The following is a 72,089-nucleotide window of genomic DNA, read 5'->3' as shown; positions in this document are numbered from 1 at the left end:
TAAAACAATCACCACCGAGTGGGTTTGCTTTACAAGTGAGAATCCGTCAGTTTACTCTTCAAATCCCCTATTCCAGTTGGTTGTCTGTCCACGCTTCCCTTTATTTTAACCTGTATGTCTTAAGCAGGGACATGACAGTGAGTGAATGGATGAAATGGAGAAACGGACACAGAGAAGTGCAGAGCAGAACATGTGGGCCCGGGGAAATTTTTTTTTTTCGCATGAGGAACACATTTGCAGAAGATTTCATCTTAGACCACCAGCACAATAAACTTTTCATATTTCTTTAATAGAACACTTTTGGGAGGTTAAGCCTCATTTCCCATTCTCTAGCCATGATATCTGTTTTTGCTTTCATTTTTTCCCTCCTCCTTTTCCTCAGCAAAACAAATCTTGTGTGGTACTGCTTCGCGACCTCAATTTCTGTTTGTAAACACAAAAAGGAAAACGTGGCGGAGCTATCGAGAGAAAAATCCATCGTGGCCGAAGTTGAAAGCCAGGATTCCTGCACAGCGATTGGTCCCCGAAGCGCAGTTTGCACTGTATATAGTGTGTGCCTTATCTTTGTGTGACGGCCAGCCCCAGCGCTGGAGAGGCGTCGGACCCTGGCACAGCCGGCCAGCCCGGCCGTCACACCACATCCCCTCCGGTTTCCCTCTCATTGTGTCGGGTCGGGTTCTCGGCTCTTTGCCCCGAAACATCGCGCTGTTTGTTTTCCTTTGTTTATCGCCCTCCCTTTGTTTCGAACCCCGGCCGCGTTCTTGTCGGGAGCCGTCCTGCCGTTTCGTCGGGTGCCGTTAGTCAGGAGGGAGCTGGCGGGGGCTCCCTGCAGAACACGTGTGGCACATTAGAGCCGTGCCTGCGTTGCTCTGCACTAAAGACACAAATAAAAATCAAACAGGAAAACACGGCTGCCTGCATCAAAATACTAATAACATACATCTGCCATTTTATGTAATGCTACATCTGTTCTACAACATGATGTAATCTGCCTACATACACGAGGATCTGTCAGTTTGCCTGTACTGTAAATATGAAGTGTGGCATTTTTAGTTACAAAAAATACGTTCTTGAAGTTCTGCTCCGAAACAAAACCATTCCAAAAATCAGCACGCCCTCTGCTTTCAGTCTGGTCTGGAGCCAGGCTTTGATCGGTAGGACTGCGTCTAATGAAAGAATAAGGGTGATCGCATTAATTCTCAGCTCTCGTAATTGAGAGAATCAACAGCTGCAGGAGAGATGGCACGAAAAACGCTCAACGGTGCTGATCGCACCGCCTGTTCCTGACGTTCTGGCAGACCCCTTTTCTGGTGCTCTGTGGGTCCCAGATATTCATGAACACTAAATAAGAAAAGCTCCAATAACTTGAATTTCAGGTCCCCTTAAATGTCTTGATTGATTGTGTCAGTTCAGAAAGACAGCATTCATTTTAATTCCAGCTCTTTCAAAATGGTTGAAACACGTGTGAAACACTTTCATTGAGCAACTTCAGTATGACTTCAGCCCACTCTTTTTGTGCTCCCTGCCCCATTTTATTCCGACGGTAGGATGGGAGGCAGGAAACTACTAATATAGATGGGATGGAAGTGTAAAGTGCACCATGGTAGAGTCAAACCCCCTGGTGGGGGGGATTCGCGGCAGGGCTCAGTCAGGGAAAGGGACTGAAGCCAATCTGGGACCGTGCCAGCTGAATGAGTGGGCACACACCCCTGTCACAGGCAGAATAGCTGGATGCAGGGAGATGCCAAAAATCCAGTTTTCACCAGCATATTCTTTAGCAGTGAAAGTCAGACAGTGCATGAGGAGGCAGTTTCAAACATAAAAAAGTAACTTTGTCATTCACCCTCACAGGACACTGGTTACAATTATAAACTTAAACAACAAAGCAAATATTAATTTCTGAAAAAAATTTTAAAACCCGGACTGAATGTCTTTCTTCAGCTGGGCATTAAATTTATATATCTTCGCTCTCACACAGCCTCTCAACTGCTCAGCATGTACAATTCCCAGTCTCAGCCACCAACTGTGGAAAGAAGCACACTTTTAAACCTTGAGCTTGATTAGGTAACACAACCCCAGGTGTGTGCCCCCAATTAACCAGTAGGTGTGGCCCAAGATTTCCCTGATTGCCTCTCCCAGACCAAGCCCCACCTCTTATGAGTTAAGAATCAGTCCCATGGGCTGCGCCAGACGGTCTTCCATAGATACAGGCTTCACTTGGGACAGAGCATTGTTCCTGCTAGAGTAGAGGTGTCCAATTTTATCCATAAAGGTTCGGTGTGGGTACAGGTTTTTGTTTTAGCCCAGCACTAAGACACCTGATTCTACTTATCAAGGTCTTGATTAAAGACCGTGCTTAATTAGTTAGTTAGTTCAATCAGGCTTCGTAGCGCTGGGCTAAAACAAAAACATGCACCCACATTGACCCTTTTCTGGGTAATATTGGACACCCCTGTGCTGGAGACACTTTTTAATTGATGAAATCCACTACATTTACTCAGCTCTAGGCCATGAATCCCAGCATGAGCCTTTTTATTTTGTTTTGTTGATTGCTTTTGTTGCTGTTGTTGATTAAATAGACTTTAATATCACAGACAAACATATGTGGGAGGTCCCCCGTGAGCCAGGGTGTGACACATACACACTCTTCCCAGGCCTACCCCTTTGGTGGATCTGAGACAAGGATGGGCGGAGCGGGGGGTTTATGTTCTCGATGTGCTCGTGTTAGGGAGGTCCGACACATGGACGTGGATGACAAGCAGACGGTCTGGGGAAACATGACCAGCCTGCCTCGTTAACTCTGCTCGGCTTGGTTTCTGGGCACTGTGGGATTCCTTCCAGTGTTTTGGGAGCTCCTATTCAGACGAGACCCTTACGACCTCGTGCTCTTCCGACAGCTGTTGAGTCAAGTGTTCAGGAGAAGCCGAACAAAGGGAATCTGCCCATCGATATAACGTTACAATCTTCATACGTAATTTACATGATGTATGAGGTGATGGTGTCAGAGAACTGTAAATTTAAGATTCCCTGATGGGGGTCCATTGTAGCATGCAGGAATATGACATACAGTATGTACTTAATCTGTATTGTTTCAATATAATATTTTTATAATGGTATGTAATTATTATTAGCATTATCATTATTATTAACTGGCAGAAGTGCAGCATGGTCAAAGGGAGTGAAGATTGCTCTCGGTTCGAAAGCTTGGTTGCGATGACGATGGAATGTTCTCCACAGATGTCTGCAGGAATGCGTCAGAAATCGTGGTCTGCGCCTATTAAAACTCAGAAGGAGAAAACAGGAAGTTCACTTCAAGCATTTTTTGTTTCCTGGCATCTCGAGATCAGTGTGAGTTATGCTAGGCTTGCATTTGTTTGCCAACCTTCACACACTCCATCAAGATTACTGGATTTTTAAAACACTTTACATTGCTCACAACGGAGGAGAGGTGTCATATGCCTACTTTCCCCCCTGTGAGGTGATCAGGGGTCAATGCATCATCATGAATCTGTGATTAGTAAGAAAATTCAGTGTGAAACTGTCTCTTCATTAAAGGAAGCTAAGATCAGGAATCTTTGATGTACAGGACATTGATTAGGGACTGATTGACAGAGGCAAAGCTCAGCTCGAAGATTCACTGGTTAAAGCACCATTAACAGTTAATTATGTTTTTATCAAGGGCTCCCCCTTCCTCTGACACCCCCACTGTGTGAGCGGGGCAAAGGGAGTGTTCATTAAGTGGCCATTAGCTGGGTTTGGCCAAACAGTGCTCAGTGACGACCTTGAGGGAGAGATTTGTAGAGGGGGAGGGGTGTGGTATTCTGGTCGGGTAGCCCCTGAGAATCTACCGACCCCGGTAACCCCCCGACAGTGCCCCAGTACCCACCCCCACCCCCCCTTCTTCACCCCAGTCAGTTTCTCATGAAACTAGTTATGAGTATCTTAATTAAACTTTTCACTTTCCTATGGACAGGAATATTGAACATGCACACACACACACACACACACACACGCATACTCACATATAACATGGGTTTCTATGTGTTTTCACATTTTTGGAGAGTGAGGCAACTATCGGTGGGAAAGCTGTCCCTTGCTCTGCTAGTGTTCTAGTTATGACATCATTGCAGTGTGTGGAACAGGAGGACATGTTCAGATCATGTACTGTAAGACTCATGCTGGTTGTCAGAAAGATGAATTAAGTCATGCACGGGAAAAATTTGACATAACAACCCGTAACCTGCTTTCTCATAGAGGGAAGACACATCTGGTGGGGTACACTGCATAGCAGGATGCTGTCAATGGTCATTTCTTTGGTAATTCACCTAAAATGTGCTTTTACGCGGTTTCAGTGAAACTCGTTTTTATCACAATGATGACCACACAGTGGTGATGTGGTTGTGACACTGATACGGATTTTATCGAGTTCTACTCTGTACACACAAAGGCCAGGTTACTCGTGCTGGTGAGATGTAATGGACAGAACTGATCTTGGGTCTTTAAGTGTAGGCTCTGCAATCCTGACTTCATCAAATCTAAATTACCCACAGTAATAGGGAGGCTAAATGTTCTACGGGAGAAAATCAGCTCAGTGTGGGATCAGAGGAGAACCCTTGAGAAAGCAGCCCTTGAATCCAGGCGCAGCCTAGATACGGGAGGCCAGAGTTTAGGGTTAGGGTTCGACTTACTGCTCCTCAAGTGGGCACCAGCCGTTTCATTTTATCGTGGAAAGATGTCTTGGAACACAAAGCATGACATTTTTTCAAGATTTTCAAGAGGGATGATGAGGAATTCAAGATTGAATGAGGACAGCGAATAGCACGTTGTTCAGGTTCCAACAGTGTTCCTCCAAAGGACTACAGACTTTCTGTCAGTTTAATTTGAAGCACATCGAGTCAAATGATCATATTAGAACAAAGCAGGACTGCACCAGAACATGGTCAAGAAACACGATTAAAACCAGGAGCTGACTAACATTATTAACAGCCTCTTTTCCAGTGGAAGTTGGGTTTTTTTCATCTGGATTAAAAAATTAACAGTTACCAGTAATCAAGAAAAAGTTCAAATGGAATTCATGTCTGTGGTTAGAAAAGTTTAAAATTTATGCGAAAATAAGGATCAGATGAAACGTAGCTCAAAGCCCCTTGTGTCCCACGAGCTGTCAGAGTCCGCCGACCAATCATATTTATTACGTCCACTGTGCCCCGGCCTTGGAACACGAATGAGGAAAGGGAAAGCTTCCCGGGGTTGTCAGGATTGTAACATACGCGCCGATCGGTACTGTGCCGAGCATGAACGCCTTGGAATAATTTTGTGATGGTTCAGCGGAGCTGAGCCTCGGCTAGGTCCCCCGACGGCGACGTTAGAGCTGGATCTGAGCGGCGATATGCAACGTGTCCTGTCAGCTCCGTCTGGCTTTCCTCCCTGTGAAACACGTTTGACTCTCTAACGAGGGACGTTCAAAACAAAACAATATTTCCAGAAGCAATTATTATTCAAATCTGTTCAAGCCAGAGCGTTGATTCACTAATGGCCAGTCTGGGGAAGTGCTTGGGACTGTTCTAACCCTCTGGTGTATGCCGTTGGTTCCCAGTTGACAGAGCCGGTTGCTGGTATAAACGCTCTTTGAAGTTATTTAGGGCCACACAATTCCAGGATTAAAAAAAAATTGTACAATTTTGGGAACACTTCGGGGCCACAGCAACATTCTTGCTCAGGGCCGGTAAAACCCGAGGGCTGAGGGTTTTGGGTCAGCCAGGCGAAACACTGCTGGTGTTCCCTAGAGCATTGTCTGTCTGATTTCTGTGTGCGCGTGTGTGTGTGCGAGTGTGTTTGTTTCTGTGCCAGTACGTGTGTATATGTCTCTGTGCGAGTATGTGCGTGTATGTTTCTGTGCAAGTGTGTGTGCGTATGTGAGCTAGAGAGAGAGAGAGAGGAGGGGAAGTCCAAGGTGTTACTATGACGCATCAGAACGCCTGGTGAGGAATGCGAGCCACTGGACTTTCGTTGGCCCTTGATCTACACGCACAGGTCCCCCTGAGTGACAGCTCTCCACCAGGAATGCTGGGGGGTTGGCAGACATCATTAACACCTGGCTGACCAGTGCTCGCGAGTCTCCAGACTGTCTCTGCCATATACACATTATACGGGGAACTTGCTGCTTGTCTTAGCTGGGTTACTCTGGCTCAGTGAGGATACCTTCCTCTAGCTGTGCGGCTGAAGCCAATTTGTTACAAAGAAACCCGTAACAAAACATCAGATATCCAGGTTGCAACTGAGACAAGGCTTAAACAAAGAATTGCATCACCTTTTTTTGTAACTCATCGCACACAGTCAGATTTATGTTTAGTTTTCCCACTTTGGATTAAAAACCTCCTTTCGCTAGGCTATAGCTGCCTTTTTACATAAATGCTGTATATAATGCTTGACTAAGTATGAGCAGCAATGAACTGAACAGACCTTTATGTGAGAACTGTGAGACCTGTGGCAGGATATAGTGGGATGAGGAAGATGGATTCTCCCCTGAACTTGGCAGTACGTAGTGCAAAGTGCTCCCAGAAATGAAGAACGTGTTTAGAAACAGATTCAATAGCCCATCTAAGATTAATCATAAATGTTTGTTAATTCAAACCAAAGTCTTCACTGTGGTTTTATTGTCATGGGAATTAAACAAAAAAATAAAAAATTAAAAAACTTGGATTTTACATCTATCTGCAAATTAGCTTTTATCGATTTTGGACTTACATTCTCCCCTGTGGACGGAGGGATCTAATTTTGATTTATCTTTACAGAGAATACTTCATATTACTGCAATGGAAAAATAAATCTTGACATTGGCAGACTCTTCTGAGTCATAGAGTGATGTAATGTGTATTAGACATATTTTACTAAATACTCTAGATTGACCAGAGAAGATAAAGGGAAATCCTGGAAAGGTCTGGACGTGGAAGTCCATTCAGTCCGTTCAATCCAGGATTTTCGAAAATAACCCTATTTCCTGGGGAAACCACTGTTTTGTGGCTATTTATGGAAGTTGGGTGTTGTGATCCCAGCGAGTGCACGGTCCAGGTCTGCTTGCTCCGAGCCGCTGGTCCGTGAGTCACTCAGCACAACTGACACATGGAAGGGTTCACCATGACAACAGCAGATATCTGTCAGGTGAAATAGCCCTGTGGTTGCTACCATATCCACACCTGCTTTAAACAGCTGCTAGGAGAGTGCTGTCCACCATGCCATTGATTGGATTAAATCTCTGATTGAAGCCAGGAGCTTGTTTAATATTTTTTTTGCCTGAAGACTGAAGCGCTCTGATGTACTGGACTGTGTCACTCAGTGAGCTCTTTGTGAACAGAGAACCCTTCATCAGCATGAGTCGTGCGCGAGTCCAGAGAGGAAAACTCGGCCTCGTCCTTCTGTCGCGTGAGGCCTCGTTCGATGCCATGAAGCAGCGCATTAGCACAGATGTTCTATTCTGTGACACTGCCATTTACCTGCCATTTTGAATCACCTCACAGGTATTTCCATCAAAACCGTTGCAGTTTTATTTTGTTTTGTTCTACCCGACCAACGCTGCAATAACTCATTTTTTAAAACACTTTATGACATCACGTTCAAACAAGTCCTCTAGGTAAGACTCACTTAAAGGAGAGCCTGAGGTTCATGGCTGGGTTTGGGTGAGGAACATTTGAAATTCTTTGGTTTTTCACTGACTGTGTCGGTGAGAAAACACATTCTGCTACCAGAGAGATATCTGATGACCAGCTTTCATAATTTTCTGTACCATGGCACCGTGCTACAATATACTCACAACTGTATGAGCATGTAAAACTTCTGACGCCATATATGATTCGTGCGTTTTCATGTTGTAATGGTAGAATTCAGTTAAATGGACCTCAGGTCCGTGACTGTGCGTGCTAACAGATTCAGCAGCGTGCTTAACCCTCAAGTGCAGTATCAGGCCAGCCATGTTGGAAAATGACTGCTTTTAGGATGCGCGGGATAGCGGTCCCGTGACCCGGTGACCTCTGTGTATGTGTGAAATCTTGGATAAGATCCTTTACGCATTTCTTTGAGCTCATTCTTGCGGGAACCATTTGCGGGCCGGGTGGAGCTGCAGAAGCGATCGTCCGTGATCGCAGACCAGGGAACTGGTGCAAGAATAATAGCATCGAAAAAGTTATTTGTGCCCTCTGAATACTGCACAAATGGAACGTCTTAACATAAAAACATTTTTTTTTTTTAAACATGTAAAACCATCCATGGTTGTAATCCTTTACACCAGCAACCGGTTCAGCATTGAATTAGGTCCTTTTCCTGTCCGAAGGTGGCCAGCCTGCCATCAAACAGCGTTTTTTTTTTTAATCTAGTGGTGGGTTTGAAGCAGAGGCCTAAAATAAGCGCACACGCCGCGCAGGCCTGTGATTATCTGCTCTTTCTCCCGCAGCTGTTCGCGCCCCTGCCCTCTCCGTCCGCGTTCTCGGCGAAACGCGCTCTCAGCTGTCTTCCTGTCAAGCCTCCCCGGGGCTGAAACTTCGTAAAACCAATTTGTTCGCCCCCGACGTTGGAAGCGCTTTAAAGGGAGGGCAGGAATAACCGTTATCCCGGCCGGGCCGCGGCTGTCGCCACACAGGCGTCCCGGCGCGGACAGAATTAGCCCCAGGAAGCGCGGAGGTCACCGCCTTGCCGCCGCAGGTTCGCGCGTCCTTTGAAGTTCCTCATCGTTCCGCCCCGCTGCCCGCCTTTCCCATCCGGAAGTCCGGGGGATTGTCTGGCGGAGCGCCGTCGGAGACAGACACCTTTCGCGGGAACGCGAGAGGATCCCGGGGCGGTGGGGAATCGGTCGGAATATCTGAAGCGCTTTCTGCGATAATCGCGCGTGTCGGGCGTCGGCTTGCTGCGCGCGGCGGGTTAACGTGCCGCTCCGGCCCTGGACAGCGAGTACGCGCGACGGAAAGGGGTACGAGAGACTGAGCTGTGTTTGTTACTGCAGAGGAACGTGTGGAAGTGATGCAGGGAGAGTTTCGGGAAGTTCTCAAGAGAAGCCTTTGATTTGGGGCTTGAGGTCAGAGTCACTCTCCTAGGTGAGAGGATGACTCCTGATTAGTCAAGTCCCCCGGGAAAGTTTGTACTTTTGAGTTCTTCATTTGTAAGTATGACGTTTTGTGTGTTCAAGTGTTTTTGGTCGGGAACAATAAAATGGACACTGCAAGGTTAGTTATGCACAAAAAGTGTTTAGATTGGCGTATAAACATACAACCACACCTGTTTATTACTTACTAAGAACGCGAAACCCAAAAGAACAACTCTTACCGTCTACTGCCACTATGACTTCCACGGCCAATGAAATCCCTGCTGTTCAGCAGTTCTGCTTGATTGAACAAAGATCCATAAAAGTCTGCCAGTAATAGTGAAACACCAAGATTATATCTATATAGTGCATCCAATATATTTTTTTAAAAGTAATCCTTATTTCAAACTCATTCATGAGAATAATAGATAAAACATACAAATAACATTAATGTGGAAGGGGACAAAAATAACTACATACATCACCATTATTTTTTTCTAGAGATTTTTATAGTTATAAATCTTACTCTGGGTCCTACTGTTGAGCTAACACCAAAATTTCAGCCTACAGCTCCCACGTGGCCAAGAACAGGTACTGGGGCCCCATTGCGCCCGCCTCTACCTCCCCTAACAGGCCCTAAGTGCAGTTCCAGGTTACTGACATTTAAATCTACAATAAAAAGAAATGTAATATGTTACAGCATGACGCAGTCATAGTCACGGTAGTGTAGACAGTAGTGTTTGAACAGAGTAGACAGCCTAGCGCTTAATGCTCTCCCTGAATGCCAGACAACAGTCTGGCTGAATCCCGCTGTGTTTGGTGCTTGTATTTAATTAGGTCCCCATTAACGAGAGTCGTGGATTGTGAGGTTTGCCGCCACCGCTGTAGCACCGAGCCGGCCGTCCTTACGGCTGACACAAGACTCTCCAACTTGGAGAGCCCAGTTTAACATTTAAACCTCTAACAGGGCCATCTGTAGGAGCAATTATGCATTCTGGGTTGTATTTTTTAAAATGTGTTTAATCTGTGAAGTCATACTCACAGTGTGAATCAAGTGGCCTCAGTTAGCCTTTCAAAGTTTCAAGGAAAAATATCCCCTGTGGTGTATAGCACAATGTCGGCATCTTTGATGGAGAAGGGTTTTGAGTTCCAGTAAAATAATATTTTCTGTTTCTCTCCGTGTCTCCGCTGAGCCTCCACCCACCTCTTATGTGCAGACACATGCACACACACACACACACACTCTCTCTCTCTCTCACACACATACACACACACTCTCTCTCACACACACTCTCTCTCTCTCTCTCTCTTTGTCTCTCACACTCACACTCACACACAGATCATCCTAAAACCACAGCAAGCTGGCATTCCAGTGATATCCCCTCAAACACCCTGTAGATCAGTAACACACAATGTTTTTCTGTTTCATTACAATCACTCTTGTATGAGAGGCTTTGAGGAGAAGACTGCACATAAGTCTTCAGATTGTGTGCTTCCTGGAACACTTCATATTCTCAGTCTCTGATTTAGAGAGCAGCAGCCAGCCACAAAGTAAAGCAATCAGTCCTGATTGCAGTGCTTGTAACCTTTCATTATCTGCTTACCCAACAGACACTCATATCCAGGGAAATGTTCATAACTTCAATTCATCCATTTAAGGAGCGACATGTTTGAGTTCAGGATGGGTACCTTAACAGAGGGCACAGAATCAGTGTGCCACACTTTTTGTTAAAACCTTGCTCCTTATACACTCACACAAACACACACACACACACACACACACAAGCACACATGCACGCACGCACAAATCCACACACACATAAATACATACATACACACACACATAAGTGCGTGCACATGCATGAGTGCAAACACACACACACACACACACACACACAGTATATTGTCCACAGCTGTGCCAGAAGGCTGTGTCAGGTTGTTTGGTACTGATTACATGTGCAGGTGATTTAGTGTGTGCTGGAGGAGCAATGAACCCCAGACTTTATGGAGAGTCAACAATAATAAAATGTTTCCGGACTGGTAACCCCCCCAGTCCCCATTACGAATCCTGTGGAAAAAAAAGGGATGCCAGCAGTGACAGAACCTCATTGGTCCTCCCGGGAGAGCTCCGGACACCTGCAGCAGTGGCTGTAGGGAGTGCTTACAACCATCACGTTTCGCCGAAAGATTTGACATGGTTGGACAGGAAACCTCAATCGTATGTCATGTGTGGGGTGGGGACAGAGAGGAGGCCCTTCCATCTTTCAGCAGTGTTACCATTTGGTTCCTTCAGCGGTTTTTGAGGGGAAAATGGCTCTTCGGCCGTTCATGTCCCTCGGGGGGTGAGGCGTGGGGGGGTGCAGGCGGGGGGCAGGGCGGTGTACCTGTTTCTCGTTTGGGGGCTGAAGGAGAGGGGGGCTCTCTGGGCTGTCATTACGCTCCTTGGCTGCAGCTGCGTTTCCCTTCACGTTCAGCACAACCAAGCTCTTTTCCCAGCGGCTGGACTTCACCTCTGCATGACCAGGGGAAACGCAGAACAGAGCACGAGCCTGATTACAACACGCACACAGCCAGTTAAGCTCAGCGCTGGCTTTTCAGCAAGCCTTTGTCTGCTCTTCTTTTGTCCCAATTGAAATTCACATTAATTGAATCGGCATTTGCAGTGAAATTGCTTAAACGGTCCATTCGACCGCAACTAGACGTTGAACGATTAAAGATGTTGCAGGTAAGGGCTTAATGAGGAAATTGAGAGCCCAGATGGAACTTATTGCGGTAGGAACAGAGCCAGTGTCAAACTAGAATTGAAAACCTGGGCTGTAGCCGGAGGAAACGGTTTGGTGTCAAAACAACGACCGCTGACATTCTGGTATCTTCTCATCCCAGAACAAAAGTACCATCTGCTCAATCCATACCTCAGAGACACCATTTTGGACTTGACCTGGTGCTCTACAGTTAATACATATCACAACAGAACCAGCTTACTTCCCTACCTAAATTAGGGAAGTAAGCTAAACAATTTCAAACAGTTTTATTTTTTTTTTTAACCACAACGGGTCTGTGGTTCTTTTATATTACTACACAAACACGAGGGATGACATTCAGAATCCCCTCCCTCTGCGGCCTGCATCATCTCACCCTCCCATGAACGCCGAGGAGCGCTGTTCTTCAAGGGATCGGTTTTTACTGGCGTCCGCAAAACTGAGCTCAGTTTGACACACAAATGCGATGGGAAACATGCAGGTTTCTTTCGTTTTTTTTGTTGTTGTTGCAGCTGTTATATATGTATCCACATGGAAAAGAAAACCATCTCAGCGACCATAAAACCAGCAGCTATTCTAATCAATTGAAAAAAATAAAATAAAATAAATGTTTTGTCTCTGAATGCATGTTGAAGTTCATCTACATATCCTGTATAACTTATGTAGGAGTGAAAAATGCTTGTCTTTACTTAACATATACTGTAACACCCCACCAGGTACAGTATATCTTAAAGTATCGGGCTAAGCTTATGCTTCTTGTGCAAATTTATCTCTGTGCCACTATTTTACCGTTTAAAAGGCTTAGAGAGGAGAGAGAATGCATCATTTACTGCTTTCCCTCTCATCTGATTTTAAGGCCTTGGCATGGCTTCTGGATTCCTAGAGCTGATGAATTCTTTCACCCTCGCCTGGAGCAGAACAGGCATGTCCAGTTATTGGAGATATTTCCTCAGCCAGTGTCTCGTTACCAGCCCCTCGGGGCAGCCTTTGGAAGCGTTTAATAGGAAAGCTCAGAAAACAAGAGCTGGGAGCCAAGAGCAGCGAACAGAGAAGGCAGAGCAGCTACACGGGATGAGCGGGATTAGCATGCACGGCGTGGGTGGGTCAAGGCCTGGCGCTCGTACCCGTACGTGGCCCGGATGTGGCAGGCCCTGGTTTTCGTGCCCATACACGGCCCAGATGTGCCAGGGCCAGGTGTTCATGCCCATACACGGTCCGGATTGGTCGCGAGCGATGACTCACAGGTACATGTGCCTACAATCGCTTTTGGGTTGAGAGGTAAACAATTTTGGGTTGAGTGGTAAATAATTTTTGGTCGGAAGGTAAACACTTTTGGGTTGAGTGGTAAATAATTTTGGGTGGGAAGGTAAACACTTTTGGGTTGAGAGGTAAACATGTGGCTTGTGAGAGCTCCCCTCTGAACCCAGTGTTGTGATTATAGTGCCCTCGGAACCACAGTGCAGTGTAAAACAAAGGGTCTATAAAAACAACAGTAATAGACAGCAATAACAAACAGTAAAAGTAAACAGAAAAAGAATGGCAGTTTTCTAACCCTAACCCTTTTTCTAACCTTAACCCACCTCCCCTCCTCCCTGGGCTCAAGGCATCCAGAAGGTACAGTATATATTTGGGAAAACATTTTAAAGAGAGGTTTTATATTTTAAAATATTTTCCCACGTCTATATATAGTCATTACATATGAAGTCTGGCCAGAGCCCCCCTACTGCACATTCAAGGACCCCCTGTTGAAAACCCAGAACTTAGAGTATTAAGCAGTGTTGTCATTGTTGTTTTGTTCTGATTGCAACTGTGAATTATTCTGCTTCAGCCAACCACCCTTGTGAGCAGCTGTTCCCTTTTGTTTTTATTTCGAATCAAAACCTAGCAACCTTGTAATTCAGTTATGTTTGGAACGACATTAAACTGGCCTTAAGAAGGGACCTTTTTTACGATTGGTGGAAATGCTTTTTTTCATCCAACACGATGAAAAAGAAGTCTTGCCATAATTCATTTCGCAATCCAAGCTTTTAAAATAATGCATTGCAATTACAAACAAAATGTGTGCAAAATGAAAAAGACAATATGCACGCTTGCAAAATGCACAATGAAATACGTTACATTACAGGCATTTAGCAGATGCTCTTATCCAGAGCAACTTACACAACTTTTACACAGTATTTTACATTGTATCCATTTATACAGCTGGATATATACTGAAGTAGTGCAGGTTAAGTACCTTGCTCAAGGGTACAACAGTAGTGTCCTTACTCAGGAATCGAACCTACGACCTTTCGGTTACAGGCCCAGTTCCTTACCCACTGTGCTACACTCCATCCTAGCAGCATCAAATACAGTTGATTGGTTATTTGTCTTTATTCTTACATTACATTTTGTGTTCATGGGCAAGCGGGTTGTTGTTGACAAGTAGTACTAGTTGATGGAGGTAGAGGAGGGACCAGCATTATTTATGGAGCGTCCCTGGCAACTTAATAAGGCTCTAAAGTACATTTGAGACTAACCTGGACTGTCCTCAGGAAGACTGCCTCCTAAAGAAACATAAATCACCTGATCCCTCACTCTCCCAGCGGACGCGGTGTGCTTCATAGCGAGTTTCCCTGAAACAGGTGACATCCTGCTTAAAAAATAGAAGAAATAAATTAAATTAAATCTTTTAATGAACTTCACAGAGCATTTTAACTTTTAAGTTAGTGTAATGTTTCTTACGGCCCACTCCCTCAAAGCAATGGCCTTAGGGCCTTAATGCTACCGCCAGAGCCGGCTGCTGGCACGAACTCTCTATCTGGCTACGGCAGGGGTCCACAATCCTATCCAGAAAGGACCAGTGTGGGCACAGGCTTTTGTTCCAACCAAACAGTAACACACTGTGATTCTACCAATTAAGATCCTTAGCAAAGGCTGGTGTGGTTGATTAGTAGAATCAGTGTAACTGCTCAGTTGGAGCGAAAGCCTGCACCTTTTCATATAAGACTGAGAACCCCTTGTTTACGGCTTATAAATGGTAAGGTCTCTCCAACGTTTCGGCATGATGCATTTAGCTGAGCGAAAACGTAATGCGGCAGCCCTGCAACCAATAAGAGCAGCAGTAAGGAGGGCTCACTTCTCATTTTTTGGCCGGCTCTTCAGGCCATTGCCAAGGACAGCAGTTCCTTGGATTGGACTGAGGAGCTTGCCCCATTGATTTGATTACGTTTAAGACGAGACAGAACCCTGAAAAAGCACAGTGGAGTGCAGTCCACGAGGCCGTTTGAAAGGGCTCTTCCACCTCCCCGGGGTGGAAGGGAACATTAACGGGGGAGGAGGCCGGAAAAACCAATCCAGCGACAGAGAACCCGAGGCCCGAGGCCTCAAAAGCCTCAGGATGAGGTGGCTTCCACTTCCAGCCTCCCACCAGCAGTGCTGCACTGGGCGCGTTTGCAAACCGATGCTGGCCGCGCAAGCCGGCGTTCCTCCAGTGGCAAAGCAGCCTGGACCACATTCAACACAAACTTCATCCCACATAGTGGAGCTCTTCACAAAACACCAAAAAAGGTTTTTGTGAAAACGAAAACACTTTTTTTTTAGTGTGTGTAAATGTTTAAAGTGTGCACAGTCTGAGAGAGAAAACGATCAAACAGGAACTCAAAATTCACTGATATTACACATCATTCTATTTTCGCCTTCTCTTTCCTGTGAAAGAGCATTCATTTATCATTCTGTTTCTTATCTTTCTGTTTCTTGCAGTATAATGATGTCCCGGGGTGCTCACCAAAGGCACATGCAACATCATTCATCTTCTGCAGAGAGTAAAGCATTGTGGGTAATGACTGAGTTGAAAAGTCTCCTGGCCAGCGTGCGGGTTTAACAGAAGACAAGTCCAAATAAACATCAGCATGACGGTTCTGCTTAAAGCGGCTACTGAGCCGCATGTTTAAAAATGCAAGTGGGCCACATTTGTTCTGGATCTCAAGCCCTGTGTAAGAGCAGTCTGTCTAGCTTTTAGACACCTGCCTAAACAAAAACATTGAACCCTGTCAATGTACCCAAAGCTCATCTCAGCAACTTCTGTGTTTGTCCGGCAATAACATCAGCTGAAACAACAGAGCAACAGGGAGCTTCCAATATGCTAGAATTGATAAGAGCCTAGAAATACCCCTTAAATTGAACCTTTTTTTTTTGCTGAAATGTTAAACTGAGGTTCTGATTAAAATAGCAATAAGGGATCTAGATTTAGTAAACCTTTTTTACACCTTCTGTAAATTCAACAGCTTTGGAGATTGGAGAACTTCTTGAAATCCTGGCGATTTAAGAGTGAATTTTCTTTCATTTATAGTCAGAAATAATAATAAGACAGAAATGCATAACAACAAACCACGAGCAGCCCTCCAAACTCCTTTGCCCAAGGGCGAACGGACTGCACTTTGTGTATCTTGTAACCCAGGATCCCCACAAACAGGGTAAGCATGTTTGTTACCAATTCCTTGTTGTGTTTCCAATTACAACCATTATTACCATGTGGGAAAAGATCACTGTGCCAGTTGACTAACAATTCTCCAAAACTCCCCATTTTATTTTACATATGAAAGCCACCTTCATCCCTAGGTGCTGAGTTTATTGTCCAGATGCAGGGTTTTAACACATGGCGGGGGTTGTTGTGCAGTGTCCACAAAATGTAAGCTTGACACCTGTGCTCAGGCTTATAACCGCACGACTTCATTAAGAGAGACAAATACCAGGGGCATGAGAAGATGGCCGCGCCCCACCGAGCTTGGCTTTTTCTCCTGGCCCCTTGATATTTAATATTTAATATTCATCTGCGTTCACTCAGTTTCTACCATTGCCAAGGTTTTCAAAGTACACCAAGGTATTAAAGCATTCAGGATCACGTAACTATCCGGATTTAAAGTCAAAGAGGACAAACAGTCTTTTGGGCTTTCAATTTTTTCTACTTTTCCCCATTTTCCACATCACAATCTTGAAAGCCCATATACAAGTGTAGGACCATCTCATCACTGTTACAACCTCCACTGATTTATAATGGCTGCAGGATAGCATGCACTGCAAGCTTCAGGCTTGTGTTTAAGGACATTAAACACTTGTCATTTTAGTTGCCTCAACTAAAAATAAGACTAGATCTGACAAAGAAATAAATATATACGTATAAAAAATGTCAATACTTTAAATGCATTCACCCTAAAGTGGTTCAGTCACATGGATTTCACACTGTTTTTTTTTTACAGTTAATTTGCTTTGGGAGTTTTTTCAGAACGTGCATCAAAGCTTGATAACATCTGAGCCAAAGTTTTTCCAGCATTGCTAATGTTTTATGGTTATTCCATAAATATCAGTGTTTCTCAGTGTGCGCACAAAAAAACCTGTTAAAGATCTGCCACTTCATAAAATTGCCTAATTGGGGCTAGCAAATGGTGATTTCAATACTTACCATTACATGTTCTGTGCATTCTAATTATTTGTATGATGTGCCCTTCATGATGGGGTTTGTAGTTTTTATCTGGATTAATATGTGTGCGAGCTCATTACATGACAGGAAGTTGAGCACGGGCATGGCTAATTCATAATTCATACAGGGTAGATAAGCTACGCGTGCATAATAACTTAAATAAAAACAAACTTTGGTTTGAAGTGTATCCATATCAAGGATGTCCTTTGAAATCCATTTCACTCAATTTAAGGCTGTAATACAAGGTACAAATTCATAGTTCTTTTGAAGTAAATCTTTTTTGAAAGTTTTGGATTTGTCTGAAACCAAAGTTTTTGGTATGGTTTCAAACAAGCTGTTTTGTATGTATTGCATATTAGCAGTCATTGTGGATGTTTCTTTGAACTTTTATATGGTTCATCTGCGGTGCTCATGAATGTGGTCTGCCTGATTTAAGGATTTAAAATGTATTAAGAAATCAGAATCATGGGCAAGACGGTTATGGGTCAGTGAAGCAGGGATATTGTACCGTAATTGTGCGTTATGCTCTCCCCTACCATAACTAGAGATCTTTGTAGACTGTCGTCAAAATTAGGACAACCTCAAGAAATATTTCAAGTTCACCCTCATGCTGGACTGATCAGAGCCATGTGTGCTACTGGAGTGGAGATAAAAAAGGAAAACTGTGGACACCGTCACCTGTAATCTGCAAATACGGCCTTTCAAAAAAAAAAAAAAAAAAAAGACAAAGCTTTTCCATCTGTTCAGCAGGTGGTTTATCACATTTAGCCCTGGGTTCAGTCAAAACCACCATGTCTTCTTAAGGGAAAGACTTTTCATTCCCTCTGGCACTGGTTGATTTCTGAGCAACATCACGCCTCACCAAGACTAAGCGTCCGAGGGTGAAATTTGGAATGGGCCTCTGCAAACATCCCAGCACACCCCTTAAGTAAAAATGAATCTAAACATGAAGAGAACACTCCCAGATTAGTCCGACGCCATATTTACACTAGATTGACCTCTGGATTCAATCAAAATCACCGTCGTAAGTGGGGGGAAAAAAATCTAACATTTGTCAACGTGCCGGAAAATCAATCTAACTTTCTCAGGGCGCTTGATTCAGCTTTGATTCAGTCCAGAGGTTTATTGAATCCATGCTCCTGCGAGTCCCAGAAGGTTTACTTGATGGGTGGGAGGATAAGAGTTGACAAATGGTTATTTATAAAATTTCTGAACTAATAATAATGGATTCTATCCATGTGCTACTCCAAGCTTACTGCTAGGACTGGACATGGTGGTCTGTCCTCACGATTCATAATTTAATACCCACTGATGGATACTCTTCAGAATGCAACTTTAACAATTACGATGAAAGGGAGAAAGCAGTATTTATGCGTGTTGGAAACATATCCACTTTCCATCTGAAGAGTGTTTTCCTGGCTCACTGCATTGCCAAAAAAGGTCAAAGCAACCGTGAAGTCAGTAGCGTTTGAACTGAGAGACTCACGTGTCTCACATAAGCAACGTGAATGCGGATTAAAGCAACAACAAAAAAATGTATTGATCTTATTGGCATGGTTACAGAGCTCATCTGAAAGCGATTCAAAGGGACACATAGTCATTTACAATGTTTAATATCCAACCAGAGACAGACATACAGTATATCCTGCTACAACAGGTTATACTTTGTTATGTACTTTGTGAACACGATTAAGCAATATTATATCATTCACTCAGCCATACAGTAAAATTGGCATGAAGGAATTTCAGAGCAGTAAAAGGTCATAGAAAACAGCTGGTCAATAATTCATGGTCACCTTTCACCACTGGCACTTGACAGTACTGCTCTACTGAGCCCCAGAGGTTCCCTGACCACAGGCTTGCCCTCTCTCCTTTCTGCATGTTCCAAAGCACACGAGTGGACTGCATTCTCGACGTACCCCTTACACCCCCTTACGCACCCCAGTCCAAAATCTTGCCCTTTCCCAGTCTTTACCAGGGATAAGCATGACATAAGCATAACGATGGTGAATTAAATGGATGTTTCAAGTAAATGAACTCACAGGCAATGGCATCATGCCTCCACTTGAGCACCACACACCACCATGACATCATACCTGCTGGGTTTTACTTTCAGTCTGCACTTGTGCAGTCCACCATCTGAGCCATAGTTCATAGATGCAACTTCCATAGCTGGGATAGGTAGATCCCAATCAACAGAGGATCTTCTAATACATGGGGAATACCCTGCTGACGGAACACTTTGCCCTCTCAGAAACTCTATGGTAAACTATGAGGTTGCTCATGGTGTGTGAGTGTGTGTGTGTTTGTGTGTCTGTGTGTGTGAGTGTGTGTGTGTGCACAGTACATGTTTGTGACTGTGCATGTGTGTGTATGTGTGTGTGACTGTGCATACATGTCTGTATATAAGTGTGTGTGTGTGTGTGTGGTGTCTTCAGGAGATGGGTATCAGGAGTAACGGCACAATGGAGAAGACTTATTCCACCAGGCTGGCGGAATAAGCATTTGGGAGTCGGGAATGCCCACACGCACAAGCTGTTCTATTAACAATTATGCAGAGAGCTGTCATAACATCGATAATCCCCTTAAAGCCACCAAATCCATTTTCCACCTTCCAACAGTCAGACTGGGGTTTACAGGATATCAGGCAGAAGAGAGAGACGCAGGGAACCCGTTTTCCCACCGTTGGGCATCACCATCCCACTGGCACTGGTGCCAGCTGAGAGTCCAGACACCCTCCAGAACTGGAGTTTGACGCCCCTGAGCTAAAGAAAGAAAGGCCTGATAGTTTATTACACGGATACTCAAATCTGGCCTTCGAATCCAAACCTGGCCCTGGTTTCCTTTTCTCCCCGGTATTTAACTGAGCAATTATAGTGCAACTGATTGGTCTTCACACCTGACTCCCAGATAAAGGAAGGGTTCTCGGCCCTTGAGGACCATGATTAGAGTAACAAACTGGTCATGGTGTCTCCCCTGCATCCCTGCAGTAAACGAAGAGGGAGGCGGTGGTGAAAATGTGCGGTATGGCTTCTGCACAGACCAATATTCCTGGATCCAAACGAACGCGCACGCCATCGCAGCAGGGAACCTGACAGCGTTTCGCCGCAACCGTCGGCAACCCTGATCCATCGCAGCTGTTGCTTCGCCACAAAGTTTGACTGCAATTTATTCCGACAGATGAGAAGAATCTTGATCTGCAGACTACGACTCAGTCGTAGATGAACCGACTTCACCATGTTAGCGGGTTAGCGCTTTTAGATGTGCCCTTTCGCTCTCCTCCTACAACTCCTATATGGCCTTAATTTCTGCCACATTCCAGCTGATTGAACAGTGATGTGACAATGACGGGAAAGAGAAGAATGCTTTGAGTGTCTGATTAATCAGCATAGCCCAGATATACAAATCAAAACCATGTCCATGTCCATCCGGTACACAATTGAAATGCCCGGCCAAAGGTTGAAATTGCAGGAAAAAAAATTTGGTTTGGACACCATGAAAAGGGGCAGAAGAGGCTATGAACGTGTCTCACTGTCGCAAGATGAAAAGAATGTCAGTCGTTTCTGCGGCGTCACTGGAACCAGGATTTGTGTTGTGAAATATTATATCGTGTTGTGAAATATTGCCGCGATGAAAACAGCTGAAATTGATTTATGGCTTGTCTCCCCTCTCCCAGCATGGTGGAGCCCTGAGTCCACGATGTTCTGGCAGCTTCTCGTCTCTGACATCATCCTGCCTCGCTGCCTGTTTGTGCCGGTGAAGCGGGCCGGGCCTGAAACGAACCGGCCGCCAGCGGTGCAGGCGTGCCGGCTCCCATGCAGTTCCGGCAAGGTACTGCCAGAAAGGCTCATCGTTTAACGGTTTCTGTTGTCATGTGATCGCAGGCTCCCCCCCCGCCTCAGATCGAAATCAGCTGCCATTTCCCCTAAAGGCAAGCGCTGCGGATAACATACGAGGCGTCGGGGAGGACCAGGGGGGCTGGCGTTGGATTCCGCCAGGATTCCACCGCACGCTTGGTGCAACGCCACACCTCGGTTAAACTTGCCGAGTAAATCCTTCACAAAAACTAAAGCACTGCTGCCATCACGGAGCTGTTGACTCACCACTCCGATTAAGAAAAATTTGATGCAAATCATTTTATTGACGATCCAATATTTGCAGATCGGTTTCTGGTGGGTTTGGTGTCCTGGCCGAGCCTTCCTTTTGGCGAAGCGGAGAAGCATCGTGCCTGCTCTCAGAACTGTCCTCATGTTTTCAATCTGTCCAAATCATCCTGCTGTGTTTCATTTGTTCTGTAGGATTTAAATGAGGCACACATTGAATAGGATTTCCAACATGACCTGGAAACTCATACAGTTATCCTCAATTTTACGTTTTTTTTTAATACGTTGTCTGTTTTAAGTTGGTTTTTGAGAACATCTGCTTCCAGAAGTGGTTATTTGAGGACAATCAGGTCAATAGTTTATTTGCTTCAGGGAAGCACACCTCATTAATACACAGATTGAAGACTTATTTGATGTATTATGTGGGTGTGGTGTTGAAAGTGTTGTTATTATGGACTGCTTGAAATGCACTTGCATTTTACAGTACTTTCCACTAGTACAATTAGATCACAGTTTAAAATACTTAAAGTATACTAAGTTAGCATGCAAAGTTTATAAGTAGCTAAATAATAAATAAAAGTGTATGACGCAATTTAGTTTTGTAAAGTACTTAATAATATAATTAAAATAAACTTGATATATTTAAGTGCTGTATGCTTAAAAAATTAACTTTAATATATTATTTTTGTAAGGGTATAAGTCAGTTACCATTGTCCTGGTGTTCATGGAGGATGCCATGGTTAAGGAGGCCTGTGTGTTTACAACCATGTACTTCCATCCTGTTTTACCTATGGCACACACTGTGACATAGAAGACCCCTGATTGAGTTATTAAAATAGGGTTAAGATGGGCCCCTCGTGGTTATTGTTAGAGGGTTCTGATAGACTGTCATACCTTCTTATTGGAGCCAAACCTCTTTGCCAAAGATGATTTCTCACACATACGTGCCCCCACATTCACACAACATTAGTGCCAGAAGGAAACATGGACTAAAGAACCGTACTGACGTGCGTGGCCTCTGTAGTTTCTATGCCCCTGATTTTAGCTGGGAAGCTGCCCAGATCCTCCACAAAAGTAATATGCTTGAAATCACCTGAATGGTTCCTCCTGTCCACCATGCCCATCGCATCAACCAGCACAGAGAACATTGAGATCTTCGGATCGGCACCATTTGATAGCATAAAATGCGATCCATCTTTGCCTGGGTAACGTTATGTGCTGGTTACCCTGCCAGGTGATTAAATGGGCTCTGTATGGGATGGAAGTGTGTGCCCTGGCACAACCTGGTCTTACTTAGATGAGTAGCAAGACAGAACAAAACCCATGGACTTGTCTTCTCACAGTAAGTCTCTCCGGATAAGAGCGTCTGCCAAATGCCAGTATTGTAACGCAATGTCCTTGGCGTGTGTTCTGGGCAGACAAGTACTCAAGGTGCCTGTTTAGATTTGATGCCACGTAATTTTCAGACCAGATAAACTCCTAAACTCCTCCGCACCCAATAGCCCGGCTTGTTCGTGACTCTTCCTTCCCACACTTTCCAGAGACTACAGCAGCCCACATGTTCTTAATTTGTATGCCACTGGGGTGGATTCGTATTTTGCTTTGCTGGTTGCTTTAGTCATTACAAATTGGGACGGTGAAATTGAGAAATGTGCCCTCCGGTTGCCAGATTGGCGTGTTCATTGCTGTTGTTCTCATTTTCTTTTCAAAATGTTTCTTTGTTTTCTGCTCCCTCAGCTGTTACTTCTTGTTTCTCCTTCTTTGCCTGTTCAGATACTAGATTCCAAACTCTCTGTTGTACATCTGTGCTGGTGACTGCTGTCACTGTGAACTGTCCTCCTGTCCACTGTCCACTCACCTCAGTGATCTCTGTGATTAACCTACTCCCCACCCCACCACCCCAGACCCAAACTTCATCTCGTAACCAAAAACATCCCATCAAATTGTAACGTGTAGACAGAGGCACCTGCACTGCTGAATTTTGGACCTGGCCCACCACTGCTTACTTCATCTTTCCAGACCAAACTGCTTGAATTCTCAGAGAAACGACTCGTTTCCAGCTTAACTGATCCAGTTAAGAGCCTTAGCAGAAGCACATGTACCTTCTGTGCTCTCAGCCAGCACATCCTGTGCTGGGCTGAGTTTCGTTTAAACGCTTATTTCAGTGTGGCCAGAAAAGGCAGGACAGGTGAAGCTCTCACACGAGCCCTTCTGATACCACTGTTACAGCCCATGTGTGTGCCTTCTGAATATAGTCCTCCTCCCTTCACATACACAAAGAAACATGTGCAGGAAAAGTGCATTAGTTACCCAAACAAACTGCGCTGGCTAAACCCAGTAGATAAAAATCTCTAATTCCTTGTGTAATTCTGGCAATATTGTGTAATGTGTTACATTTTATCAGATTAAAAAATGCAGTTGAGCAATGCTCCGGGAAACCTGATATTACAGAGGGTTTGCCGAGAATCGGCCGCGTCGTTTCCTACCAGACATTACCGCCAACGAGAGAGGGGCGTCCCAAACCACACGGCCTCGTCTGCCTGCCTCGTCAGCTCCAGTTCTGCTCGCGAGCTAGCGAGATGCAGCAGAGGCCAAAGGCTCTGGGCTTTGTTTTCCGAGATGCAAAGCTAACCAGTTGACACATAAAGCATTTGGGCATCTGAAAGGGAGATATGCGATCTGTTTAATTCAATTCCCGGCGTTTGGATTTGGCACGACATCAGAGCGCTGGCCCGCCGACAGGGTCTCGGCGCATAGGCAGCGACCTTTATTGATGAGCCCACTGGCGCGAGCGTGACAATGTACGTGCGCGACGGCTGTAATGAGATATGACCATTTCCATTACCGGAGATCAAAGGACAACACAGTCCTTACATGTGCACTTTAGAGCGGAGTCTGGGGATGTTTATTAGAGTCTTTTATGGCTTTTAAAGAGGTTTGACATGTTGGGTAAATGCAGTGGAGTCAGCGATGGTGGAGCCACACGGGAACGATGGCTGGTGATGGCATCACCATCGTTGGGTGTTCAATTGAACCCGGGGGTAAAAACGTCAGTTTGGGCAGTAATGGCAGGCTTTACCTGAAGATCGAAAGCTGTCCCAATTCCATAGCTGGATGTCAGGTGAGTCGTGCGCGCACCTGTGCCGATGTGGTGTAGATCAGAGGTGGAAAACCAGGTTCAGAAAGTAAGTATTTTGTTCCAATCACCTGAATTTGCTAATTAGCACGATACTTCAACCAGGAGGCAGAACTAATTAGTGAAATCAGTTGCCTAAATTCATGGGTGGAAGAAACACATGGCAAGAATTGTACTTTATGACCCCTGGACTTTCCAACTCTAGTGCAGATACAGCAAAATGAGTTAAATTAAACAATGGATAAGACATTCTTCTACATGCAGTAACTGTGAAGAGAAACAATTAATTATTTCGTTTTTTCATATTTAACTAGGTCTTGGTTTCTTCAGAATTCTAGCATGCAAGCATTGTCTATATAGGATCAACTGTGCTAACAGGTCAGAAGCTCTGAAAATGTGAAATTTCATATTAAGTCCTGAGATACGTTAGCTAGCTAGTCTGTAATTGTACATGGCTACATATGGCTGGTTTGTTAGGCTGAATCCTTGTGTTGTCCTCAGGGTCAAAAACTGTGAGTTTAGCAACAGTGAAAACTCCCTAAGTTAAATTTTTCAGCATGAAATGGGACTTTTCCTGGAATGACCATACCATTAGTTCAACATTTATATTTTTTATTTATTTATTTTTATCAAAAGCAGCACACTGTTAGGGTACGATTGTGTTTCTTCATGAACATTATTGATTTATGATTTAAAATTCAATAAATAGGCTTTATCACAGGGGGGTTGTTGATAGTGGGCCATTTTTGACAAACAAAGGGTTAAAAACTGAAACAAATAGCAGATTTTTCACTTTCTCATCCACGTTTCTCAGAATGTAACCGGCATTAGTTAGTCATGATGGGACAGTGTACCTTTATTTAAGGCATTATTTGTGGAGTCCTGATTATGCCACTGTTGACTGGAACTTCTGCAGATCTGTGAAGATTATCACACATTTTATACTTTGAGCTGTATATGTACCTCAAATACTTTCACTAGCTCTTTTTCCCACACAGCACAACCAAAGCTCTCTTCCGTGCATTTTTTTTTTACAGTAACAAAGCAGCTGCCCTGCTCCTAGAGAACAGAAACCATCAATCATTAGTTGCGGTGTGCCAAGGCTTAAAGTGTTTTTCTATGTGCCTGTAATTAAATAATTACAAAGCAGTGACTGATCAGGAAAGTTTGATTTATTTTCATTTCAGGTCTGGCTTTTTAGTTCATAACAGACGTACTGCAGCCCAGCGGAGATGTCAGATGAGTGAGGTTCCTGCGTAAGTAACGATGCTGTAAAAAAAAAAAAACGTAATGTACGGCCCCCGCGAACATATCGGTGTTCCCAGCGGACCGCGCGGAGGCCCCTTCCAGGTGGTTCTGGGGCCACGACCCCTTCAGTCGCCGTAACTCAGGGCAGATGCTCTGTCGCCATCGATTTATTTAGGTGCCGCTCCCGCCCAGAATTCCGGCTTGAGGGAAAGCACGCCGCGCCAAGCGGCTCGGGCGCGCGGAACCGGCTCTTTCGGTGCGAGCGCGCGAAACCGAAAACCCTCCCAGATACGAAAAAAAAAACGCACGATTCGTTTGTTTTTTCTTTGAGATTTTGTTTCTTCCATTGGAATCATTCCATTGCTTTCTTTTTCCCCGCAGGGTCCAGCGGGCGGGCCTTTCTGTGGTTCACTGAGAAACACATCGCATCGCGCTGCCCCACTGTTTGCTGGTCTGGTCTAGAGCACTAAAAACAAGCCCTCTGCCAGCAATGCACAACATAAACACTGTGTTCAGTGTTGTACACAAGCACTGGGATCCTGTTTGTTTATTGGAAGAGCTTTTCTTGGACTGAGCCATGCCAGTGTACATAGAGATCTGTGCCATGCCAGCTTACATAGAGATATGTACCATGCCAACATACATAGAGATTTGTGCTATGCAAATGTACATAGGGAATTGTGTTATGCAAGCCTACATAGAGATTTGTGCTGTGCTAGCATACAGAGATTTGAGCTTTTAAAGAAGCCCATAAAGTAACAATTTTACGTGAGATCGGGGCCTGTATTCACAATATATCATCCTGATCTTAAATCAGGTTTCCTGTCCCTATCTTCACTTCATCCATTAGGAGCTTAAATGAAAAAACTGATCCTAGATCATCTCTCCTTACTCTGAGGCTCTTTCCTCTGAGTACGGTTCCTGGTCCACACAGCCGCTAAAACAATAACGCTGAGAGATTTACTGAGCGCTGCAGCATCTGCGCCCTGTCAGTTCCTCTTTTTCCTCTTCAGAGAACAAACCCAGACACGGCAAAGGCCCACTGAGCCTTGGCTTTTCAGCATCAGCGACGCTTGGCACTTACCTGTGGCAGTTTGATCGCTGTGCAGACGGAGACAGACGAGCAGAAAACAGACACCGTCAGAGGTCAGAGGTGTGATGAGAAGCGACAAAGTAATAGGCACTTTCAGTTTTTCCAGATAGATTTTCCTTTACTTTATTCAGTCGTTCTTTTCCTCTACATGACAGTAGCAGCTACCGTAACTACAAAATGCCGTATAAATAATTCAGAAGAAGGAAACAATAAATATTAAATGTTTGCAATGGTCGGTCTGTGGTCTTTTTCCTTCCCCCCCCTTTCAGCTGAGTGACATGTGAGGGATTCAGTCCAGCAGACCACACAGGTGCGGTATGTACAGTCAGTGCTTAACACAATTCTGCTAACTTGGCAACAAAAAAAAAGAAGCAAATATTGGAGGCACTGTTTACAAAAACAGAATCAGCAACCAATCATGAAGAACATATGGACCTTGAGCACCTAGGAGAAATAAAGTGAATTTCTTGATTTCCTAGGAATAGGCCCAACGCATCCTAAGCACAGACTGGACCATCAAAGACTCTGGTTAAAGCCACAGGACACGAGGTTCTCCTCAACATGATTTAGCTTGAATCTCATTTAGCTTTTTTAAGCTTTTTTGTTGCTTTGTGTTTTTCCTGATTCTACTGCATTCTGGGTCCAGCCTGGGCAGCGTTGAGCCTTTTGGCAGTTAACGTAGACCGTGACTGGTCATGGAAGCGTTTACAGTTCAGTCCCCCAGGTAGGATAAAAGAACGGCCAAGGCCTGGGTGTTGGCATGTTCCCCCAATCACTGGAGCGTCCATTTTCTTCTCTTGTAGCAAACAGGAAATGTCTAGAGGGAATGCCTTTCAATGACTCACATCCTAAGTGCTGGAATGGGATAATTTAGTAATTAAAACAAGTCACAGTTTTGGTCCGGGTAATACTCATTGCCCCTGGCAGAGCTGAACTTGAAGTGCTCTCTGTTGGTTTAAAAGGTTAAGTTCACCCGTCGTGGTGCTGGGTCCAGCTCACAGTCACACAGAACCCCGCCAGTTAGGGCGATCCCGTGAAAATGAGCCTTGGAGCTCCTTGCAGTGGGCCGCTGGTGGGCGGCCCAGCTTGCCCTGGGGGTCACGTGCTCTGGAGGTTGTCCAGATGCTGTGGACATTAGTTGTAATACGGCCAAATCGAGCAGGCTGAAGCTCTGGGGGCCGAACAGCCACAAAAGCAACAAAGGAACAGGTTCACAAGGCAGGGAGCTTCCTATCAGAGAGCAACAGATGACGTATCGATGAGAGAAAACAGTCAGCTCTGTGGGCGCTAGCTGCCAATGGCTTGCACTTGTTTTCCAGCCCTGAGACTGGAGCTCTGCTTGCTGTGCGGAGATGTATTTTCAAATAAGGAGGAAATTCTCATTGGGCAAACAGGAACTTCTCAACGGCACAGCGGAAAGGTCCACTGGGTCTTCCCTCTCCAATAGGATGTCCTGTCAGAGTAGTCCTTTTGCCTTCAACACTCGCAAACTGTCCCACTCTCTAAGACTCGAGGGATCGTGCGAAATAACCGACAATTATGCTGAGGCAAAGTTCTGGGGCTACGGGTGTGAACGATGCTCGGTGCAGAAGTCCGACACACAGTCTCCCGCTGGTTAGCGCGTTTCTACTCTTCTCCCGCTCGTGAAGGAGAGGCGTTGTGTGTGGGGGGGCGTAGGTGTGTGTGGCATGTACGTGTGTGTGAGTGTGTGTGTGTGTGTGTGTGTGAGTCTGAGATGGGAGCCGGGCAGTGTCAGTACGAGTTGCCCGTCTCCGGGCTGTTGTTCCTGCTCTGGTCCTGGTTCCCGCGAGCCCGCTTCTTGTTGCGGTGGGGCCTGGGTGGGGCCCTGACCTCTGACTGGTTGTGCTGGCGGGTGTAGCGCTTGCACTTGCAGGAGGTGACGGCGCGCATTTTGTAAGTCCTGCGGCCGCCGCCGGGGCAGTGCAGCTGGACGCGGCGGACGCGGGAGTGCGCGGGGACGCAGCGGATCTCGGTCCCGCCGCCCCGCCACCACTTCCCCCGCAGGATGGAGTTGGGCAGCAGGTGGGCGGGGACGCACTGCCCGGCGCACACCAGCTCCCTCACCGGCTTGGCGCTGCGGCACTGCCCGTCGGTGACGTGGCGGGTCAGGCGCACCTCCCGGCAGCTCAGCTCCGCCGAACCTGCGTGGGACACGAGCGTTACTCGCTGGAGCGGGCCGCCCGCTGACGCGCGAACGTCCTCGCGCCGCTGTGGGTAGCGTCTCGGGCGACATTAGCGCGGCGCTACAGCGTTACTGCGACGGCACAGGAGAGCCGCGTCGCCAGGGCTCTGACAGCCTCAATGTGTTCAGCAGAGACTAGCGCTGGGCCACCCAGGGAACAGAAAGCAAAAACAGACCAAAGCAGCCCCCCCTCCCGTACCGCTTACAGTGCAGCCAGACGCGCTCCACTGTTATTCATGTGCTGCTTCTCAGGGCCTTACCAGAGCACACTGCCAGTGTTACTCATACTACCCTTTAGACAGACATGAAAAATGGGCCTGCTTATCATTACCATACACACTGAGGTAAAGTGCTTTTTTTGTGGCAAGACCCTTCAATCTAGAGCTCTGCGGTAGGAAAAAGGCTCTCTCCGCTTCGACGCCCACCTTTAAATCGCTTTCTTATCAAAAGAGACGTCCTTTCCTGCCATTTCAAAATGTACCTACCTATCAGCTACATTGTTCAGCACGTACGCTCCGAAACCATAGAATTATAAAGGCATAAAAATGCCATCTTGTTTTGTTTTTCCAATTGTTTATTGCAACGTAATCTTATTGAATCAGTGGCTGCATTCCTTTCCTTTCACAAGCACGGAGGAGGAGTGCTGCTGGATTAACTCTTAAGCATGGGCCTATCTTAAACGGCAGGGGACTTTCTTACCATGGAGATGCACCAAAGAGATGTGAGAGAAAGCCCTGTATGCAAAAGTGACTCCTTACAGCTTCAGCTACGGTTTTATTAATATTTTTACATGTTTGCTCAGCAGATGTCTCTATCCTGAGTACTTCGCTGGAACCAATTTATCCAGCTGGATTATATTACAGATTTTATAGAAGCATTACTGGTTGAGAGTACATCAAGGGCCGGCTGAATTCTTTTTTGTTATTTCATTTATCATTGAAATGGTTAATTATTCCAAGGTGACTGCTTCGACAGCACAGTTTGCTTTGTACCCAGACTGTGAATGCAGTGAATATGTCGCTGTGTTTCTGCAACTTAAAATATTCGGATAGGAAGCATGAGACATCATGCATTTCAATGAAGTAGACTGAAAGGACACAGACGGACGGACTGTCAGTTTTCTTTCATTATGAATGACCAACAGTCAGTCCAGTTCTGCTGGGCCGGGGGCTAAGCCTCAGATGATGGAAATATATATATATACATATATTTAGTAAACTGTGAAAGAAACAACGTATAAGAGATTCTCTTAATTTACCCCAGGTGGAGTCAGTCCCAAAAGCTGCATTGCACTAACAATGTGATCTGCTCCTCAGTGTTACAGCTGGCATTTTAAATAGTTCTGGGCCTTACTATAACAAATAATTTTGCTGTGATTCAGACCAAAAGACACAATATATTTTTGCTAACCTTACCACTTCGCACTGATCTAACCACTTCATTCTGATCTTACCACTTCGCATTAATCTTACCACTTAACATCGATCTTACCACTTCACATTAATCTTACCACTTCACATTAATCTTACCACTTAACATCGATCTTACCACTTAACATTGAGCGTCAGTGAATGTACAGCAGTCAGGAGAAATCGGCGCGAGGGGGATTCTGATTCAGTTACAAGGTGATGAACTGAACCAACATATACATACTTTAGACATGTGCTAATATGTCTGATCTAATGTGTCAGAGCCTCTTGTCGAATGACCTATGCATGCCTTGGTCTATAAACATTCTGTACAAAAGCAGTGGTGACCTCAGCAATAGCTAATTCATCATTTTAACTATGCTTTAAAGTTGGATGTCATGGGAGATCTACAGACAGATAGGTGGAAACTTTCTATTCAGGATGTCTTCATTTGCAAATGCATAGTTCTCAGTTCTGTACGATTAATTTACACTTTTTAATAGTTAAATCAATTTGGTGGATTTGAATGGTATGATTATATCCAAGTGCATATCCCCTCAAGTAGGTAAGACCCCTGTTCTAAACAAAGTGACTCTCTCGTACATAAACATGCACTGACAATTACTTGCCATCCTTCATGAATAACTAATTATATTTACAATTACGGGCGCATTGTCTGGAATGTTACCCAGACTGTGAATCCAGTGAATTTGTCGCTGTATTCGTGCAACCTACAATATTCGGATAGGAAGCGCGCGTGACATCGTGCTTTTCAAAAAAAGTAGACCGAAAGCCGGACGCTGTCTTGGAACAAAGCTGACATAAACAAGCGACCCTCTAATGCGTCTTCTTTCAAAAAAGGACCGTTTTAGTCATGTTTAATTTAACGTCTTACAATTTTATATAAGACTCGCCTGTGTATATCATTCAAATCCACGCGGGAGCTCTTGGGACATTGAATTTGTACCATGAGCATTTATTTGTTTTTAATTGTTTAAATTTTAAGTGATCGCGCAGACACTCCCTGTACATTAAACCACTTCTGCATCTAAGCACATGCATTACAATTCTTAGTTCAACGGCACGTGAAAACAGTACAGAAACAATATATCGCGCCACTCCATCCACATATCTGTCAATTAATAATAAAGGTACCGCGTTATCCAAAACTGTTTTCAGCATACTCTAAACGCTGGTAATTAAATACTCACCATAAGATTGTTGACTGTTACTGGAAAATCTCCTTCCTCCCAGTGATCTTACTCCTTGTTTCGGGCGGTTCAATGTATTATTGGACAGTTGTAGCGGTTCCTCGGGGGACTGTGCCTCCTCGGTGTAATCTGGTATGTTTTCCGTGGCATCGTTTTTGAAAACTCTCCATCCTCGGACAGCGGTGAAACAGCCCTGAAGCAGGAACAGTACGGAGCTGGAATAGACGAGCGCGAGAGACACCTGCATCGCTACGCTTAGCTGTAGTCGGCAGCACTGGAACGCGCGTCTTCAGGGTAGACGTGGGAGGGTTCTGATGGTAGAATTCAACTTGAATTTATTGGTCTAACTATTTAAATACCCCCTCGTTCGAAGAAGAAAAAAGCAACGATAATTAAGTTCTTAGTCAGAGTGGGAGGGACCCGGCCCCGCCAGCTCATTTAGGATGCGAGTTACCAAGGGCGCGCACGGAGGGGTGTGTGGTAACTTCGGAATATTCTGCAGCAGACAGTAGTAATTCTGCATCTAACCCCATAAGACAACTATGAATGTGTCCAAGTGCCGTGTGTTCCCAGTTTTTTATTTCGACCATATTTTCTACGTTTTTTCCCAAAGTATCTCAGGAATTGATTATTCAGGAAAATCACAGTCAAACACACAGCACAGGTTATGATTATCACCAATATGTGACTCACTTATATTGTACCTTTTTCAGGAAGTTGTAGATTAATGGACTTTGAATATTACATTTGTGTTGTGATGAACCAGTGTGTTCATTTTCTGGGTTTACTTAATTGGTTTATACATTATGGGTGGCTGAAGTAGCAAAAAGCATATTTAACTGCATATCCGTCTCGGAGAAAATTAACTACAGACGGTTGCTATATGAACAGGAATTCATCACATATTTGTTTTCCGCCTGCTCATGCTTTAATGTATTAGTCTATTTGTGACTCAAGATGCCAGCAGTTACCTTGTGCTTGTTGGAGGATTTTGTACAAGTGCTGCCCTCTATAGAGCAGCAAAAAGAAAAGCAAACGCGTCCTGCCTTATTGACTGAGAGAGGTTTTGATTATGATTCACTGACCTTGATTTCATAATGATGGAAAAGCAAATTAGCACAGAACGTGATCCAGACAGCTGAGGGTGGAGCGGCTTGTTGCTTTTATTTGCCACTGGGGGATGCTTGAAAGCGTATCGCACATTTTCGTTATTCACGGAGCATTAATACTGACTCTTTCTCACAAGCGCTCACGCCCACATCCCGGCTGCCGTCTTGCATGGGAAAGTGGCACAGCTGCCGTAACGAGGCACCCTCTACCATTCCTTCACCATGACGAATGCCCAACTCACAACCGGCACAAACACCCCAAATGGGTGTAACGTACCCCTTTTCCCACCTTTCAAGATCAGCCACTCATCACAGTGACCAACACGAATGATTTCCACACGGGCGCTAATAGACCTATACATCCGTGCTTGTAGGGTAGCCAGTGGAGTCAGTCATCATGAGTAGTGGTGCATTGCCCTGGGGTAGGACCTTCATGTATAGTTACTCATGTTGTTTCAGTAGTTACTGTCCCTTTGGAATGGGGTTATATGGGCCTGCCAGGCCACCATACTTCCTCACCATTACTCATACAGTTACAGTCCCCATCAATCCGCTTTCAACGGCTTCCTGCCACCAGGGCCCACGGTTGCACCTTCCAGTCCCTCGCCGTGGATCACTGGCCCCAGATTATTCTTTCTCTTTTGTTCTCTGTTATGCTGTGTTACTTACCAGATCACAGAGACAACATCCCAGTTTCATCTAAACAGCAGACTGCATACACCTCTCCAAATAAATACCAATCAGATGGGATCCAGATTCAGTGAGGAACCTGGCGTATTACAGAAACACCCTGAAGGTATTTTTTTTTAAACAAACACAATGTTAAAGCCGTATAAACAGAGCAGTTAACAGCTTAGTGCTGGTACCATGGAGCTTTGGGTTTGAGCTTCAGGAATCTGGCATCTGCTGTACTGTACTGCTGTAGAGCGAAAATGCAATTTACGCATTATAATGTCACAAATTATAATTGCCGTTGGAAAGGCACGGTGTTTCCCACCATTCACACGATTATTTGAGGAAATCCATAAGGATACAATTTCCAGCGCTAACAAAAGAAAATATGAAACTGATTATCATGATTATTTATTTGTGAAATGCAGCTTATCATTTAATGAGCTTTATCTTTTAAAAAATGATTTTTGTTCTGACGTTTTTCTGTCCTTGGTCACATTGCAAGATTCCATTATATTCTCTCTCCTGACGTGCCAGCCAGCTGTTTCTTTTCACACCGCCGGTGAAAGTCGCTGACATGCAGAGTGGGGGCGGAGTAGACCAATTCATGTGCGTGCGGGACGGCCAGCAGGAGTTGCTCAAGCAATGAACACTGCTACCTCTAGCGACATGAAGCCAATTATGCACCGCCCGTGTGGGACTATACTGGCCAGTCTATCTGAGACCGTAGTGCTCACATGTGCACCGTAAACAGCTCTTTTACCGACTGAGCTACCAGCAGCCCTACTGCTATATAGTTTTTATCACTCTCGTGTTAGTTAAAGGAGTACCATGGTGGTTGAACGTGACACTTTCCAGTTGTCTTCAGGCAACAACAAAACAAATGTGCATAATTTTTTTATTCTTCAGTCATTTCAATGTACTTTAAAACGTATTTTTCTAAGCCTAAATTTCCCACGATAAAAATTCACCCGAACCGTCTGGGTGTGGTAATGAGAACTGTCAGTTAGCTATGATTGACAGACCGTGCCCCGTTACCATAGCTACCCCCATGATATGCGCTCTCTTTGGGAGACTGAATTTTCACAAGCTAGCTAGCTTAGTAGGGCTAGTATATCAAGTATCGGTAGATAGCTAAGGTAAGGACGTTGACTTATATCCAATGATAATTTTTGATATCTAGCTAGCCAAGTTAAGATAAAAGCACAACTATAACGTCCTCATAAAAGCAAACTAGCAAGCTAACGTTATCGATAACATTGCCTTATGAAAGCAAACCTCCTAGCTAGCTAACGTTAGCTAGCTAGCTAAATGAATATAACCAGAAATAATCTAAAGGCACTCTAATTTAAGTGAACCTAACGTTAGTCAAATATTTGCATTGTCTGAACAGCAGGACGGTGTGTCCTGTCAGATTTCTTTACGGGGCGTGGAAATGGGAGTGGTTACTGTATTAATGACGTAGCAAAATGACAACTTTCTCAACCGGTTGAAAATAGGACGATGAATTTAAAACGCATATTTCTCCAAGAATACAGAACGGACATATTTAATACTTTGCTCATTGTGTTTCTTCAATGCCTCTTGTGCAAATAGCACATAAAACCGAGAAAGTGTGAAAATCACCATGGTACTCCTTTAAAGTTGTCCTAGATCATGCTACGCACTTGTTTCAGTGAACAATTTATTTAAAAAACGTATTAGCTACATAGTTATTATAATTTCCTTACTACAGTAAGAAGAACACCCTCCCACAACCACCCTATCACACCTTGCCCATCCCGAGGAATCAGACAAAACTTAGCATCTCAGCCACTCAACTTTATAATTCGCCATGAGGTAGATGGCTGCTCGGCTAATCAGTTGCTTCCAACCAAAGGCTGTGCACTTTTGATGTTGTGGTAACCTACTAACGGAATTCTAATGTGTGGCCAGTGTTTGCATTGGATTGTCTAGCAGTCATTAACTAAAGTTCTGTAGATAATTATTGTACAATTCACTGTAAGTTCACCTTAGAAGATGTGTTCATTTCTTTTTTTTGTGGTATTTCATACTGCTATCTGATATTTATTGCACACGTGTTGGTTAAAGCTGTTCTCGATGAGGCCACACAATAAATAAATAAATGATCGCGATGAAAAATTATGACTAATGCTGCCAGAACTGTTGAGGGTTTCTCTGGAGCGTTTTGCGTAGAACATCCAGCAGTGGAGGTTTTGAAAATCAGCTTACAGATATCCCAGGCACCACCGTCAGACAGATCTGCCAAACTGTCCTCGCCGCAGTCATTTCAGAACTCCGCAGGCCCATGTGCTAACCAGCTGAGGCATCCCAAATGACCCCAATCACAGCCAGCCTACCAAAGGTGCTACGCTAGCCCTCACCAATCTTTCAGAGGTTCATGCTCCGCAAGCAAACACATCTCTCCACGCTTGTGAGACGCTCGGAGACGTTTCACGTTGCCTGTGGGAAACGAGGACGGAGCTGGCCAGTGATCTGAAAAACTGAGCAGCTATCAAACCATACTGCATGCAGCATTTGTTTTTTTCTGGGTTAATTGAGGGTGCTTGTGGTATCTCCTTCCCTTGGGCAGCAGTTACAATAACCAATCTTTTCCATCCCCTTCCAAATGACTCAGTATTGACAGATTAATGTTAATTCCAAAGCATGCCTGGCTTCTATCTCCTCACTTGTCATTGCTTTGTTGGCCTGTTGTTATTTTCCAGATTGCCTGTATTGCAACTATTGGATAGGAGTAAGAGTTCCAATCCCAGCAGGACGATGCCAACATTATAGCCAATTAAACGGGCTTTAATGCAGGAGAGCACACCATTCAAAAAACACACACTGGAGCTGCCTAAAACTGGCCTCTGTGTGTGCTGGTTTCTATAGGTTTCTGCACCAACAAATACAGCATCTTTATCAATTAAGGTTAATGAAGACATGCATTAAAGTGCCTTCGTGTTTGCTTGATATTGGTATGATATTGATATTATTCAAATTTGGATTGATTTTAATAAAACTAAAGGTGTTCCTCTGACTGTTATAATTGACCGTGACTATTGTTTGCTTACTGACTGCATGATTTAGCAGATTTCTTCAGTTCCAGCATCTGCACAATCAGAATGGTCACAGTGCAATATAGCCTCAGTTTCAGTTAAATGTAGGAGACCCCATTTTCAGTAACAATATGGAATATTCATGCCAAGTATTGCTCATATGAACCTCAAATTATTAGCAGTGATAATAGTAAATAATAGATATCATTGTATCATCAAATGTATAAATGCATTTAAAAAATAATTTAATTGGTACACGGGGAAGAAACGCAGGCAAAAATACACTGGAAAAAAATGTTCCCTTGTTATTCAGCCTCCTGCCTGAAGAGGCAGTCAGCATAAAAAGGCATCTCCCTGAAGAGCTGACATGATCCTGGACTTCATTGACGATCATTATCAGCCTCTTCTGCTTTGTTACATGATACTGTAGACGACATAGATTAAACCAACGTTTTTCCTCACCTCAGACTAACAAACGAGTTGTCTAAGATTGCCAAAGCCGCTCTGAAGAAAATAATTAACACCGGCATTAACTTGTGAGTCATGGTTAAAGACAGATGTTTATTGAACCCAGGCCAATAATAGTCAGCTCATGCATTGCATCTTACTTTCCACCAATTAATTTCTTGACATTTACAAATGGAAACACATAGCCTTGCGTCCCATGCTTTTGTCAGACCGACCCGGCATTGGAAAACATACACTAAAACTAGAACTTTAAATGCAGATGCTATGTCAGGTGTAATCACCATTACGCTGTTAAACGTTCAGTGTTCATTTAGAGTGGATTTTACTTTGGCAGTGTATACATGATCCCTATTGGATTAATGTAGACTAGTGTTCAGTAGAATAAACACTGGACCTTTCACTGTGTTGTTGCAAATGGAGGACACACAAGATATTGGACACCAGGGACAGCTCAAGTCTTCCACCATAGGCAGATAAACAGTAATGCTATTCTTATACACAAACAGACCTCACCGGTCTCCTCATTTGAATGGCCAATGGGGTTGAATAGTACTGTTTTATATGTAGAGTATAATGTGAAGTTCGTTTTTTCAGCTAAAGAGAAGCATGCGTGGTTTGTCCTCGCTCAGAAATGTTGAGCTAAAATTACTTGCTGTCTTTTCAGTGCCTGAGAGAGAAATAGAGCGAGCGAGAGAAAGAGATTCAATACTTTATTGCCATAGCTACCAGTGTATAAATAATATAATATAATTATAATATAATAAAGTTAGTTAAAATACACAGTGTTGTTGTCTTCAGGGAGTTTTTCAGAGAAAGATCCTGTCAGATCATTCGAGTGCTATTGGGCCCCTGCGTAGAGGAACTGGAAGAAATTTGCTTTGCTCTATTTTTATAAGAAGGTTTTGAAAACGCTTCACACGATTACTGCTTTCATGCATTCAATAAAGCGCAGTATGAGTGGTTAAAAACAAGCCTAGTCTTCGACCTCAGCTCCAGTAAAAGCCAATAATGAGCAGGAACAGAAAGGGGTGGGCGGGTTCCCCCCTGAAGCTTACACGTGAAGGCAGCTGCCTCCCCACCCGCATCACCACTTCTAATCTTTGGGACTACTGCAACCAGACAGGTGGAATAGAAATCACACTGTATGCTGTATCTGTATGCATGGGGTCTTGGCCTTACCTTCACTAGGTAGGGTGACAGAACAGAGGTAAACGGGAAGATTCCCATTGGAAAAGGTAACTGTTCGATGACTTTCACTTTGCATAGAGTGCAGCGGTTCCCTTTGTTTATTTATTTGCTGGGGATGGGCATTTATTTGGGGCAGCTTTGCTCTGCTTTCATTTTCTGCAACCATTTCGCACAGCTGGGTTTTTACAGCTGAGGTAAAGCACCTCGCTCAGGGCTGCGAAGGCAGTCTTCCATCTGGAAGTGAAATCCACACCCCTCAAAGAGTCCTGTTTGCTGAGCGCTGGCCCTTTCAGTTTAGGGTGCAGGCTGGAGCTCCAGATGGGACTCTGCTCTTGTAGCCACGGGCAACATGCTTTATCCTCAATTACTAAGCTAAAAAAAAAACTCTGTTGCATAAATGGGCTGCAGAATGTGGTGAAACAATGTGAAATTGTGGCAGTCGAGCGTTATAATGATGATGATCCATTTATATTGGCGGAGGTTTAAGTCCCACAGTTCCTGTCCATGATTCAGGTTAATCACCTCACTAACAGCAAGGCCTTCATCCTGGAGTGCGGCCTGAGTCCATCTGGTCACTGCTCCAGAGCCGGAGTCGCTGGCCTAAACATCACACACGTGTTCGTCCTCCCTCTCTTTCCATCCATCCATTACCCATCCATCTGTTTTCTATGCCCGCTTATCCCGGGGGTGCTGGGTGAGAGGTAGGAACACACCCTGGACAGGTCGCCAATCTATCGCAGGGCACACACATTTACAATTCACTCACACACTCATGCCTATCAGCAATTTATGGTCTTGAAATTAGCCTAGCTGCATGTCTTTGGACTGTGGGAGGAAACCGGAGTACCAGGAGGAAACCCACACGGGCACGGGGAGTACATGCAAACTTCACTCCAGGCCGAGATTCGGACCTTCTTTCTGTGAGGCCACAGTGCTGCACCATGCTGCCCTGTCTGCCCTCTCGCTTTTCCTAATGCTAACGGGCTCCGTGCGGCGGCGCTCTGTGATGATGAGGGCAACTGTCTACGCTCCATCAACGGGGCGCCAGATCACACTAGAAACAAAGATTTATTTTTTTTAGCAGATCAGCAGAACGTGCCTGACCGCGTCAGTCAGAAACCTGTTAGAATGGAGAATGTGTCCAGATCAACATGCCTCCAGGGGCCGTGATTAGGCCTGCCCTGAACACAGGCCACAGAGGTAAAAATCCTTAAACATATTCCAGATGGGAAGGCTAGGAACAGGTGGAAAAGAGGAGAAGGAGCAGTGTTCAACAAGAAGCACCGAGCAGCTTATGAGGTTTAACAGGTACTTCACAAATCAGTGAACAGAATTTCACAAGTCAAGACTTTTTGGTCGCCGTTTCTTTATGCTGGGTTAAGTGGCTGTAGTTCAGCAGGCTTATGTTTTTGAGAGGTGGTGTTTTTTTCTCTAAGGGAAAATCTGAAGAAGTTTGGCAAGTCAAAGGTTAGCCATGCCAGGTGGAACATCAGTGATATCCCCTGTCTGGCAGCACCAAGGCGACATTCCTTAAAATTTCAACCGCCAAAGTATCACTTTGTAAATCTCGACTTCTGCATTTTGTGTCATTTTGCAATGTAGTGAGTTTAATGCTAGTACAAATTCATATGGATGTCATGGCTAGAGTTTGAGACTATAGGCTAAACCATGTTTTTCTTTGAAAGCGACAGATCATCTTTATTATCGCTGCACAGCCATTGTTATGCCATAGCTGTGCTCATACAAATTTTATTACAGACATAAAAAAGGCAGGCTGTCCTGACCTCAGCAACGCCGACCCCACAAATTGTGAATAAAGTTCAGCTGGCTCGGTCGGCGAGGACGCTTGTGACCGACACGACACCTCTGAGGAGCGCTGCGCGGCAGGGGCGCGAGATCCGCGGAGCGCCGCTGGACCCCGACGAATCTGGAAGAGGATCTGAAGTCGCCGTCCATTCCGAAGGCGGCTCTCCTGATGTTTCCCGATAATTAGCGCTGCGCGGCAGATGTGAGCCGAGCTCCTCTCCGCTCCTTCCCGTCACTCATGTTCCACGCGGCGTACGGCGGGGAGGAGATGGAACATCATGTGCTTTCCATTTGACGCAATCATTATTTAAAAGCAGTGAGTGGGGGCGGGAGGGGTGGAGACGCACATGGAAATAACTTCAAAATAGATGACAACCTGTCCCTGTAGAACAGCAAAGAAAAACGCTTGCGTCAGATCGCAGATTCGGCCAGATTCTTTCATTTTTTTATCGAACATGATGAAGTGGGATTTTAGCGTGATTCCTCAGGGTAAAGACGGCCTTTGAAATTGAATATGTACATAAATAACTTTGCTGTGAACACAGACATTGATGCAGCACAGTGTCTGAGGACAGTGCCATGCTTCGCTGTGATCCAAAAAAGAGCTCGTGTTGCAAAAGCTGCACACACGCACACACACACATACACACACACACACACTCACAAGCTCCAGCAAAAAGGACAGAAACGACGAACAAACTTTCAGTCGCACGTAGAGAATGCTTCCTCATTATTGTCTATTTTTATCATTGTTACCTCAGTACTCTCCCAGATGGCTCCGCCCCCTGTCATCCCTTAATCAGCTCAGGAGCACAGTGCCCATTGGTCACTTATAGTGTCCCCGCTTACGATGGTACAGGCTTAATTTCCTTTCCATAGGGCTGATGATACCATTGTGTCTGAGCAAGAGAGACCCAGCAGGCCAGGGTAACAGAGAATGCCTTTAGTTAGGTCTCCAGAGGTGGCTACAAGTAGAATCTGGCCCAGCAAGCAAGACTGTTGCTAACAGTCTGCTAGCAACAGGAATATTCACAAACTATTTGCCTCATTTTGGCAGTTGTGCCGATTTTCGAAATGCTGGCGGACCAACAGAACTGCTTTGGGTTTTTCTAATCTTTTTCCAAAAGGTCCCGGGGTCTGTCACACGGCTTGTTGCAAACCCCAGGCCTGACTTGAATATTAGCCTTTCTCAGAAGTGGCTTCCATCTCTAGCCACTCTCTTAAAGAGGCCAAATCTATGAAGTACTGAACAGATCTGGACAGTTTCTCAATTTCAGCCAATTTCTGCAACTGTTAGTGCTGCATCTGGCCACTTGGTCATTTCTGCCAATTGTCCAGTAGTCTGACCTTGGTAGTGTCTGGTATTTTCCCCCCATTGTGTTACAATGGTCTTAACATTGTTCCTAGGACGGTTCAAAGCTTTGACAAAAAGTTGGAAAACAAAGTTGTTTTCCAGCTTTCTGTCTCCTGACAGCTTAATCTCACAGGTCCGCAGTCAACCTCCTCGACCTTTATGACAGCATGACTGATTGAGCTGTGAGACCTCACAATTTATTCTGCAGTCATGAAATTGAGCACAAGTGGATTCGAAATCAACGTTTGTGGACCTTGTTAATGAATTGAGCGCGAACCCACAAGAAAATGGAAAGCACCTGGCCCAGTTTAGGTTGTTAATACACAGGAGGTGAATACGTATCAATCATACGTCTAATCTCAAGTCTTAGGCCTCCCTGAGGTGAGTAGAATCCCATCAAAATATATTTTAATTTCACTTGGCAACACAGCAAAATTAGAATTAACCAATGGGGAAATAACCAAATTACTAATTAATTAGCAAATTAATCAGTAAAACATTCAAAATGATGCTGCTTATAACTCCACCATAGTATGAGATAATGCGGTTGCAGAGTTCTTACAGCAGTGCAGTGGACCCATGCAGGGCTGGTTCTAGGCAGACACGTCAAGGGCAGTCTACCCCTCAGACGACATCCACCTAGGATAAGGGGGGCCCATCTGTCTGGGGGTTGCTGAGGGAATTTTTAATGCTATGCATCATGATAGTCAGCATTTTTTCCCTCGCCATCCTCCCCCCCCCCCTCGAAATCACTATCTCCCTCACAACTGGCCTGCAGTCTCACCTAGGGCAGCAGATATCCCACAGCCGAGCCTGGGCCTGTGCATCCCAGTCCTCTTACTTGCCTGTAAGTGACTGATTGTGTTCGGCAGTGGCAAGGGAAGAACATCAAGTCCCAGCCAGAGCTGGATGAATGCACTCTGCCGTGCTGGAACAGCACAGACTCCTACGGGAGACGGCCCTCACAGAAACTTTTCAAACTTTTCAAATTTTCTAAAAAACCTACACAAGAATGAAAGTCTAAAAGCATCAATGCACGTCCAAACAGCCGATTCATTTCATTTTCCCCCCCGATTACTTATTCATTTCATTCTTATTCTCCTTTGTAAACAGATGACAGGCAGGAACTCAGTGATCTAAAAGCTCTTGTTCGAGAGTTTGAAACTGAATAAAAACAAGCCGCTCGAGACAGGGTCTGCGGTGCTGCAGTCAGTAACGAAGAAACATGACTTACAGTGCAGTAGTACAGTCTGGTGTTTTGACACATGATTGATGATTCTAAATAATGAATCTAAATGACCGAAAAGACATTGAGCGGATCCGCAGATGAGAAGGCTTCCTGGGGGATCTGTGGGAGAGAGATATGGAGGAGCGGTGCGGAGGAAGAAGGGAGTGAAAAACGGGAGTGGAAGTGAAGCACAGGGCCAAATCTGTTTTCCATCCGCTCCTCCGTCGCACTCCATCATTTTCCTCCCTTTCCCAATGCCCCTCGTGCGCTGCCCCCTCTGACGGTCTCCCCCAATCCTTCTCTTTCCAGCGGCGGGAAGTTTTACCCTGACAGGTGGAAGGCCTCTGAGCCTCAGCTACACCCCAGTAACGGGGGGAGACGAGCGCTGTGCTCGCCTCAGCATTGAGCGCGTTCCTCGTCCAGCGCACCGCTAACCGTAAAAAACGGCGACACCAAATCTCCAGCTGAAGAACGTTGTGTCAGCACACTTCTACGGTCAGGAAGGGCCCCCCTCCTGAGCTCCTTAGAGGCTCATTGTGTAGAACAAAATGGCGGTTGGGATCCAGAGGGAACGATATGAATCAGTGATGTAATTAGGGTTTTAATCTCCTTATATTCCAGGATGCTACACAAAGATTCCCTTTATTTTGGACTGTGCTTCTAGTACTGTTGGGGAGGCGAGTGGAGTGAGGCAGCGAGATGTTGCAGCAGAGGGTGCGACAGAGTGTGTCTCCACCTGCTGGTCAGTTACTGTAACACAGTCAGATGTACACTTTGTCCATTGTTTACTGTCTGCTGGTTTACTTTTCTTTTTTTCTTTTTTTTAATTATATTTTTGCTTTTTTGCTGACAGGACTCTATCTTTGTCTGATGTTACACGTTTTAATATCAAGAATGATTGGGTTCTGCAGAAATCTTTCAATACCAGGAATGCACTGTTGAACTTAGAAGTAAAAATTTACTTTCTTAAAGAAGTTGAGCAGATGGCACAAACCGTGTGAGAATGCAGACTCTATCATGCAAACCCCTCCCCTACGTCTGAATCTCTAAAGAGGAAAAAAAAAAACAAGAAAGATGACAGTTCATTTTTAAAAGTGCTTTGTGGGTGGGAGCCATTTTAAGAAAGAAGGCCTTGCCACGTTATTTGCTTGATTCTTTTTGGAACAAGAATAAAGATTCTGGTGTTATGAACTGTATATGTAGTCATATATTTATGTATATATATATAAAGCACTATTCATATATATATATATATATATATATGAATAGTGCTTTAACAGCAACATATGCTTTGCTTGGATTTTTGAACTTGTTTCAAATCCCTCAGCGCATTGTTAAAAATAAAATGGTTCTGGCTGTGCTGTGATAATAAATATATGACACTCTACCCTTTTTGTTTCAGGAAAATCAATAAGCACGTTACGGTGGTGAGATTCAAATTCTAGGAACAGGCATGAATATTTTGTTGATCATTTTGCAGTAAAAAAAAACCTTAGATCTAGTAAAGAAAACTTGTGGTTACTGGGATACTGGGATCACTGGATGATTTCTAAATGTTTTTGATGATGCTTGAGGAAAAAAAAAAAGCTCACCCCGGACTACCAGTCAAGCAACAAGCCACTCTTTAATATTCCGACAGAGTAAAGCAACATTTGCAGTATTCTGGACTTTTAAACTTAAGCACTTCTTCATTTTACACTACTATACACATGACATATCAGCAGCAGTCAGGAAGGCTTGAGGCTTCCACACGCTTGCATACAAGAATCAATAATAATACACACATGTTCAAATACTATGATTATTGGTTTTGAATACAATAAGTTATAAAGATTACAGTAAATAAAACATTGTGGCAGAGAGTAAAAATCCTTTAAGATGGCAGTGCTAAAACTCCGCCCACCCAACCCTACCCACACACCCCCTACCCCCAACCCCAAGACTTCTAAATATGTATTCAATATCAATGCAGGGGACCACATTTTGCTTTTGCAGTGATTTAACGGGTTGTCCTTTTGCCTGTGTAATTCAGTGTCTAAGTGTCTAACTGCGGTTTTTAAGGTTTGAAACAGCTGTGCTGTCACAGGTAAGGATGGCACAAATCAGAACAGGCACAGAGCAGAACATATCAGACTGGGTCACGTGACCAGAGGATGTGCATACACGAGCGTGAAAATCACAGAGCATCTTTGCGTGGTTAGTGCTCGCCAGTCAGAGTAAGTGATCTGTCTGCTTGAGTGATCACAAAATAGAAATGAGTGACTACGGCAGACCCAGTTACAGAAACCCTTTCTTTCTCCAGGAATGTCAGTGGAATGTTCACTGTGGATGTCTTTCACTTTATATGTAATTGTCTTCCATTTAATATTTCCTAATTTACATTAAACTCCACAGCGCTGCCTTGTAGATGAACAGCGAAAGAACAGTGCGCGGATGCAGAATAATGGGGTGTGGACCTCGCCCGTTTACAGATCAGATCAGGGTCGTTCTAAAGAGCCCGTCGAGCAAGTCTGACTCAGTAAATTTTGGTGCTTCGCTCAGGGAAATCCTCTTTTAATCGAGTACCCTGTTTCATTCAGAGGGCACAGATGGAAAATAAAAGTTATGTTTTTTTTTTTTAGCATAAAAGTTATTTGTATTTATATTTTATTATCTCTTGAGCACCTAGAGACGAGGACACAACCCATGGAACAGGAAGTATGTGAGCGAGGGTTATGATGCGAGATTCTGCACCTTGTGATAAAGCAGCAGTGTTCTGAAGTACATCTTTCAGTATGTTAGATTCTTTCATAGAGAGGCAATTTTTGCTAGAAATATGTAGCACAGATGCGCTCATCTTGCACTAAAATGATGTTTTATGGGTACACACAGAAATAAAAAATGAACAAAAAACATAAGCAGCTCTCATCTGTCGCTCTCTCCTCTACGTTAAAAATGTCCCTGAAGCTTCAGAGCTATGATGTAGAATGCGATGGGCGTTGACACGGCAACAGGCCAGGGACAGAGAATCACAGGAACGCTAGGCTTCTAGCACGTTCTCCACCAGGTCCCTAATGTCCTCATTAAACAGGGAGGGAGAGCCGGATGAATAACACCCCCTGGTCTGTTCTGCTCTGTCAGCGGTGCTGCAACGAGAGCTCTCCTACCCTTTACATTCACCTGGGAGCACAAGAGAAGCGAAGACATCGTCCTGTTATCGTCATCTCTGTTACGTTCAACACAAACCAAAATGACTGAAACCATGGAAATTAAAGGTCTGGGTCTTGTATGAGTGAGTGTGTGTGTGTGTGTGTGTGTGTGTGTATTTGTGTGTGTGTGTGTGTGTGCGCACATGCATGTAAGACCCAGCTGTGCTAGAATGATAACAGGAGCATGTTCAAATAAACTTGACATACATTTAATAACAGCGTACTGACAATGGAGACTTCAAACATGCGGTAGCTGGTAGCCTGTGTGAATGTGTGCGACTGGTAATTCCCACAATATCCAACAAACACAGGGCATTTTAACACAAAAGGCAGGCGATGTTAGGCACAGAAAGAGACAAGGATGTGGGATCCTTTAGGACATCACACAGTAGCAGCCTCGACTGAATCACCCAAGGGACAGCAAAGTGTTTGTGATATAATCATTTCAATGGGCGGACTTTATGTTTCATTTTTATGGAAGTTCAGGAGTCAAAATTCTGTGTGTGTGTATGATAGTTATGAGTGTGATAGTTATGGCATGAGTAACTATCAGTGCAGATTTCAGTGTACACACATACAAACATCAGCAACTTCCGGGAATAGCACACAATAGTCCCATCTGAACAATACGTATAATATGACAGATTCCGTTTGGGGAAGCTGTGAAACGCAACACACCCCTTTCCCCATCAGTAGAAGACATCTGAAAGTTACTGCACGGAAACCGCTGCAAAAATAACAACTAGATTGAATTTCCCAAGATTCCAGAGACCCAGAAGGTAAGGTGAGTGAGCCAGGACATGTGAGAAACGGCAGTGGAACCTTTCTGTGAGCCACAGGAATGGAGAGAGAGTGGCAGGGGAGTTATTACAGCATCGCCCAGGGCCACAGGCTCCTCCCCTTCCTCTCCACCCTCTGTCCACTCAGGTATAACTCAGACATAAACCCTGCAGTGTCAGCACACACAGGGCTGACAGTATTGTGTGTGTGTGTGTGTGTGTGTGTGCATGTTCATGCGTGTGTGTGTGTGCATTGTGCATCGGTATCCTGCTGCAGGCTCTCTGTCCTAAGCCGAGCTCTCACTTGGGCCGGATCTTGCCCTCCCTGACGAGCCGCTCGTTCAGTTGGCACAGCTGGCGCAGGAAGCCGTCGTTGGGCCCGATCTCCCTCTTCTGCCGCACCACAGCCAGCGCCGTCCGCACATCCATCCCGTGTCGGAGCATGAGGTAGGCGATGACCAGGGTGGGGGAACGGCTGTATCCCTCTCGACAGTGTACGTACACCTTCCCTGGAGGGGCGGGGTAGTGGGGTGGGGAGACAGAGACGAATGGTGACCTCAGGGATTGGGGGGGGTAGAGAGCAGCTGCCGAACCCCAAACCTGCTGAGCAAAGCGTGAAGACGGGAACACAGCCCTGACCTCCGCGCCGCGCAGGCAAGGTCACCCCGGAAACCGCTCCCTCCCTCCATCGTTCATCAGTGACCCCGCTCTGACGTCCCGTGAGTACGGAGAGTACACCTCGTCCTGCTCCTGACCTGTACCACAACCCCAGCGTGGAACGCAAAGTGGGGGGGGGGGCTGCCCTTGGGATGACAGGTGAGCCTGCTCTGTGTCTCTATTGGCCAGAACAGGCGGCCCTGCCCTCCCCCCAGCGTATCTCTATTTCAGCAGCTAGTCTGCACCTGCTGTTCCTCAGACTGAGCTTCTCTCTCACTGCCTTAAATAAGACACGCGGAATCATCATTTAAAATCATTCAGCGGTTAATAAATCACTATTATTATTAAATTATTAATAATCTACGATTATCATTAATCATCTATCCATAGGAATAGCGAGTACAATAGCAAGGTTATAATGTCCATTAGAGACAACAGTGAAGCCATTTTAGAGTGCAAAATAAATCTATGTTATATATCGGCAAAGCCCAGATCAGTAATGATAAATTAGCGGGCTGTCAGAGTTTTTTGGAATGACTAACCGTCCTGTGTGCAACGGTATTATGGAGTACGGTAACGGCCCTTAGGAGATGTTAAAGCACGGTAAAAGGCACTGGAGTGGTGAGATAGTAATACAGGAGGGCTTCCGTCTATCACAGATCAGTGGCGGCATTGAGCGGTTACCACCATTACTGCTGACATTCATCTTTCACTCTGTCAGGAAGGATTGAGGTAAGACGAGGACAGGAGCGACACACGGGGACGCCGGAGAGAGGCGTGCCGGCGGGCGGGCGGGGGGGCGGGGGGGCGGGGGGGCGGGCGGGCGCCGTACCCTTTCCGTCCTTGTGCGCCAGCGCCTTCTCGATGAAGTCGGCCGCCTCCTCGAAGAAGACGCTGAGGTCGAAGTGGTCGGTGTCGCTGGCCTGCATGCCGCGGTAGGCGATCCCCGACCCGGCGTAGAACTCGGCGCTGGTGTTGACGTGCATGAAGGAGTTGCCCTCGGCGGCGTTGAGGATGTGCGTCACGCCCAGCTTCTGCAGCCGCATCACGTTCTGCGCCACGAACCTGCGGGAGTCGCGCAGCGCCGCGTGAGTCAGACGGGGAGGAAGCGCATGCAATGCGACGGTACTGTCAGCGCAGCTCCTGATCGCAACCGACGACTGTAGAAGTGCACAGCTACGGTTCGGATTAGCAAAACATAACAACACAGATAATAACACAACCAGAATTAACTCTAATTATTTAACCAAGCACTTTGAACTTTGGACATTTTCCAATTAATTTATTCCACTTATTATACAACGTTGGAAGCGATAAGGGGCTCTTTGACCGAGTCAATCTAGTGACACGTTGTTTGGCACTGCCCAGCTCACACAAACTGTCACATTCTTTGTAGTGTAGTGTGAGGTCGCTGTGAATAATAAGAGTGTAGTAATGTTTTCATGTTTTTTTTTTTCTCCCCGCCCTCCAAAGCCCAACATTCCAGATACACGGTTAACGTGTCAAAATGACACATACTTCTTCTGCACAAAAACGGTTGAAGTGTTTCTCTGTTGTAACAAAGAGCTACACAACCGTCTAAAAATATATTTTAGTACAATATTAGACTTCAGTGGGAGTGATGGTATTTACAAAATTGCAGCTTTTGGGTAGGTGTGAAAGAAAAGGTGTGTTTCGAAAATAATCCATAATCCACACTGTGCCTTCATTTGCGCAGTTACCGCTGACATCATCCTTTTATAACAAATATTGACCAACAGAGTCAGTGGCATTCTCATTCAATACTTCTGAAATCACGCACACAGGCTCAACGGCTGAACAGCAACTGTTCTGTATCTCACACACATGGAGCCCACAACACTGGTTCAGTCATCTAGGTTAGGCTGTGGTTTTCCACATTCACACTTTTCTTGTGCACTGCAGCAGTGTGGGCCTGTCCCACCCGGCATGGAGGCGCATGCATTATCCACGGGGCTCGAGCGGAACAAATCGCGGGGCCGTTTTTAGGTGGCAGGGGTGTCTGTCAAAGCCAGAAGCACCCGTGGGACAGCAGAGCGTTCTCAACGTGCCGAGGAGATCCCGGCTGCCGCCCGGAGACGATGGAACGACCGCGAGCCCGCAGCATGGTGCGTAAAACAGACAGAGCCCGCGGGGAGGATGTGGTCTGTGTTCCTCACGCTACGAGGCCCCTCACCTTTCTGACCTTTCTGTCTTCATCTACAGCAGAGGTGTCAAACTGACACCCGAGGAGGCCACAGCGTCTGCGGGTTTTCACGTTCTCCTTTCAACAAGCTACCAATTAAGGCCTTGAGAACAAGGTGTGTGGATTCCTTAGCCAATCAATGACTTAAATGAAACGCTTCTGCCGAGAACACCCCAAGAACCAGCAGATGGAGTTTGACACCTCTGATCTACAGGATGACTGGTCTCCTGAACCACATCTTTTTCTCTCTCTTTCTGACACCACACATGAGTACACACACACACACACACACACAAACAGTCTAACAGAAAACGTGCCACCCAAATGATATACAATTGGTGACTAACAGCCATAACTCAGGCAGAGAAGATTGCAGTGGAACAGCACATGGCTTCCACTGGGCATGCTTATGTAGCCCATGATGTTCTGCGTGAAGCTTGAGACTCCAAATTAACAGCCATAAATTTCCCTCCCCGCCCTACTGACACGTCACTGCAGAAGAAAGGCCAGCGATCTCCTTCCTGGAATTTCTCATCACCAGTGAATTAGCAGCAGCACCCTGTTCAGCACTGGTTCTGTCACCGCGATGGTTTATGCCTTGAATTGACTTGCTCCCCTCCGGTTCTATACCGATACATAGAGTTCTCACACAGTCCCAACGGTATGCTATTGATCTGAGCCCATTACCCGCTTCCCAGTCTCGTACATCAGCTGGACAGAGCTGGTATATTTCTCGCAAGGTGCTTGATTCTCCGCTGAGTGTGTGTGTGTGTGCTAGTGCCAGCTATGGGGGAATCATAACAGCAGTTGTGTGGGTGCATGTGTTTGTGTTTCTATGTGTGGGTGTGTGAGTGTGTGTGTGTACGTGTATGTATGTGTAGCTGTGTCAGTGTGTTTGTGGGTGTGTTTTTGTGTGTTTTTCTGTGACTGTATTTTTGTTTGTGTGTGCACTTGTGTGCGCATGAATTTGTGTGCCTGTGTTTGTGTGTACATGTGTGTTTGTGTGTGCCTGAGTCTGTGTTTCTGTGTATGTGCATGTTTTCCTTTGTATGTGCGTGTGTGTGTGTTCGAGTGAGTGTGTGTGTGTTTGTGGATGTGTATGTGTGTGTGTTTGTGTGTGTATGTGTGTCCGTGCATGTGTATGTGCGTGTGTGTGTTCGTGTGTATGTTTGTGCATGAGTATGTGTGTGTTTGTGTGTGTGTGTGTGTGTGTGTTTGTGCATGTGTATGTGTGTATGCGTGTGTTTGTGTGTGTTTGTGTGTGTTTGTGTGTGTGTTGGTGCATGTGTATGTGTGTATGCGTGTGTGTTTGCGTGTGTATGTGTGTATGTGTGTGTTTGTGTATGCATGCACTCCACTCACTCCCTCTACACCAGCTTGTTCCTCCCTTAACTGCTTCCTGCCGCCTGCCTGTCAATTATTCATTCTTCCATTTTCACACAGTGCGCCAGCACAGCGAGTACAGGGTACGTTTCCCAAATGCGCGCTAACAACACGGTTCCTTCATGCACCGGCGTCCCCTCGAGTACCACAATTACACAAAACACTAGACAAATCACTGCCTGCAACACGGCTTTCTTAGTGCTGAATTTGACAGGGCTATACATTGTCTGCTGTGCATGCATGACACTGACACATAATGTGCACTATAAGTTACATAAGCTTGTTACATGAATAATGCATGGGTCTGATGAAGTGCCACTGATGTAGTTCACAAAGTGCTGACAATTTACTGCTGTAATTACATTAAAACTATGTGTCACAACAATAGGTGTCTAGGGGCTCTGCTTGTTCGTACCTTGAGAGAGAATTGTGTAACTGCATTATATATGAAGAATACATACTCAAAGACAATGTCGAAAAATGTATCCCTTAATCTAAATTTAAGTACCAAGTCATGTGGAATACCAGGTTGATACAGAACATAATGGCATAATCTCAGAGTCACTTTAAATGCATATGTAATGATAGCCCAGAATTTCTGAGGCATTACTTAGACAAATGCCTGACAAAATTCCCACTGCGCAGCTCTGGAGTAGAGTTAGGCACTAATCGCCGGGAGTGATGGGGGCTCACTGACTCAGACCAGTCCAGTTCTGGCCAGGGCTGGGAGTCCCACAAGGAGATCGATGACTGGGCAAAGCCTTAACTCGAGTATAGAGGATTCCAGTCAGCAGGTTAAAGTAGACTACTGCAGAATATAAGTAGGCATCTATATCATATCCACAGCCACAGGCCTTACATCCCTTACCCAAGAAAAAAACAATTTATAGGAACAGCGAAGCAATGTGGTGTGCACTGCAGTAATGTCATTATTATTATTATTATTATTATTATTATTATTATTATTCATAATAAATTATTATAACTTAAAGGATTCCCAAAGTTTTCAGTGGAATAGTAAGAATGGACAGGAGTGTGAAATGTATTTAAATAAACTTGGCAAGTTAAGGATGGATTTTCCAGGATGGGTGTGTCTACATAAAACGCATAAACAATGAGACAGTGACAGCTCTGATTTGGCAAACTGGGAAGGGCGTGTCCCTGTCTCTCCACCAGAGCCAAGTAAATCCCCAAGGGACTGCATCCTTCACTGCATCCTGTAAACAAACATTACATTACATTACATTACAGGCATTTAGCAGACACTCTTATCCAGAGCAATGTACAACAAGTGCAGCGTACAACAAACGGCTCGGTAAACTGCTTTAAGAGCGTATGGGTGTGCACAGGCGTGTGGTCATATATCAGTGTGCATGCATGCAGCGGCACAGTATTGGGCCGGGAGGGTGGGGTTTAGAACAATTTCCAGGGCACTTCCTGACAGAGGCCCTCAAAAAGTGTGCTGGGATAGGTTAGAGGGGCCCAATGTGACATTATATCATGGGGCTCAAAATCCCTTGAGGTTCCTATGCATTCATATCCTGTGTATGTACAGTATATGAGTGTGTGCCTGTCAGAAGAACAGAGGACCAATCCTCCAATTAATAACCACTGTATTGTTTTAAAGTCTGGAGGAGGGATCCAGTGTGTGGGAGAGAGATTGGGGGTTGTAGAGAGAACGTGCCCTCGAAACGATTTTAATTTGAAACTTTACCAGGGGAATACAGCCTTTTGTGCCACACTTCTATTTTAGTCTCTCAGTTATATATATATATATATATGTGTGTGTGTGTGTGTGTGTGTGTGTGTGTAAGCATATGCAAAAATATTTCATATTATGTAACAAATAAAACTTAGTACAGGTTATACAACTAAATTCTTTGTAAGAATACAAGCTGGTTCATGTTAACTGTATTTTCACTCATATCCGGAATTGTTCAACAAATTGATTTGAGAATGCTAGACTATGAGTCGCCTCGATTGCTATCAGCAAGTATACTTACCACATTCAGAAATCATTAACAAGATCCCCTGCTCAACCATCACCAAAAGGCAATGCAACACAGTGAAAGGTTCAGTGTCAAATCAACTCTTACAGAGTACTTATGGTCCTACTGTGGTCCCTATTGGACTCATATGTACATATGTTTGTTAAATTAACAAATTGAATTTATTAAATGTATAAGTCGAAGCAAAAACGGTTTATAGAATATAGTGCTAGTATACCTATAAGTGCAAGACAGTGTAAAATTATTATTATTTTATTTTTAATGAAAATTATGTTTCAGCACCCAATCGTACGAATCAAATGGTTGGTTGCAATATCCTGCCCATATACATTTCATTACGTGCACATTGGGCGTCATGGATGTAGCAACTTAAAAACAATAAAAACACGTGCACTTGGAGATATGGAATGCCGACGCATTGTTTACCTATTTACCCAAACCAAATATTACGAGCAAAATAAAGACAAAGGGAAAATTCTGAGATGAGCTTCGGGTGAACAGTTCACTTTTATAATCGTTCCCAGAGAGAAATGAAATGGGGTGATTTAAGGGGAAGCGATAATTCGTATTCACAATGCATGCTTCCAACACTCGTTGGTTATCTTTCTAGAATATCCCAGCATCTTTCCTTGCGCGTGTCGAAAAACTAGACGAGGATGTGTTGCCGAAGCCAAAGAAGTATATGTGTCATCAGGTAATTTCGGGGAATGGCGTGACAAGATAATACGCCGAGAAATCTTAGGATTTTACTAGGAACGAAGTACTTACGCGTTGCCCACGTAAATCCTGGGATAAACCTCGTTGAAATGCTGGGTTGGCAGGAAGTAAAAGCCATTTCCATCTGAGAGGAGATCGTTAAGCTGTTGCACAGACACCTCGTAGTCTGACATGTTGACTTCAGCTGGGGCCGGTACCTTGGCCGGACTGTTTTTCTTCATGATACCGAGCAGTCCTTCCAACGTGGCGAACAAGTGTCAGTTTTCTACGCGCGTCGGGGAGGTGTTCGTTCAAACTGCTGCATACCCTCTGTACTCTTTGCCCAGTCTCTGAAGCGCTTCTGCACTCCTACTATTCGTACAGCACACACACCAGACTTTCTCCCGGACAGACCGTGCAGACAGACAGTGGCGGAATGAAGGGTGAACCGGAGAGGACAGTGATAAGCGCGCCAGGGTGGCAACCATAAAACGACAAACGTTCTGCTGGTGGATCTGTTAAAGGGACCGCTCTCTCGTGCGCGTCAGTGTCATTATAGACTTCCGTTGTCAGCACTGTTAATGAATTACACCTGTCATAAGCAGATGAAAAGTGATATTTCTTCTGACTAGCACTGCTCATCTTGGCCGAGACATATTGGTAGTATGTGACCAAAATGAGGATTTGAATTAGGATTCTGTCTGTTTCATAAACTACAGCAACAATTGCGGAGTATGACAATGTTTGAGCGATAGGACTTGTGCTGATGTGGCTTGAAATCTATTTATATTGTTTTCAGTTCACAGTGGAATAACATGCACTATGCCTGCCTGCTAGTCGGACATATGGAGTTTTACTGTTTTGTATGCGATCTATAGTCGATGTTACACTTATTTGATACAGAAGAGCACAGTTATTCTATGAGTATATGACCAATTTTCAAACAGCTACATCTCTCTCAAACTTCAAGCACAAGCTAAGGTCCACCCTTATACATTAGTTTCTCTGAACATGTCACGTGTTCTCTTTCTCTCTCTCTCTTCCTCTCTCTTTCTCTGTCTCACCGTCTCTCTCACCTGCTGTCCTTCCTGTTTTAACCTTCCCACCCATGACCACACTCTCACATTCTCACTCAAGCACATGCACATGTTCGCACATACACACGCACACACTCACATTATAGGCTACTTTTGAAATGACTACTTGTCCATTCTTTACTGTATCTGTGATTTTCCTCATTATGTATCAAGTTCAATCTGTCACAGATTTTTATGTTTTGTTTTGTTTTTCTTTGTTGTTTTGTGGTTTTACTTACTTCTCCTGCAATGTGCCTGTATTATAGTTTAGGGCAGGACTTTTAAAAGCCCCCTAGGGCTTCTCTCCTCTCCTACACAATTGTGTTGTATTTTATGTATGATGTTAGTGTCCTTTTATGTCTTTTATTGTGATTGTCTGCAAATAAATCAAATCAAATGTTATTGTAGTATTGTATTGGAGTTTTGTGGAACCATACAGTACTCGAGGGAAAGAATTTACACATACACTAAATGCACTGTTCCATTTGCACAGGATATCTTATACAATGGTCAGAGAGTGTTGACAAAAAACAGAGAGAGATAAGGAGATAGTGAAAAGACTAAATAATGTTTGTGACTAGTGAGTGGCACAGATTGCAACTCAGAGATGAGATTACACATTTGTTTTATTTTCAGTAAATGAGTCAAATGCAGACTGCAGTTAATACAACTCTCCATGTCAAATGGTTCTTCGATGCTACTTTATTACATTGTACCAAATTAGCTGTAAAAAGCCCTATCTATAATGTCACTATAAACATGAAATGCACTATAGTGGCCAGCATTGGCATTGAAAATAATATATATATATACAGTACTTTTCCAGAACTATATGGACACCTGAACATCACACCCATATGCACTTGTTGAACATCTCATTCCAAAACCATTGGCATTAATATGAAGTTTATTCCTTATACCTTACAGGTGCAGTCACACAAAATAACAGGGGCAAACTGAACAGAACATAAAGCAAAAAAAAGTTTATGAATGCCAACAGCCATTAAAATGACAGGTTATGGATATAACTAACCTCTCTATGGAAGGTGTACACATTTCTTCCTGAATTTAAGTGCAATGTAAGGAATTTAAATGTTGTGTTCAGTAACAGAAATAAAAAACTAACACAAGTACTCACCATTACAATGATGTAAACGAGTGTTTGCCAAAAAATTATCAATATTTTGAACTTTAAAACTGTTAAAAATTTTATTTTGTCTATTGTAAGTACACTCAGTCTGGTTTAACAGTGAGGTCAATTTTTTAACTTGTCAATTACTATAATTCAGATACTTTATTTGTGGAAATTTATGATAATTTTAATTTACAAATACTTATTATGTGTTTCTATGCCAGCAGAGTATTTTTGGCAGAATGATTGACAGGTGAATCAATGCTACGCGGGGCCCTGGTGGTTTGTTGATACCATTAACACTGTCACAGAGCTCTTTTTTGTATTCATGTGCTGACTGTGCTGTTTTTCAACAGTGTTGGATATCTGCAAAGTACATCGCCTAGGGTGAAAGCAAATGTGATGGTAATTTTATTACACTGCACTTCTTTTTTCCAAAATGCCACCACCAGTGGATGATTTTTGCTAAATTAATAAATAAATCGATAAAAATCTGTTCAGTGTGAGTCTGAAAAAACAATCAACCTTGTAATGTAAAAAAAACCCTGTAATGTAAGACAAAAGGTGAATTGTTCTTTGCTGATCCGTGCGCAGGTGTGTAATTACATTCTCTGGATGTTTAGAGAGCACAGCTGAAAGGAGAATAGGAGGGTTTTTCTTTTTATACAAGACTCATTTAAATGTATCTTCTGAGACTTTCCCACTCCTCAAGATAAAAAGAGCTGATCTGTTTCAGGCCGTAAGATTGTATCAAGATCTTTTCAGCTCAAGGGTTCTCACCTTTGAAATGCTGCATGTCTGTGTGTGTGTGTGTGTGTGTGTGTGTGTGTGGGTGTGCATGTGACTAAATAATACTGTACAAAATTTACTCTTTATGAACTTAACATTTATGACAATCTATTGAGACTAGAAACCCTTCCACTATATATTCCAGTCTCTCCCTTTACTGATTTCAGATTATGGACCTGCAACAGCCAACAGCAGAAGATTTCAGGTCAACAACTTTTCTGTGTTACCAGAAGACGTGTCTTTTCGTTGAGCGCTGTCAGGTGATATTCATGTTCCCGTCAGCAGATGGCACTAACGGACCATTTCATAGGATTGCTCACCCTACTGACTGTACAACTCATTCCCATTCTGAGGACAAAATCGTTGACTGTACTACTGAGTGGCAGTGGGAACCAATGCTAGCAGCTGGCTATCCAAAACAGAGCAGTGCATGCTTCCTTCACAGCTCTCCTTTGATACTTTCCTTGGGTCATGCTGTGGTCAGTGTCTACATGGCCATTGATCACGTCATTTGCAACTAAAGGGTTTCCATTTTTATAACATGGCCAGGGGGGTATAATGAACAGGGAAGTCCTTAGAGCATTAGCTGCCAGTGAGAGAGCCTGAGATTATTAGTCATTAAAAATTCATGATTTGATACTTTAACCCGCAGGCCAAATCACTGTGAATTCTATGCCCATGTTTATATTTCAGCTCTTTTTTATTGGTTCAATAGACGCGCACACACACGCACACACACATGCAACAATGTTTGTCCCTAATGGAGCAGAGGGCCCACAGGTCCATTACATAAGTGGATTAGGAGGACACTGAATCCGATAAGGTCACACTGTCCACAGAACCAATTTATTAGCAATATGGAAAAGAAAGCGTGAGGGATTAGGGGCACAGATGGTTAGCTCACGCGAACAGGGTGCGTAGTGGAGCTGAGCATTCTGGGAAGCCGGCAACACAGCCATCGCACAGCTGACCGGCTCTCGCACCACAGGCCCTGCTGGCCCTGTGCTCTTCCTTGCCTGTGCTAACTTACCGACTCGTCCGCTCCATTCATGGGAGTGGTCGCTCCTGTTAGCGCGCTGGCCCTATGACATACCCATCTGTCTGCCCATCTCACTGCATGGCCGCTGCCTTTGCCCTGACTGTGACACGCTTGTGCTTGCTCAGAGAAAGTACTACAACTTGGGTCCATCCTATGAAGAGACTGACAGGATTGTCTTTCCTTATTATAGTAGTGACCTCAAAAAGCTTTGAAATGGGAGGACTATGCATAAAAAGTGCTGAACTTTCTACATGGAAAAACCAAAGTTTATAAAAATTCCCTTAAATGAAGGAGAATCTGCATTTTAAATACATGTTTGTTTGATTACAAATACAAAATTTTGGAGAACATTGTCCCAAATATTATGAAGCTCACTATATGCTATATGTGAAGCATGACACAATAATTTCCCATTATATTTCAGAATTTAGCAGACACTCTTATCCAGAGTAACTTACACAGATCATGTTTTTACATACATTGCATTTATACAGCTGGATATTTTTACTGAAACAATTCACATTATGTAACTTCTTAATTCATATGATGACAGATCCCCAGCTAGGAATTACATGCACAATCTATGTGTCACATGGCCTCTTTGCTTTTTATTTCAGGATTGCTTTTTCTTTCAAAATTGTACATTCCTAAACACAAAAAAATGCTAGTTTTATGGTAGCTTTGAAGCTACATGCAGCATTATGAATAAGTGATGGAACTATATTAGTGTCCTAATTAGGGTAGGTTTGTCATTGGAATATGAATAGCTAATTAGCTACTAAATTATTCAGATTGTAGCTATGTACTCTACATAAAAATCTAGTAATTTAGCCATCTAAAACATAGGCTACTGATGAAATATTATTGAAAGGAATAGTTAATTTTCTGGATGTTTTTATATTTTAGCTCTTTTGTACAGTATGTCTTGCCCAGACAGTTTGTTTGCGCAGTGATATTTTAGATACTTACAGAAGTTTCTGACAACCAGCTGACTTTACAATAGCAGTTATAGGGACTTCAGGTTCTTTTTTTTTTGGTCAACAGCAGGAAAATACATTTCAAGTAGCTTGTGCAATGACATCTTGTCTCTCCAGAAGCTGTACATATGAACAAAATGTCATAGTGCTTCTTCATAATCACAAATGTAAACATCGGTTTTTATATTGTGCCGGTACTACTTTTGTTGAGCACAGTAGTCTCGGGTTGCATGCTTACAGCTTCTGAAGATAGCATCCCAAGCTGCTTTAAAGCAAAATTAAGTGTAATTCTTTAAACTCCAAACCCAAAAATGCCCAATACCTGCTTTTCACAGGTTTGTTCATGCTGGAACAAAGTCAGCTGCACGTGCACGTGAGTGGGGTCGAAAGTCTGGGGCAGGGCTCTGTACAGCCACAGCTTACTTACCGCGATGGGTGTAGACTTCGTACAATACAGCTTCTTTTATTTTTGTTGCTATTTCATTTTATCGAACCTTTTATTTAATCAGGTATTCCTGCTGAAAATTCATTTCTATTTTTCCACTGATGACCTGGAGAAGGGAGAATCAATGCTGGCTTCTCTTGCATAGAGGGTTGGTTTTGAGTCAATTTCCATGCAAGAGAACGCAGATGTGATTTTGAAGCCAGTATTGTTCAGGTGTGGAGTACATTAACATGCCCTATAGACTCTGTGCTAATACGCTACATGAAATGCTCTCACACACAGTCTAAAATTGGGCTAATTTTGCTCCATTAAATGCAATTATTGCCCAGTTTCAGGAGGTGCAGCAGCATTGAGAGTTTACACTGGTGTTAATGGATGGCTGTAACTAAATGACATTTTGTGCTGTAATCACACTGCAGATATTTTCTGACCTGGGCTATTTGTGTGAATCTGTGTAGCGTGTAAATCAACACACCTGACACACAAAGACGGCACTCAGTTCCAGCGTGCTGTTTGTCTGTTTCCATGGCGATAGCAAGGAGATGCCGAGAGATGCCATGGTAACCATCCTCATCATGGAGAAACCAGCCATGCTCCATCATCATTCTGGATCATGGTCGGTTATTTTCTGGCTTATTATTTTTGTGCATAATAAGTAGGTATGAAATCCTGCAGACCCTTCAATCCTCTTCATATCATCTCTTTTTATTCTTTTTTTTCGCATTTTTTAACATTACGCTTGAAGGCTACCTCATCCCATAGTTCTTTAAACACACTGTTGAAACATGGTGATCACACACACAATGATTGTATTATGTACTGTAAGGTATGTTGCTGTTCAACATTTTGCGGATTGTGTTTGTGCATGCATGTAGGAAATGGTCTCTCCCGAGCTGAAATACACTTTATCGACACCATTGTATGTGATGATTACCCACAGTTAGATAAAGAATTCAATGGATTTGTAAGCCTCTTTATATGCTGGGGACCACAGGAGAAGCTGTCTCAAATGCCTACCAGCAACATGGTCCACTTTTACACTATACACAGGCATATACATTCAGAAACACATACTGTGTATGCTTTTATAGAATATTTGAATATTTCTTGATATGCTGCTCATTACACGAATGCATATTAGACAGTAGGCCTGTCAATGTACAGGTGTGTCGGAGCATGTCAGTGTGTGTGTGTGTGTGTGTGTGTGTGTGTGCATACGTGCGTGTGTGTGTGTGTGTGTCATGTGTGATTGATTGATCGATTAATGGCACTGATTGGCCAGAGATTTAACTCATCCGGTGTCCCGGGTTTAAATCAGTCTCCGATTAGAAGGGGGAAATGAAACCCAGCAGTACTGCTGGCCTCGAGGGCCAGATGTGAGTATCCCTGTATCAGACAAGGCCAATCTTTAAGTCAGGGGTCTGCAGGACTGCAGTTTCTGCTGGTTTTTGTCATTTCTTTTCAATCAGCAGACAGTATAGACCTCAGAAACAAGGTGTGCAAACAACTTTCACCAATAAATGACTTAAGCACTTAAGTGCAGGTACACATCAAAAAGCATCAGACACAGTAGCCCTCCTGGATTTGAGGTTGCAACCCCTGCACTAAGCAATCTTGTGAGCGTTCAGAAATTCCTCACTGTTAGAGTTGGTGCTGCTATTCATTGTATACATGTAATACAGCGCCACTGCATGCAGGTCTGGATTCGATCGACATTTGCCCTTAACTTTCAAATGTATGAAAGTGTTCATTTTTCACAAACACCAGGTTTGCAATTTAATTTTAGTGATCACAAAGCCACAGTCTTATTCATCCTGTGTTATTTCTTTCACAGCAGACGTCTACCTCCTAACCAGGCTGATACTTTGCATCACATTGACCTACATAAGACATAAGAGGGCATTGTAATGCATTGGAAATGTAGCCTCCTTTATTTAGCGCTCATGGCTGTCCTTGATTGTACATGGATAGCCGATGATAACCAGCCTAAAGCAGAATAGCGACAAAATGAGAAGCCGTAATGGGAGGCAAACTGCGAGCAGGGTAATTTCCCCTTGAGGATCTGATTAGACTCGGTTAACAATGCGCCTCCTCAGGCTGAGCTGAGGAAGAAGCGCATCGAAAACCCCATGATCCTTCTGAGCCAGCCATTAGACCACAATCTGCCACCAGGACCAGAGTCTGAAGTGTGATTTATAAGACAAGGTGACATAACCTGGACTAATGTGGCCTCTGACCAGATGCACAGCTACGCAGGAAGCTAAAGCAACGCCCGGTCACTTCTGAAAGTGCGCCTCCTGCTGGCTCAACTTCAAGTTCCCGATAGTGAGCAAACATGTACTTTACAGTAACCTAATAATTAATCCAATCAAGTAAAGGTTGCTTTTGGAAGCCCTCTTATTCTGTATTAGTCAGAAAAAAAGAATAGAAAACACTGATCACCTGCAGAGAGTGACCATGAAAATGACATGTCACATTTTCCATAAATTGTCTCTTGGACTCTTGACGACACCTCAAGGTCAAAAGCTATTCGGCAGGAAAAGCTGTGTGGCAGCCTGAAGCATCTGGTTTCTCACCAGTTTTCAGTCATGAAAAACATATTCATGCATTCAGTGGATCTCTAAACTGAAGTGTTGCCTTACAACTGGCTCATTTGTGAGAGTCCATAATGTATTTATATATTAAATTCATTATCTGTGCTGGGGAGGTCATGTCTCTCGAGTAGCGGGTCGGGGGGTTAGAGTTCTCTCGCTATTCCACCTGTGAAATGGAAATGGTGTGAGTTAGACTCTGGGGGGCACAGGAGAGACCCCCCCAAAGACTCTATCCCTAAAAGGCTGGGGGGTCACCGTGTCCTCCAGAATGAACCCTTGAGGGATCATTCAGTGGGACGTGAGAGTTTGGACTGGGAGAGGCAGTGTTCCCATGGGCGTCCTCTGTGCACTAATTGGAAGTATTGGCTGAGTCAAGCAGGCGGGGCTGAAATTCGGAATGCTGAGTTTTGTGTGAGGTGCAGATGCTTTTGTGGTTCCCCTGAGGGGCATATCAGATATAATTCCCTGGATTCAACCTTGCATTAACTCTGACTCACAATTAAATGCAATTGTTCATTTTTTCTCTCCTCCACAAATAGCAGAGAGAATCAATTGTAGCAATTCCTGAACCTGTTAAACTGTTTTTATAGTAAGCCAAAAACTAGCGCTTGTGAATGTCAGTCAGAACATATTTAGATTTAATACTTTAATGAATATTCAGGTGCATTTTTTGGCTCTGCACTGAATGGATCTGCTTCAGGTACTGCAGTGCATGCACTACCCTATCTAACAGGGAGCACAATACATAGCCCCTACTAAACAGGAGGAATACTAGAACCCCCCCACTCCAGTACCTTGAAGCAGATCCAAACAACAGGTGGTGCTGGGGTGGTGGAGGGTGAGCGCAATTCTGTGCAGTAGCAAGCAAAGCAGTGCAGGCAATAAGCAGCACTGTAGGGACCTGACTGTTGGTTTAAAAAGCGCTCCATTGGCTATGTGTGCATGTGATTGGATGAGCATGAGAAAATGCGTTGTGTGTATGTGATTGGTTGACTATGGAAACGCGTGACATTGTGTCGGCTGAGCATTGGTCGGTGCAGCAAGAGTTCCATGAGCGAACTTACTCTTCACACTTCATGCGCAGTGCTCATTTCCTTCTGAGTCAAAGTTTACAATAAATGTCTATGGATCCAGGTCACCTGAGGAAGCTTGGGTATAATTTATGTACATTTCCTGCATAGACTGGACTGCACACGTTGCTTAAGCAAAAAAAAAAGATCTGCAATCGAAGAAGGACGTTTGAAGGCCATGGTATTTTATGGCAGATTCATATAATTCTTCATGCGCTTCACTCCTACGTACACGTAGATACAGATATTTTTCATAGAAATGATGTCATATTTATGCATATTTATTGAACTGCAAATGTAAAACAGCTCTGGCCAGGATTCAGGGACGTAGACAGTGGAGTACAGCAACACACATTTTATTTTTAAAAGTATTACTTTTTTATTACCTGTGTGCTACAGCAGCATTTCTTTGCACTGAAATGTTTATGCATGAATTTTTTTGCACACAAAGATAATGCTTTCCAAGCGCCTGCCAAAGACCTCTGCAGAACTCCCCTGAGTAAACAGGGCCTTCATCTCGGTGTCACTGTGTCTCGCTACAGAAACTGGCCTTCTTCAGACAAACAATATTTTGTGTGCACGGCCAAATTTAAATAAATAAGCACCCTGTTTTCAAAAAAATCTTATATAGAAAACCCTCCTATCTACAGTCGTGACACGCCTGCTTTGTCAGCAGAAGTATTCCACAGTGACTACCCACACAGAGCGAAGGGGTTTGCCTCACAGATAGCAAAGGCTGTTCAGCACAGCATATGATTAGTGAGAGTGGAAAAAAGCGAAGGAACTTTACCACGCTTTAAAAAGGTTCACAACTGGCTGTGGAAGACCATGGCCTGGATTTAAATGTGTCCTTACATGTCACTAAAAATAAAGACAAGACTTTTGTGAAAAACATTTTTTCTGCACATACACAGTTTGCTAACACAGCCATCACAACTGTGTTTGTCAAGAGAAAGAAAAACAATTGCATTTATTTATACTTCATTATTAAAGTCAAATGTTGAATGAATCCTGTCCCATGTTTCTCTTGCCCCATATTTGAACCCTTCATTCTGAGAGTCTAGTGTCACATCCCATCCAGCGTCTTCCAGCTAGGCAGCAGACACCCTATTGCGGCCAGCCTTTCGCCTTACTTGCAATGTGTAATTATGGCTGTTATGTGAGCATCAGCACTGTTAGCAATTGCCCGCAAGCAGTGTGCAGCCCGCATAGGAGACAGGTAGCGACACCTGTAAGATCAGAGGGGCGCGAGTGAATTAATTGGGGCCTTATTGAGCTCTTACGCGGGGAACGAGGGGTTTGACCTGGATTTCTGCTGCGCTTGCAGGGAGCCGTGGGATGACCTGAGGGGAGAGTGGATCTTCCACAGGGGGCTGACGTTCGTATCTCCGTCCTTACTGCTAATTACTGCCGGCCGTCCAGCGCTGATATCCACCAATCCAGTCTGGAGGGAGCCTCCTGCATAAAACAGCTGGTATTGATCTTTGACAGCTGTGCGCTAACACTGACCGAATGCGAGGATGACACGCCCTTAAATAATCCCGCCAGCGGCCATTGCGTAAATTATGCATGTGACCAAGAAAGCTGGGTGCTTCTGCTATTGACAGATCCCCCCATCAGTATAGGGTTGGTCGAGAGATAAATAGTGTTTGCCTGCTAGCTGAACCGAGGCCCAGCAATGCACAGTAAAATAATAGCTGCAAATACAAACATACTAAAAAATGTACACTTATACAGACTAGAAGTATAATTTGAGAGATATTGATTCAGTATTTTATGCTTGCAGGATAAAGCTCATTTTTAATAACTATTTAATACCATTTAACACATCTTCCCAAAGGCCATGCATTTTACATGAATTTATAGAAAGTCTATATCCGCAAATGACAGCTCCTATTTCAAATGCTAGTGTGGTCTTCCAGCTCTATAATTTTCACTATCTGATATTGCTTCCTGTGTAAGCCAAATTAATGTAGCCGTATTGTACAATCAACTGCAGCCATTTCTGACAGTCTAAAAGCCATGTTATGTTTGCTGCTGTTTTTGTTGGAATGTGTATTGTGTTTGCCACTGAAATGCCGTGTGTGTGTGCACATTCAGGTGTGTCACCGTATGCACGTGTGCATGTTTGCGAGTGCGTGCGTGTGTGTGTCTGTGTGTCTGTGTGTGTGTGAGTGTGTGCGTATGTGGAATTGCTCAGGTACAAATATGAAATCAGCCTTGTCTTCATTTATATCATTGCTCCAGGCTCCACTCAAGAGTAATGGAATTACAAAGCAGTTAAGTAAGTCATTGAGTTTCAAACAAGTAAAGAGGCTATCGAATTTAATACCCTTGAAGCTCTGTGTGCATGCTGAGAGTCTGAGTGTATTTGTGGGTCCAGCCATGATTTGCTGTAAGGGTCTGTACAACCATGTGTGTCTGTGCATGCACATACACACACACATACCACATGCATGTGCGTGTGCGTGTGTGTGTGTGTGTAGCTGACAGTAAAACGCCCTGCAGAATGGGTCCTCCACACCAGGTAGAAATGACCGGTATGTGTGTGTGTCCAGTCCTGTCACAATACTGTGTTACTTTCAGGGGCAGTCCCCTAGAAGCTTCATGACGCTTCTACAACCAGGAAGTAGAATGAGGGTGGACAGAAAACTGGCATGCATTCTTCTGTTTCTACCCATTTGTAAGGGCCATAATATTAAGCACATTGCTGGTTACGATACCATACAGGTTATGAATTAAATTCTGAAAAAATTCATAAAAGTCACTAAAGACATGGAAGGGTCATTAAATGGGGATATCATTAGAACATTAGAATGACCTGAATGAGCTATGCTGTATGAAATAGGTTGCAGTCATTTTTTATCATTTAAAACTTTCTCTGACTGAATGAAATATCTTTTAAAGGTAATAGAAATGGATGGTGCTTTGACCTCCCCTGTACTAAAAGCTTGTTTTATTGCTGCTAGCAAATGCACTAATGACAGCTATTATTGCTTTTGTAAGGCCATTATTTTGCTTTACGCAATGAGAAACCCCACAGACTGGCAGTTCAAAATGTAGCTATTTAAAAGCTTTATAACTGAAAGTACATTAGATTCTTATTTCAAATGGGGGTAGTTCTATGTGATTTCAGCTCATTATAAAAATAATTCTCTGACTTAGAGTTATTTTGAGCTGCAAAAAGAATGAAGAATAAAAAAGCATATGAGAAAGAAGATGGAAAGAAAATAAAATAATGAATGAAAGAATTATATGACTGGTGGGGGGCATGGGGAAAAAAATAACAGAAAGAAAAGATGAACAGAACAGATGGAAGAAACTAAGAAACTTATGGAAGTAAATCTTGGACTTGGCTCAGGATTCAATGTTGCGTCTAGACTCAGGAGTCAGAATCGTGTTTAGACTCAGGAGTCAGAATCGTGTTTAGACTCAGGAGTCAGAATCGTATTTAGACTCAGGAGTCAGAATCGTGTTTAGACTCAGGAGTCAGAATCGTATTTAGACTTAGGAGTCAATGTTGCGTTTAGACTCAGTAGTCATGATTTCTGAATAGGCAGTCATTACGGCTCAGTAAAATTGAAGGCGTGAGATCCAGATGCTCCACACTGTCAAAAAAGCCAAGCAGCTTACGTATGTTGCAAACATCAGGTGGGACAGCTACAGAAAAGAGAGACATGCACAAACCTACCACAGGTTGAATCACGTTGAGCCATATTACTCATTACTAGCAGGATTATCCTTTCACTGGAAGCTTTAGTGTTCCCACATGCATTGCATTTATACAACTTCACTTTTCTAGAACAGGATGTGGTGTGGGTGTTGACCGAAAGACGGGGATGAAATAGACGGTGTTAAAAACTCTGCAGTGGCTGCCTCTTGCAGCAGGAGAGTTTTGGGTGTGGGGCTGAGGTGAGCGCTAATAATGCTCAAATACCAACTGTGGTGACATGGATGAGGCCCAATTGTGATATACAGTACATGCTAAGGATGTTTTTGAATTTCAGTGAATGAGATAAAGGACCACACTACCATTAAAATATTCATTTTATTTTTGCAAGATGCCCTCCTTCAGCATGCCTATGTTTTAGAAGTAATTAAAAGCACTTGCCCGCCTATGGCTTGGAATTTGATTTAATCTCTTCACAACACTGAGTTACTGTTAAATCTGTTAGGTGAAGTGGATATGAATGGCTTTTGATTTCCATATTTAATATTGAATGTTCTGTTTGATCTCTATATCAGAATTGATTACATTGCGATTTGTAGGAAGTGTAGAGCGAAATGACTTTGAGGTTTTCCAAGAATAAATCCTTTTTTCCCCACTTTGACCAAGGATAGATAACACTGGTCCTGAAGACCAGCAAATCTGCTGGTTTGCAGCTCTTTAGAAATCAAGTTAGACCTAATAACCAAGGTGAGGGGAATTAACTGCTATTAGCTGCTTTAATTGACAAATCATGTGCTAAGTATTGACAAAAACCAGTTGACCCTTTTGCCTTTTGGGATCAGGGTTGGCTAATTTTGATCCAGGCCAGGTGTGTTCAATCTTATCTGAAATGGGTGTAGGACTGTCCCCACCAAGGCACCTGAATGTACTCATCTAGGAGGAAGGATCTGTGCAGTGAAGAGGCCCCGGGCGGTGGAACGCTGTCACCGTTTGAATTCCTGATGAGGACACTGTGCCAGATCAAAGTGTGCTAAAGTAGACTGAATCACGTACGTCAGTCACGCACAGGGATTCCTTACGGAGTGACTCACGTTTTCATCATGGCAGGAATTGAACGTTCAGTTCTCTAGAGAGCAGGGGTGGGCAGTTCCGGTCCTAGAGGGTTGGTGTGTGCGCAGGTTTTTGTCTCCACTAATTGCCCCGGCTAAATGAACTAATTGCACAGCATACCGCAACACTGATTAATTCATAGATTATATCACAGTAAAAAGTTTCATATAGAGGCACAAGAACAGTCTTCAGCTGTCATTCGTGCGCTTATCAAGAAATGTAGCCAAAACGTGAGACGGTGTAAATGTTAGGGCTAATTAAGTAATTAAGGCCGGAGGTTGGCAGGCAAACCAGCAATGGATATGGCCCTCACTGTCCACCTCTGCTTTAGAGTTAACCCTAACCTCCCTGCCCACTCACTAAGGCCATGTCCGAATCAGCGCACTTGTATACAACTTGTATACTCAACAGTAGGCAAATGTGCCAATTCAAACACAATTTGAAACCCAGAGTGGTAAATCAGTGATTGACAGCTCTTTGTAGCACTACCCACAATGAGGTTCATGAATTCTCTCTCCCATCATAAGACAAGGACCATGTTTAAATCAGTGCACCTCCCTACTATTGAGTATGCAATCATATACAAGTTCTATGCAGCTTGTAAACCCAATAATAGGCAAATGCGCTGATTCAGACACAGTGTTATATTATTCAGGCTGCCTTATTGGTGGATTCGGTCTCGCTCATTCACCCTGGAGCCAGCCTCAATTGAACACACCTGGAGTGAATGCATCTGGACTAATTACACCTGTGACACAGCCTTTATTAGGGCTTCCCTCGACCATGTTCACGTTTCTGCCTCTTACTCTTCTGAGCTGTGGTCAGTGCCAGTGCCACTTGCTGCGGTTTAATTTTAGGCTGGTTAGCCTGTTGTCTTCATCATATACGTATATATATGAGTATTGTGAGTATTGTGCTTTAGCTGTGTCTGCAGGTGATACTCACGTACTTGTCGTGGTGAGGGGTATGGGAGCTGAACACGCAGCAACCCCGAGCCATGGTAAGGAAGTGAGAACTGCCAATTTTTTTTTTTTTTATTGCAAAAGAGCCCTTCACTTGCTTTGGTGTCTGTGCTTTTGCAGATCCATGAACTAATAAGCTGGAACAAGGGCTCTATCTCAAAAGGTAGAAACAGATCATGCGTGTCGAGATTTTGGCAAGATGTTGTGACAACCCCCTTCCCCCAAATCTCTGCAACATGGGCTGATTCCATGGAAAAGGCATTCCTCAGATATGGGTCCTTTAAATGTGGTTTCCTGCTGTGTACAAGTGTACCTGAATCTTTTCCATCGTCCTACTAAATGTGCTTATCAAGATTAAACGCCACTCCAGATATAGGGATAATGTGTTCGGTCAAAACTCCAGGAATGAATTCCCAGAATGGTGTGCTTCATGTGGCAGCTTTCATAAGGGCTACTGGGTACAGGCAGACACCTGATGCTGCGTGTCCCTCATCCCTGCCTTATCTGCAGAATCCCCCCCCCCTCCCTGTCCTGGTCTGCTGAGGGCAGCTTTCTGCCAGCCACCCCCCTTTTTAAATTCAGTTTGGGTCCAAGTTTCTGATGGTGCTTCAGAAACAAATCCTTTCTTGTTAAATCTTGAGTCTCTTGTTCACTTTACACTTCTCCAGGCTGCTCACACTAGCAGTGTGTACATTTTTATTTTGAATTTCAGCAGTTTCCAGGCCTCATGCAGCCATTACAGAGCCAATGTCTGATTAATTTCTTTGGAGCCACAGAAAGTTCCAGAACAAGCCAGGCAACAAAATTCAGGGACGTGAAGTATCTGACAAGTCGGGCCAATGTTTACTTTAATACGTTCATTTGCGTAACTGGTCAGACCAGAACTGTCTCAGGATTTTCTAATGGTTTACGCAATCACACATGCTTGCACTGGGCTGGGCCCTAGTGATTCTACCCAAACATGTGGGACAGGTCTAATGCTGTCATGTCAGTGGGACACGGTACAGACTGACAATTTGCTTGTGTTGGCAACAGAGAAACTGGACATGCTCCTATGAAGGTTATAGGCCAGGCACTGGAAAAACAAACTGCAGTGCAATATTAAGATTATAACTTAAAGCTTGAGTTTTCCTACACCTTGCGCATTACACCATAAACAATTCATGGTTGCATAATCCTGAGCCCTGAAGGTGTGAACCAAAAAAAGGTTGTAGCTCCAAAGATAAACCTAAGACAAATTGACGTAAAATGAGTCAAGTGCAAGATTCCTGATTGAAAGATTCATATTTATAGCACAGGAAATGGAACGTACCCTCGGGTGGGTGAAGTGGATAACAAAGACCACAAAATAGCTCTAAGGTGAAGATGCCATTCATATTTTTAGGCTAAATTTGAATGATCTTTTTGGTTTTGTTTAATGACTGTGACATGGCTGGTAACACCAGCGTGGGTTTGGCTACCAAAATTAGGTCAGGTTTACTGTGACGTCCTTATGTTCCCATACTTTGATGTTCTGACAGTGGATCTTCTGTGACTCTTAGCTAAGCTATTTCATAAAGAATTTTGACCCTGTGGCACATTCAGTGCATTCTAGTTAGACTCACTGACAGACCTAGTGTTCAATCAACATTAGTCTAACTTGGACTTCATGATCACTGTTTAGCAAACTAATTTTTGAATTTTCTAGTCTGCTTCAGATGTATTAACTGTTACCCAAGGTTGAGCAAGCATGGATTCAATCCGTACATAGAATTAACTGCTTGGTTGAACAAAGATTTGCAGCTTCAGGCATTGTAATTATGACATCTTCTGTTTTCAAGCATTTGAATCTTAATTAAAATTACAATTCAGTCCTTACCAACATAGCCACACACTGCTTTTGCATCCCTTAGTCAATGTGAGTTTAGTTTTCAATAAAACAATATAAATGTGCATGTGAATCCTCCATTCATATTTAGTAAACCAATTGATAGAAAGGGCACAAGGTTGCAAATAATTATAGCATACACATTCACACACAACCTAAGAATCCGAGTGAACACGACAACAGGAGCTGGTAAATACATGGTTTGTAATGTCCACAATTATTTAGGTCTGAGGAGTGCAGGCCAGCTAAACTGTTTGAAACAATGGAAGCATCCGTTCGCGTGATACTGTGCCTGTGCTCACGGCCTCCTGGCATTCCACAATCCAGCTTTGCTCTGTACCGATCCAATGAGTCAACTCCGTAAATATTCCTCCCTCCCTCAGAGTGACAGACGGGCCCCTCCGCCTTCATCCCCCCCCCCCCCCCCTCGGTTACACGCTGCACCCCAGCTGTGCGTGCGGTCTCTGCTGATGTGAGCTGATTTTCAGGGGCCTGCTGTTTAATCAAACGCAGCAGACAGGGCCTGTAATAGGAAGGGATGTCACATGACCCCATTAACGGAAGGGTCCGCTGCATCTCCCGGGCAACGGCGGAGCATCCCCAGCGTTCTAGGGTCCTCCTGTGGAGATGTTATGATTTTCATTAAGCACTTCAATGAGTGGCAAGTGTTCCAAAGAGGGTTACCCTCCCCCATGACTGGAATCTGCAAGACAAATACAGGTCAACGTGACAGTCAGTCAGCTGTCCTCATTTCTGATCTAACCAAATAAAACACGGAGAGAAAGGGGAGCTAACACCGTCACACCCTGCGCAAATCCCGCTGCCTCTGTACACAGTGCGCTACGCATAAACAATGTAGCCTTCGTCATCGGACGCTAGAACCGCATCCTGATTCTGGAAAAGAGTTCCTGTGTTGATGGCTGGTTTTTTCCCACAGTGCGATCACTAAGGTTACAGGGCACTGTGTCAGCAGAATTGACAGCGGTCAGTCTACGGCCAGGCTGTGATTGGACAGAAAGTACCCCCTCCCCTCCTCCCCTCCTCGCACATTCCAATTCCCAGTGCTCCTGTTTTTATAGCTTCATCAGACGGAGCCAAGCAGGGGGAAAGAACTGGGGTAAATTAAGGTTTGAAGGGAAGGTTTGCAGATGGTAATAAACTACTGCCTGAGCAGCACGCTGTCCCTAAAATAACTTTCCAGAATTGTGGGGGAGATTTCCATTCATTTTATAGGTGCAGCTGACATGTCATTTCAGCAAGCGCTGCAGAAAGATCGAGACCAAGCGAAGGATCTTACAATTGCCAAATGTACCACACGTTTTTACAATCGAGACGTGTAAATCAAATCTTTGCATATTTTCCTCTCGCTTTCCATTTAATTCAAATGGAAATTTCTTAATGCTAACGTTTTTTTTTTAAACGCATCTAGTCTTTGCTCAGTCTTACTACTGAAAGCTCCTTTTGGTCAAAACTAATGGCTTCCCTTCCAGTTTAGAGATGTCACTGAGTGAGTGAATTGGATGCAGGAGTAGATGATCCTGTGAGATCACCATCACTACAAACTCTCACCCACAAGGAAAACAAAGCTTGGGTGACGACATGCTTGGATGGGTTTGTGAAGAACAAATGGTTTTTTTTTTTTTCTTCTCTCTGCAAATCCTGGCGGCGTTCACTATGCAAACCAAAGCTAAATATAACTGCTGTTATTGGCATGCACTCTTGCTGGGGTTGACCGTATGAGCACATCAATCAAACCGTGGACGCAAGTCGGGATGTTGGGGAAACATCACTGGAGGCCCAGATTAGGAAGAGCCAGCATGGAGTTATTGGCTCGTTAATTGGTATGGGACTCGATTAAGTACTAATGATTTC

At 44.1% G+C, this 72,089-nt stretch overlaps 2 protein-coding genes and 1 long non-coding RNA gene across 5 annotated transcripts in view; all 3 read right to left on the bottom strand.

Moving 5' to 3' along the window:
- Positions 1 to 2,172, bottom strand: part of LOC135243830 (uncharacterized) — a 2,496-nt gene extending 324 nt beyond the window's left edge. The window contains exons 1-2 of one of the 3 annotated variants that reach the window (XR_010326803.1): positions 1,001 to 2,172; positions 1 to 869 (exon numbers count right to left, since the gene is read on the bottom strand). The exon at positions 1 to 869 is cut by the window's left edge and continues 324 nt beyond it. This is a non-coding gene — a long non-coding RNA (uncharacterized LOC135243830). Of the gene's footprint in view, positions 875 to 1,000 lie in introns of all 3 variants that reach the window. The other 2 variants (XR_010326805.1, XR_010326804.1) reach the window with 2 other exon arrangements.
- Positions 2,173 to 26,971: 24,799 nt separating this feature from the next.
- LOC135243663 (sclerostin-like) lies at positions 26,972 to 32,168 on the bottom strand. Its single transcript, XM_064315642.1, has 2 exons — positions 31,688 to 32,168; positions 26,972 to 29,026 (listed from the first exon to the last, which is right to left on the bottom strand). Exons 1-2 carry the CDS (start codon positions 31,932 to 31,934, stop codon positions 28,617 to 28,619), a joined length of 657 nt encoding a protein of 218 aa, XP_064171712.1. The 5' UTR covers positions 31,935 to 32,168; the 3' UTR covers positions 26,972 to 28,616.
- A 12,008-nt stretch (positions 32,169 to 44,176) lies between these two features.
- On the bottom strand, positions 44,177 to 54,036 carry LOC135243538 (dual specificity protein phosphatase 3-like). The gene is made up of 4 exons (XM_064315455.1): positions 53,559 to 54,036; positions 48,028 to 48,260; positions 46,843 to 47,047; positions 44,177 to 45,730 (listed from the first exon to the last, which is right to left on the bottom strand). The coding sequence occupies exons 1-4, from the start codon at positions 53,726 to 53,728 to the stop codon at positions 45,727 to 45,729; spliced, it is 612 nt and encodes a 203-aa protein (XP_064171525.1). The 5' UTR covers positions 53,729 to 54,036; the 3' UTR covers positions 44,177 to 45,726.
- Between the last annotated feature and the right edge of the window lie 18,053 nt (positions 54,037 to 72,089).

Source organism: Anguilla rostrata, chromosome 17 (genome assembly GCF_018555375.3).
Source record: "Anguilla rostrata isolate EN2019 chromosome 17, ASM1855537v3, whole genome shotgun sequence".
NCBI classification, from domain to species: domain Eukaryota; kingdom Metazoa; phylum Chordata; class Actinopteri; order Anguilliformes; family Anguillidae; genus Anguilla; species Anguilla rostrata.
The sequence above is the reverse complement of the archived record's forward strand: the minus strand, read 5'-3'. Positions and strand labels throughout refer to the sequence as shown.

Excerpts from the sequence above, each read along its gene's own strand:
- LOC135243663 (XM_064315642.1), bottom strand. The coding sequence starts at position 31,934 with ATGCAGGTGTCTCTCGCGCTCGTCTATTCCAGCTCCGTACTGTTCCTG. Across the intron at positions 29,027-31,687 it reads TAACAGTCAACAATCTTATG|GTTCGGCGGAGCTGAGCTGC; the intron begins GTGAGTATTTAA and ends TGTCCCACGCAG.
- LOC135243538 (XM_064315455.1), bottom strand. The coding sequence starts at position 53,728 with ATGAAGAAAAACAGTCCGGCCAAGGTACCGGCCCCAGCTGAAGTCAAC. Across the intron at positions 48,261-53,558 it reads AGGATTTACGTGGGCAACGC|GTTCGTGGCGCAGAACGTGA; the intron begins GTAAGTACTTCG and ends CGACTCCCGCAG. Across the intron at positions 47,048-48,027 it reads GGCGCACAAGGACGGAAAGG|GGAAGGTGTACGTACACTGT; the intron begins GTACGGCGCCCG and ends CCGCCCCTCCAG.